We start from the raw sequence: 53116 nt of genomic DNA on the forward strand, positions 1-53116 counted from the left end.
AGCTGTCCTAAATCCATCCCAATAAAGAAATTTTAAGCGAGGGTGACAGAAAAGTCCCCTGCTTTTTCCCTTTCATATTCATTGATGTCATTGCCAGTCCAATACTAATCACAATCATTTTTTTTACATAGTTTTTAACAGTCCATGGTACCTCTCAACCTTCCCAGAAGCTTGCGTTTGATAAGGGATGTGCTACACCCACTCAACACCATGCCTCTTGGCCCAGAAGGTAAAAGGATTGTTTCAGAAATGACTCCCATTGTCAGACTCAATTCTCTCTGGTGTACCATGACGCCACAATACTTGTCTTTCCAGGCCCTAGACAGTGTTTCGGGCCGTGGTGTGGTTTACAGGGTACGTTTCCAGCCACCCAGTAGTTGCTTCTACCATGCTGAGTATGTACCGTTTGCCTTAGCGAGTTTTTGGGAGTGGTCCAATATAGTCAATCTGCAAGGCCTCACCATATTGAAACCCTAGCCATCTCCCCCTGTTCCAGGGAGATTTTACTTTCGTGGCTTTCTCGATTGCAGCACAGGTCTCACACTCATGGGTAACCTGTGTGATGGCCTCAATGGTCAAGTCCACCCCTCGATCACGAGCCCATCTGTAAGTGGCATCCCTCCCCAGATGTCCTAATGTTTCATGGGCCCATCGGGCTACAAACAGCTCACCCTCACGTTCCCAGTCCAGGTCCACCTGAGCCACTTTGATTTTCGAAGCTCGATCCACTTCTTCGTTGTTCTGATGTTCTTCAGTAGCGTGACTCTTGGGCACGTGGGCATCTGCATGACTGAATGACTAATGCCTGAAGATGCCCAGCTCCTTCCCAGTGCCCCCAGTAATGCCTGGAGACCCCTAATACCTTCCCAGTGCTCCCCAGTGCTGTCTTTAGCCCCCCCAGTTCTGTTCCAGTGCCACTCAGTAATGTCTGGAGATGCCTGGTTCCCTCCCAGTGCCCCCTAGTTCTGTCCTGAGTGCCCCCAGTTCTCTCCCAGTTCCCCCCAGTATTGCTCAGAGTCCCCAAGCACCCTCCCAGTGACCCCCAGTAATGCCTAGAGACCCCCCTGCTCCCTCCCAGTGTCCCCCAGTTCTGCCCAGAGGTCACCAGTACCCTCCCAGTAACCCCCAGTGCTGGCCCCCGTGCCCCAGTGTGCTCACAGTTCCTCCCAGTGCTCCCCAGAGTCCCCAGTGTACGCATCTAGTGCATCCCAGTACCCTCCCAGCATCCCCAAGTGATGCCCAGAGCATACCAATTCCTTCCCAGTGCCTCCCAGCACTGCCTGGAGACCACCCAGTACCCTCCCAGTGCTCCCCTGAGCCACCAGTACCCACCTAGAAGTAGCTAGAGCCCCCAGTACTCTCCCAGTGCCCCCCAGTACTGCACAGAGCCCCTCAATAACACCCCAGTGCCCCACATTGCTGTCTAGAGCCCCTCAGTGTTCTCCCAGTGCCCACCAGTAATGCCTACAGGAGGTCTCTGGGCATTACTGAAGGGCACTGGGAGAGTGCTGGGAAGCTCTGAGCGACACTGGGGGGCGCTGGAAGAGAGCTGAAGATCCGCAGGCATTACTGGGGGGGGGGCACTGGGAGGGTGCTGGTGGGCTCTAAGCAACACTGGGACGCATTGGGAGGGAACTGGGGACACTCAGGACAGCACTAGGGTCACTGGGAGGGAATTGGGGGGGTCTCCAGGCATTACTGGGGCACACTGGAACAGAATTGAGGGGGCTGAAGACAGCACTGGGGGGCACTGGGAGGGTGCTGGGGGGCTCTGAGCAATACTGGGGGGGCACAGGGAGAGTACTGAAGGTCCATAGGCATTACTCGGGGGCACTGGGAGGGTGCTGGGGCGCTCTGGGCAATACTGGGGGGGCACTGGGAGAGTGCTGAAGGTCCATAGGCATTACTGGGGGGCACTGGGAGGGTGCTGGGGAGCTCTGGGCAACACTGGGGGGCACTGGGAGGGTGCTGGGGCCTCTAAGCAATATTGGGAGGCACTGGGTGGGTTAACCACTTGCTAGACACCTCTAGATACAGGCACAGCCAGGGATTTGGAAGCTTTTAGAGGGTTCCAGGGATTCAGAAATTCTTTGAAGGTTCCAGGATGGGTCAGGAGAAAAGGGACCCATAACAGGAACTTGGAAGATTGGGTCTACTCCTGGAGAGCTGAACGTTAGGCTTGTTACAAATGAAGTCTCAACTCGATCTGAATTTAGTCATACTTATAAAATGGGTAATATTTAAAGATTTATAGTAATATTTACAAAAGGGTTTTGGGGACTGCTGCGGGGCTAACAGCAGCACAGCAGTCGAGATAGCAGTTCTGACATTCTGTAACGCCTTGACGTCAGGATCTTGGTGGTTTGAACTGTCGTGTAACGGACCGTGGGATTCGGGTCGTTACATAAAGGCTGGAGGGCTGCAAAAGAAAGAAGAGCAGAGATGAAAACCCACTCCTTGCAGAGATCCCCAGGCATCCCCTGCAGACCATGCCAGCCCCACTCGACTCTTCCCCAGGCCAGGAAGAGGCAGTTTCATCTCCCTCTTCGTCCAGGTTGCGTGCTCTACAACAGGCTCCCACCTTCTGTCAGCCTTACTGCCCTTTCCCCTGACTCTTCCTCAGGGACACTCAACCCTTTCAGCGGCACTGCCCAGCTCCAGGCTGGGAGGCCATTCCCTGACACCACGGGCTACCCAGTCTCCTCTCCCTCGTTCCTATGGCTGCATTGCTCCTCCGCCCTGAAGCATTTCCCTGGAGCAGGGCAAGGCACGGGGGCCTCTGCCGCTGTCCCCCCAGCCCTAGCACACCCCCCACTGCCCTCACTCACCGCTGAGGATTTCATCCAGCTTCTCCTCGCTCTGGTCCTTGCAGTAGCGTGCAGCAAGACCTAGACACAGAGAATCTTATCAGAGCCCCGCTCCCCAGCACGCTCCCAGCAGTGCAGCCCCTGGCCTGGCCAGCCAGGCTGTGCCCCCTCCTGCACCCTGGAGCAAGGGCCCAGTCGGGGGGCTCTGGGGGCAACAGGGCTGTGCCTGGGGCTGCCAAAGGCTGCCCCAAGAGGGACTCAGGGGCTGGGCTCACCAATGAATCTGACGGCCTCAAGTCGCAAGTTGGTCTGAGTGGCCTGCAGGTAGGGCTGGCTCTGCCGCAGGTATTCTTCTACTCTGCCTCTGTCCTGCTGCAGCTGGAGAGAGAGAGAACGCAGGGTCACGGGGCTTGCACACCCTCTCCAGGGTCTCCTCCAGCATCCTGGGGGCAGGGAGGGCAGAGGGGCCTGCAGAACAGCCCCCTGGGGCTCTGTGCTGGCAGGAAGGGAGCGAGGATGCGGCTGCAGGCAGCGGGCTCTGGCCGGGCACGTTTGCCCAGCTGGGGCAAACCAAGATGGGTCCTTACCAAGCACTCCCTGATGTTCCACGTCTGTTCTGTCTTGGCCAAGCGCTTGAGCTCTTTGCGTCGCAGAAACTTTGCAGCCACGGCGAGAGCTTCCCCAGAGGCCTGCGGAGCAGCAGAGGTTGGGAGGTAGCAGCACAGCCTTGGGAAGGAGACCCTCTGTCCCCTCCTCTTGGCAGGGCTGCGAGCCTTTCCCAGCGTGTTATGGGAGGCTGTGGTGGGGAGCAGCGTGCACTGGGTTCAGTGGCCAAGGCAAGGCCACGGGACAGCCACCATCGGAGGCAGCTCACGATGAGAGAGATCCCAGAGATCACAGCCAGACATCAGAGGCTGGACTCGATGATCTTGAGGTCTCTTCCAACCTAGAAATTCTGTGATCCCCCAGAGCAACCCTGTGGCATCAGCACACCCTTGCCCACCTAACTGCTCAGCTCTGAGATCTGTACCTTTGCTACGCTCTCACTCTGGTCTCTCATGTGAAAGTAGAGTGGGAGAAGGCTCCTGTGCACTGTCCTCTTAATTTCCTTCTTCCTTTGCCGCAGCACAGCCTTCACCACAGCTTGGAAGAGGCAGATGGAGTGCTCCCGCACCTGGCTGGACTCCTGGCAGGGAGGAGGACAGGAGGAATTTCAGCATCAGCTTGACTGATGTGAAGGGATCTCCAAGCACTGTGAGATGCTTCAGCTCTGGATCCTTCCCAAAGGAGCTGCTCAGGGGCAGCTGCAAGGCCTGGTGCCCGTGAAGGGCAACGCAATCGGTTGCCATCGCAGGCTGCCCGCCAGCCACCCACTTTCGCCACCAGCCGCACCAGCCATGCCCAAGTAGAGCTCCCCAGCGCCTGGGCTGACGAGGAGACTGGGAAGGCCCTGCCTGAGTGCTGCCCACAGGGCCGGGTTGAAGGGCAGCCCTCGTTACAGGGGGCCCAGCTGAGGGCTCGGGCTCCCGCAGCACACTTACGTGGTCAAAGAGTGGCAGGAGCTTCTCAGCCAGCTGCAGAGCCGGGCCACTGGCCTTCCACCTCTCCACATGAGCCATCACGTTTCTCAGCACAGGCAGGGCCTTCATCAGCATGTCTGTGTTGGTGTCCTGCAGAGCCTCCACAATGTCTGGCAGCAAGACCTGAATTTTCCTTGCCTGTAGGAAAGACACCATTTCCCTTCCGTGAGGCAGTGAGAGACCACCCTGGGCAAAGGGCTCTGGTTCCTGAGCACCAGCCTCCTGCCTTGCTTCCTGGCAGCGGGGAGGGACGGGAGGGCAGAAGAGCAAAGCCCCAGGCTGCCAACATGGCTTTGCATGACGATGGCCCGCTCACCTTCTCAGGGCTCTCTGACACGGTGCAGAGCCCTTTCAGAACCAAAAAGCGCATCTCTGGGCTTGGGTGCTTCAGGTAGCTCTGGAGGTGCACTGGGTTACCAAAGTCCTCCTCAGAAATGTGATTCTGGGCCAGCATCTGCAAGAAAGAGCAGTGAGAGCCTGGCAGGGCCCCCTGCAGCCTCTTCTTCTCCCACCTTTGGGCAGGGATGGGGCAGCGCCAGCTGGCACCAAAGAGGCACCAGGCGCGGGGAGCTACGGGGGCTTGCCGGCCCCAGGGACCATGTGTCCGTACGTCCTGCGGGAGCTGGCAGTTTGGGGGTAGACGGGCACAGGGCTGTGCCTGTGTGCCTGAAGGGGCACACGTAGCCCTGCTGGGAGCAAGGTTTCATCTGGGAACTCACAGCCAAGCGACAGATGCAGGTGTCTTCGGTGACTGCGGTGCACCAGTTGCACAGCGGCAAGTCTTCCATCATGATGTTTAAAACCTTCTCCAAGGTCTGCGGCATGGCCAGGATCACCTCCCACATGCCCAGGTCAGTGCTGCAAGCCCAGAATACTCTGTCAGTGAGGCTGCCTCAGCCGCAGGGCCACAAACTGGGCCAGCCCCAGAGGACCCAGGCTGTCCTGCAGCCCCTGTGACTTGGGGAGCACTGAGGGCCCAGCCTGGGCAGGCAGGAGGGGGCTGAGCTGGTGTTCCCTGGGGGCAGGGGGACTCTGGGCTGCCTTGGACAGCTGGGCTGCTGCAGCCCTGGCTGGCCCAGTAGTGCTGGAACACATTGGTGGGAAGGAGGGCTGTGCTCCTTGGGGATGTCCTGCCCTTTGCCATTGGTGTGGCAAGCAGAGAGTCTCCAGGTGCATCTCCCGACGCGGAACAAGCCCTCAAGGATATTAAGGCCAGGACCTGCCACGTGGCCGAGAGAACTGCAGCAGGTTCTTGACTTCACTCCTGGGCATCACGTTGGTCAGCTGGAGAAGCAGGGAGTCCAGGCACTGCCACGCCGATGCTGTGTGGATGCTGCCCAGGTTTTTCCTGATGCACTCCATGATCGTTGGCACCTTGGGGGACAAAGTGGGAATGGTGTTGCCAGCAGACCGCAGCCATTGCCACAGCTGCCACTCAAACTTTGGCCCCTTCCATTGCTCTCTGCTGGCTTCAGGTGGCTTCTGGAGCCCAAGAGACCCCGATGTGCGAGGGAGGCGGGGAGGGAGGCAGGGAAGGAGAGAGGAACAACGCCTGGAAGAGCTCAAGGGCAGGGCCATGGCCACAGGCCACTTACATCTGTCAGCCAGTAGCCAGCGTCCTCCAAGGCTGCGTCCAGCACGCTGAAGGCCCCCTGCTTGTCATGGATGCTGGAGTCTTGTAAAGCTTCAAGGGCTGTGAGGATGATGTCCAGCCTCTCAGCAGGGAAGAGATGTCCTCCAAACCCCTGTGGGAAGAAGGAGGAGGGAAGACATGCCTCACTGAGTGTCCCAAGGGTGCTGCTTAGCTGAGCAGCAAGGGCAGCTCTGGAGAGAGGGCCCTCGGGGAACAAGAGGAACCCTCTCACCAGGGCGAGTGAGGCCGTGCCAGCCCCACCGGTTCTGGACCCCTTTGCCTACACGAGATGCCTGCTGATGCTGCGGACAAGATCCCCAGCAAGGCCAGAGCTCATTACCTTGGCAATTTCACAGGGAGTTGATGTTATAGAAAATAGAAATGTTGTATCCTCCAAACTCTGGTGTCTCTTTGCATACTTTTCCATGTCCTCTCTCAATATGCATTCTAAACAGGGGGCAACACCAAAGAGTCAGTAGGGAAGAGCATCTTTGCCAACAAGCTTGCCAAATATTGAAAAGCACTTTCACTAGGAATGGTTGAGGAGGGAGGCTCAGACCCATGGCGAGGAGAGTGATGGGCAGGGATGTAAAGCACAAGGTGAGGAGTGCTGGGAGCAAGAGGGACCTCAGGGATGATGCAGAAGGAGGAGAAGCAATGGCGTTGGGTGCTGTGGGGGTAGCAGCGTGTCACAGACCCCCTTCTGCTCGGGGTCAGGACGTGCAGGAAGCCCCCTGACACCTGCCTTTAAGACGGCAGGGAGCAAACAGTCAGGGAGCATTCTGGAGGGCGTCACCATCCCTGGTGATGCACGGCTGGCTCTGCTGTTCACTCCTCAGGGAAGATGTGGTTTGGGAAGTGCTCATCGATTGATGGCTTAGACTGGGGGAGACCACAAAATAGTGTGGTAGGTGATCTGGGGAGGGTTGGGAAGGACAGCAGCAGAGAACTGCTCCTGGACATCAGGTGAGTGTCTAGCTTCTGCGGAAAACGATAGCCAGAATGCTGCGGGAAGCTGCTGTGAGGAGCAGAGGAGGTCAGGGAACCTGGCAGAATTCTGTGGGCAGCCTCCACCAAGCACAAAAACAATCCTTCACAATACTCGGGGAGAACAGGTAGACAAACCAGCAGATGTCTGTGTGCAGATGGACATTGCCCACCACACCTTCTTACCTCTTCCTTCTGTGACGACTGTGTACATGTGAAAAAGACTTTTCAAAGCTGCGTGTCCCATGGAATCATCGCCACTGCTGAAAAGCAAGAGGTGGCCCAGCAGCTTGCCCAGGATGGGGATGCACAGGTTGAAATCTTTGGGCTCATCTTCGCTATAGATTTCAAAGTTCTCTAAGATCTGTATGAAAAAGGGAGGAGAGACAAAGGGCTTAGTGGAGGCAGAGCCAGCCCCTGAGATAGCAGGGCCTGGGGAGGGAAGAGCAGGGGTGAAGGAGGGACAAAGACCCTCGATTCACAGTGCTGAGGCCCTCACGTACATCGAGGCTTGCCTCACAGGCACCCTTGCATGGCAGGATGCTCTGGGATGCAGGAAAGGGTGGAGGGTTCCTTGTGCCTTACCTTGGTCACCAAATACCAGCGGATGAAAGTAATCAGCCTCTCAATCCTCCTCACAGCTCTCTCGCGCACAGTTGAGTTTTTGGAGCCAGCAAAGTCCAGCATCACCTGCGAGGAGAGAAGTTGCTGGGTTGACAGTGGTCTGCAAATGTGACCTGAGAGGATTCTTTGGAAATTCTTTGCAAATGCCAAACCTTCAACATATTCTGCATCTCTGTGTTGAAACTGGTGATGGGACAGCTGAGTACGAAGCCCTCCAGCATGGTGTCCAAGGCATCCATAGTCTGCAGGGAGGACAGAAGAGCATCGAATTATTTCTGTGGCCCTCCTCACCCTCAGGAGCTGGCTCTGAGCCCCTCTGGAGTTCAGGGGTGGCTTTGGGGCTAAAAAGCCGCTGCGTGCAGACATCCTACAGCACGGGATCATGCCCGGGAAGGGGAAAGGGTGAGGCTGGGAAAGCAAATCTGGGCCCCGGCCCTGCACTGGTCTCTGGTTGTGTCAGCACGGGGAAGCAAGGCAGCAGCTCAGCAGGACTGGGGGTGCCGGTACCTCACCCAGCACATACCTTGGCGTAGAGCGCTCTTTCTGTCTCTGGCATGTCCGACTCCGGAGGCAGAAAGAAGACGCTCTTGCAGCACACGTTCAGGAGACTCTCCCTTTTGCCATGCAGTGCTGTTGGTACGGTGTTGCTGAAGGAGAGAGAGAGAGGAGCCTGTTGGATGCAGTGCCTCGAGGCTTATGAAGGAGGACACGGACCTCCCTTGGCCAGGCATCCCTGGGAGGGACGGGCAGCCTCCCTGCCAGCTTCAGGGCCACCAGGACATTGCCACCAGGGGCTGGGCACGCACCTGAGGAGGGCGACAGTCTCCATGGCGATCTGCCAGAATTCTGTGCGCAAGCTGTCCACGGGCTCCTTTTCCATCAGCGCCTGCAGAGCACAAGCAGGATGAGACCTTGGAGCCGCCGGCACCCAGCAGCAGCAGAGCCAGCGCTGCCCCAGCCCTCGCCTCCCAGGGGGCTGGTGCCGGGGGGCCTTGCCCCTTCCCCAACCCGCTGCACATCCTCTCACCATGATGTGCTCCACCAGCTTATGTTTGCTGCAGAAGCCATGCAAGTTCATCGGCACACCCTTCTCGGTGACACATCTGCACAGATCGCAGATTTCGATGAGGAAAACTATCTTCTGCTCCTCGTTGCCCTGGCAGCCACAAAGACACCAACAGAGCATTAGGGGGACACCCACGGCCATCAGGACCAAAGCCTTGAGGGGTCTGGGGCTGTGTGGGACCCCTGGAGGGCAGCTCCAGGAGCACTGCTGCGATGCAAGTAGCTGCCATTACCTTTTCTTTCCGTCTGACATATGCCCTGATAGATTGCACAGCCGAGTTTCTGCGCAGTTTCCATATATTACCTGGAAAGGACGAAAGCAAAGAGTGCTGCAGAGAGGGGCTGAATGCAGGGGTGAGGAGAGGAAGGGCCCCAGCCCCAGAAGGACGTGGGGAGGCCACGGGAATGCCCAGAGGCTGCAGCAGCTCCGCTGGGAAGAGAGGCTGAGGGAGCTGGGCTTGTGGAGCCTGGAGAAGGCTGCGGGGGGACCTCGCTGCAGCCTCCCCGTGCCCAAAGGGGCTTCCAGGAAAGCTGGAGGGGGATCTTCATCATGGACTGCAGTGACAGGACAAGGGGTGACAGCTTTAACCTCAAAGAGGGCAGGTTTCTTTTGGCCAGGCAGGGATTTCTCTCCTTCATGCCCAGGGCAGTGAGGCCTTGGCGCAGGCTGCGGTGCCCCCTCCCTGGCACTGCCCACGGCCAGGCTGGGTGGGCTTTGGGCAGCATGGGCTGGGGGGAAGCATTGTGATCGCCGAGGTCCCCCCCAGCCCAGAGCGTCCTGGGATTCTGTGGTGCTGCGGAGGAAGCTCAGTCCCGTCAGCCCAAGCGCCACTTTACCCAGGAAAGGAGTCCTGGAGTCAAGCTGCGGTCTCTGTGTCCCCAACCCTCCCCACCCCATCCCTAAGACTCACTGGAATCCAGCAGCTGCGACTTCTTCTTGCTATCCTGTGTCGAACCGCTGTCCTCAACCACTAAGCTGTCCTCTACCGGTCTCCTGTCCTGTGCCGGGCTGCTGCCCACTTCCTGAGAAATGGCCTCTGCCAGGCTGCTGTCCTCTACCGGCAAAATGGCCTTGACTGGGGTTTTGTCCTCTGCCAGCAAGCTGTCCTCTGCTGGCTGGTTGCTGCCCCTAGAAGACCAGGTCTCCTGCCAGGCCAGCCTGGGCTGCCTGGGGGGCATGCCTCCCTCCTCATCCCATTCAGAAGCAGCCTCTGAAGTGGGAGAGCTCGCAAGGTTAAAAGGGCGGCTCGTCTGGGTGGGTGGTTGCGGCATTGTGGGACTTGGACTGCGCTCAGGGTCTCCTTGAGGCTCCTGTGCTCCTTCCATATCCGTCGCTGCCGTGCACCGACACTGAGGGTCCGAGCCACGGCTGCGCTCTTATAAGGCGGAGCCCTGGCGTGTCACCAAGTGACGTCACAATGGGTGCCACTGTGGCACGTGCCTGGGCTGGGTGGGCACCCATTGTGACGTCACTTCGTGACACCCCAGGGCTCCACCTTATAAGAGCACAGCCATGGCTCGGACGCTCAGTGTTGGTGCACGGCAGTGACGGACAGGGCAGGAGCACAGGGCCTTCGAGGAGTCCCCGAGCATAGCCCACGTCCCACAATGCCGCAACCGCCCGCCCAGAGGAGCCGCTATTTTCTCTTTGAGAAGTCTTCCACTCCAGAGGATCCTTCTGAATGGGATGAGGAGGAAGGCATGCCCCCCAGGCAGCTGCTGGGGAGCGGGCCTCTGATAAGATTCTCTGTGTCTAGGTCTTGCTGCACGCTACTGCAAGGACCAGAGCGAGGAGAAGCTGGATGAAATCCTCAGCGGTGAGTGAGGGCAGTGGGGGGTGTGCTAGGGCTGGGGGGACAGCGGCAGAGGCCCCCGTGCCTTGCCCTGCTCCAGGGAAATGCTTCAGGGCGGAGGAGCAATGCAACCATAGGAACGAGGGAGAGGAGACGGGGTAGCCCGTGGTGTCAGGGAATGGCCTCCCAGCCTGGAGCTGGGCAGTGCCGCTGAAAGGGTTGAGTGTCCCTGAGGAAGAGTCAGGGGAAAGGGCAGTAAGGCTGACAGAAGGTGGGAGCCTGTTGTAGAGCACGCAACCTGGACGAAGAGGGAGATGAGACAGCCTACAAGCAGCTAGGAGCAGGGTCACGATTGCTAGCCCTTGCTCTCATGGGGAAGCACAATAGCGAGAGGAAAGAGTCCAGGAGATTCCTGGAGTGTGTGAATCCTCCCAAGGGATGGAGGCAGGTGGTGAGGGAACCAGCTTGTGAAGGTGCCCCACTTGACCTGTGGTGCGCAGGTGGGGAAGGACTGGGGGCTGCATTTGGGACATTGCTGAGCAGCAGCTTTCAACGGATTCCTTTGTCCCTCCTGCTCCTCCTGGCCTGGGGAAGAGTCGAGTGGGGCTGGCATGCTCTGCAGGGGATGCCTGGGGATCTCTGCAAGGAGTGGGTTTTCATCTCTGCTCTTCTTTCTTTTGCAGCCCTCCAGCCTTCAGAGAACGACCCGGAACCCATGGTCCGTTCCCTGGCAGTTCAAACCACCCTGATCCTGACTTCAAGGCATAACGCAATGTCAGGACGGAGATTTCCACTGCTGTGGTGCTGCTAGCCCCGCAGCAGTCCTCAAAAGAGCAATATATATTTTAATAGAACTAGGTTGTTGTCTCGTTATTCCAGCAGCTCCTTCAAAGTGACTCGGTGCCATGACGCTGAGCTAACTTGGAGGCCACCAAGGACGTCTTTTCCCTGGGCCCGGTGACTGCATGGTGCCTACTCAACCAGTGAAAGAGTCACAGAACCCTTGCGCTTGGAAAAGGGCCTTCAGCTCAAGTCCAAGCGTCAGCTAACACCACCAGGCCCACCACAAAACCACGGCCCTTAGCGCCAAGTCCACGCATTTCTTTAATAGCTCCAGGCCTGGGGACTCCACCAGTGCCCTGGGCAGCCGGTTCCACCCTTTCCATGAAGAAACTCTTCCTGACATCCCATCCTGTGAGTCCACCTGTGGTAGGTGCGCCCAGGTAGAAGAACTGCTCAGCCTCCTGGCAGAGCTTTGGGAGGAGGTGGGCAGGCTGAGGAGCACCAGGGAGTCGGAGAAGGTTGAACTGTACTCTGCCAGCCCTGGGACAGATGCGTCAGGCAGACACAGCAGAGGAAATGGAGGATCCCCTACCCTCTGGCCATCAGGCAGAAGGAGTGCATCTCAGTGACGAAGGGATGGAAGTTTAGATCTGCTCGGAGCAGCAGGCGAACCCTTCCTTGCCTACCTCACCTTCCTTTCAGGTGCCCTGAAACAACAGACTCTGGAACTAATGGACACACAAATGATGATGTGCATGAAGGTCCATCCAGGTTGGAGGGGTTTTCTAGGGCAAGTCAGCCTTCCCCAGTATCACGACCACCTCCATCAAGAAAAAGAGAAGGGTTACTGTCATAAGTGACTCCCTTCTGAGCAGAACAGAGGGCCGCATACGCCAACCTGACCCAACCCATGGAGAAGTCTGCTGCCTCCCAGGAGATCAGAGTAAAAGATGTTTCTAGAAAGCTCACTTTCCCTGTAAGGACCTCTGAGCATCATCCATTATTGTTCTGTCCCCGGGTTTTTCGGGGCCCGGTGGCAGTGCCGTCCCCTCTGTGTCCCCCTTGGCGCAAGTGACACCTCGGTGCTGGCCGGGCTGTGTGGCTGCCAGGTGGGAGTCACCTGGGGGGGGGGGAGGGGCTCGGGAGGGAGATTGGGTCGGGGCCAGGCTCCGAGGGGCGTGGGGGGGCCGAGGGGGTGGCGTCCGGGAGTGCTCTGAGGGGTCTGGGGGTGCTCACAGGGCTCCTGAGGGGCCGGGAGGGGGCGAGGGGGGGTCTGGGGGTGCTCAGGGGTCTCCTGAGGGGTGGGGGGGTAATGGGGGGAGCCCTGAGGCGGTCTCCGGGGGCTTGGACAGGGTCTGGGGGTGCTCGGAGGGATCTGGGGTCGCTCAGAGGGCTCCTGAGGAACAGGGGGGGTAACGGGGGGAGCCCTGAGGGGGGGCTGTGGGGGTTTAGGGGGCTCCTGAGGTGCTCAGAGGGCTCCAGGGGTGCTGGGAGGGGTCTGGAGATGCTCAGGGGTCTCCTGAGGGGCTGGCGGGTAACGGTGGGAGCCCTGAGGAGGGCTACGGGGGCGCTTAGGGGGCTCTGGGGATGCTCGGAGGGGTTTGGGGGTACTCAGAGGGCTTCAGGGGTGGTCAAAGGGCTCCCAAGGGATGTGGGGGTGCAGGGGAGAGCCCTAAGGAGGGCTCTGGGGGGGCTCAGAGGGGTCTGGGGGTGCTCAGGGACCCCGTGCTACAGACCCATATCTGGAGCAGTTCTGGAAGAGCTGCTGCCTGTGGGAAGTCCACGCCGGATCAGTTCAGCAAGGACTGCATCCCGTGGGTGGGACCCCACAGCACAGGGGACGAGAGTGACCAAGGAGTGGCAGAGAAGAAGCACTGTAGACTGACCATAACCCCCGTTCCCCTGTTCCCCTGCGCCGCTCGGCGGGAGGAGGTGGAAGAGGGTGGATAGGGGGGAAGGTGCTTTTGGTTTCTTTCCTTTGTTTCTCACTTCTCTATTATCCTATATATATATATATATAGATATATATATATATATGATAATAAATAGATAGCTACATATATAGAACAGAAATATGAAATAAAAGTACTTAAATATGTTTAAGAAAGATCAAATAAACAAATTTATTTAAAATATCTTAAAAGACCTATATATGAAATTTTATATACCTATATGAGATACTATTTACTAAGTTGTTTACAAATAACTGAACAGTGTGCAACAAAAGCCTCTGGAGAGTAAAAATTAAGTATGTTGAAGACTACTTGTCGGACCAGAAGGCTGAGATTTCTTTCTTAATTTCCTAGTAAGAAAAAAAAAGACAAAATAGCAGTCAGCACAAATGAAAGCTTAAGAACACTTTCTATTACTATAAAAATAAATAATTTGTAATACATGGTTAGTAATAGTTAGCAAACAGTGTGCTACCACCATCACAACGGCCTATTACCCCTTCTAGCTTCAGAGGCATCCTTATACATCCAAAATAGAGAGGAGGATATCAACTATATGGATCTCTCTCAGCAGTGGTTTCACAACAATTAGAAAGAAGAAACAGTTCCTGAGAAGCCACAACAAGCTCAAGTTAATTTCTGGACTTTGAATAATTACTCCTTAAGTTCTCTCTCTCTCCATACAGTAGAGCACGCTCCTGACTAACTTGTACAGTGCACTCTGAATAGGAGAGATTTGTTTGCCTATGCTAAAGGAAGAAATAGAAAACCAAGAAGGCTACTTAACTTTTAATACTTAAATTAAATGTTAAGTTACAAAAGTTCACAGGCCATGAGATTAGAAATAAACCCCTTCTCGAGCTAAAAGATCTCATTTTTTTTTTCAGGAGCGGCCTCCCTGAATCTAAATAATCCTCTCACAGGCAGAACAGAGTGTCCGTTCTAACTCTTTATCAGATGTGGAAAAAGAGATTGAGATGACCAGTGCCTAAAAAAAAGAGGCACTCTCTTTTTAAGGCAGACTGATCGGCACAACACATTTTATCTGTTCTCAAGCACAAGCAACTCTAAGATAAATGGGTTCAAGGATCTTCAATGTGAAGAGTGAATATCCAGCGTATACTGGGAACACCTGACTTGGACCATGGACGCCTCACGCAGATTTTGGAGGAGTTCGGACAACTCAGAAATCATCTTTTACAGGAAGAGACCAGAGAATTTGACTCAGTGTAGAACTGGCACAGGCAGAAATCTCCCCAATTACAGATGCTCAAGCGCATTAGTTAAAAAGAGATTAGAGTGTGACTAGAGAGAAGTCTCAAACTCTTGTTATATACTTAAATTTCTCTCCAGGGATGAACGACTGCTATCACCGTGTATGACTGGCTGTAGAGGGAGAGAGAGCGAGTGAAAGACTTAGAAAAGCACCTTCCCTTCGTAGTCCTCCCACTCCCAAAATGGTTCTTCAAGGAAAACTACTGACAGACTAAAGTTAACTGCTTTGAAAGGGCTGTGTGGGTGGACCCGTTGTCTTCAAGTTCAAGCTTTTTCCTGCAGAAACTGCCAACAATTATGCCAAATATAACAATGGTTTTGCAAGATGGATAAACGTCTTCCAGACTGAAAGGGAGAAGTCGTACTGTTGTTGTTGTCTGTGCACAGACACCTAAGCAGTAAAGAGCAATGCTAAACAACCACGATATCCCAGAACACACAAATACTGTGTAACAGTGACAGAAAGTGCTAGAATTCAAAACAAAAGTTACCTCCACCAAATCGGTTTTGTCGTAGTCTTCTCTATGGTTGTAAATACACTGATTAATGACGCCATATACTTTTTCCAGGTGATAAATGTCAAATCCCTTCGTTATCTCAGTGACAAAGCATAACAGTTTCTGAAGACAACAATGGAGCAAAACAACAACTTTAGAATAGTATAAGATCCTTTGAATACGCTCTATATGTTTTCAGAGGTTGAACAGTAACAATACAAGTGACAGCCTACTTTTTCTTACGCTATTAAATAAAATGTGACACTTCAGAGAACAGATTAAATATCCCATGAGATTTCAGCAGGGAAAATATGAGTTAATTTTTCATATTTCAGAGAAAGGAAAGGCTGAAATTTCGGACAATCTTTTACTACTAATCAATCACATCAATGGTTGCAATTGCAAGTCGACTGCTCCCAAAGCAGCAGGGAATGACACGATCCTCTTTGTAGGACAGCTGCTGCCACAGCGAAGCCACTGTTGCATTTCATTAGAGAAGCGTTGCAGCAGCGCGGGGCACTGTAAAAAGGCTGCAGATCTTGTAGATACAGCTGTGCCAGCTGGAAAAGGAAGCACCCTTAGGTGATTACCTTTACCCACGTGTGCCATGCCTACAACTCTGCTGGCAGAACAGGTTGCTCAAACGCCCAGAGCAAAGGTGGATTAGTTTGCTCAGTCCTACCTTTAAATTCAGGGGTGGGTAAATAGCAAAGTGACTGCTTGTAGCAATCACCTCTCTCTCACACAGTCATTTCTATTACCAAAGATGCAGAGATGATAATCTCTGGCACAGCAACAGTGACAAGCTAGTGGCAGCACCTTCTTCCACTGCCACAGCTGTCCATTACCTGTGTGAGCCTGCAAGCATGTAGCTTTAGGGAGCAGCCATACCAAATGGAAATACTACTGCCCCCTGGAAATAATGCTGCTTATCATCTTATCAGCAAACTCTGCCTCCCTCATGTATATATATATATACACACACACACAATATAAGAACTTCTAATACTGCACTTTCAAGGAATTTCAGAAAAGTAGTCACTTCTCCATGGCTAGCTAGTTTACGTCAACCTGCTAACTTCAGGTTTAAAATCATCACTGCAAGAAATAAAGATCCTTTTCAGGTTCTTAATACATCAAAGCATGAAAAAAAAATCCCCAAATAAAAGCCCTCAAACCCATCATTAAAATTACAAATCATTAAATGATATGCATAATAGTACTAGCAGGTTGTCAATGTGGTATTTTAAAATTCAGCAAGGCCTTTTATCTTAAAAATTAGGCAAAGAATCTATCTCCTAAACTACAGATGACCAGAAGCAAATGGTAGCCTACAGAAATCTACACGAAGTATGGAAACTAAACAGTCACAGTGCATTACAGGCTGAATTATTTCACTATCTATATGTCCTTCCAATTAATTGTTTTAATTGGCATTGGTTAACAATGGGCTTAATTTGCAATTTTACATGTCGCAGGAATATGTCCTATTTGAGCATCAAAAAAAAAGCTGAAATTAGACATACTTTGAGCTCATAGCGATCCACGATAACTATGTAGTCTGTCTCTGTAGGAACTTGTACAGGGTTCTCATCACTTATCTGTTGCTGGTCTTCTTCCCAAGAACGTTCAGGAGTCACTGCTTGAAATGCCCAGGAATCTGGAAGGACACAAATTTCTTCAGTCAGGTTTTCTGTTTATCTAGAATACAGTCTCAGTGAAGTATCCTGTACCTGCAAAACAGTCTCTCTCTACAAATACAGAGACAGAATTGTTATCGTCTGCACTGAGAAATACTTGGCTTCTCCCTTCTTTCCAGCTAAAGCCACTGCTCCATAAAAATTAGAAACTAAGACAAAAAAAAGCACACAAAAATACCCACAAACAAACAAAAAGCACTAACGAAAAGGTTAATAGTGGAAAAAAATAGTCATGTTGCCAATTCAGGTTAGGGAACACATCTTAGAATACAACATTAGGGCTTAAGTCTCCTATTCCACATGTTACTCTGGATCCACGCATCTTGAAGTGCTGCTTTTTCACCTAAGCTGCTCGTTATTGGAAAGCACCTCGTACAATAAAAGAGTGTCAGTGACTGCTGGCTTTCAGTTAGGTACCATTAGAAAAAAACAGACTTTAGAATCAAGAAACCAGCACCTACAGAAACATGTGGGCTTGGCTTGCACAATTAGAGGAGCAACATCATTACGGAATAAACTGTGTGATGATTTTTGAGAGCTGTAACAGAAAAAATAGAGTGAAATTGAAGGCTGAAGCTAATAAATAGTGCAATCCTCCTCAGCAAGAATAGGGTGCTAAAGGATCTGATGGACTTCTCCCTTACCATTTGAACTTGGATTTTCATTAGTTATAGTTCCCCATCTTGGTGTTGAATATCCACAAAGCTTAGCACTTTCCTTTTCAGTGTTAAGTTTAACTTGACATATGTCAGAAACATGTTTGTCCACAAACTCTTCTTCATCACTATCGTTTTGGTCATCTGTTGGTACTCTGTTCTCTTTATCGAATTGAGAACTCCTCTTTGCTGCAGCACGCGCACAGTTGTTCCTTCTGCGCTTTCTTTCTGACGCACCTACAAAGAGACAGCATAAAAAAAAAATAATCCAAAACATAACCAAAAGAATTCTTTCTTCAAAATCCATTATCTTCATCTTACTCAACTGACAAGGAAAACAAAGGAACTGAGCTACCACTGCCTATATCCCTACATATGCTGAGAAAAGAGTTGAAAGTTAATGGGGTCAGTTTGCTATTAAGATTAAAAACAAGCAAACAAACCACACACACAGCTACGGAATTTCATTCACTAAACAGTCACTTTCAGGATTTTAAATGCTGAGGATTCTTACTTTGGATGGGCAGTATTAATACAACGTGAGGTTATTTGATAAAGTCACTGTCTTACTACATGAACTAATACAGATGAACATCATAAAAGCCTCTGGAAATAAGCTCTCCTTCGAGTCTGGTATCAAGCTGAAGACTTCAAAAGCTGAATACCTGTTTGGAAGAGATTAATTAATGAGACAATTTTAAGGGAATATTCAAAGGAGAAAAAACGTGAAGACTTATACCTCGTACGCTTCCTGATTTGGTAAACCTTTTGTGAAAAAACAAACTTTGTGGTTTTGCCCAACATTCGTAGTATTCATATAGTATTGCAAAAGGATATGGGTGGAGTCCATGGCAAAATTCCCACTCTCACTAGTTAGACTTCCCTCCTTCAACTGGGAATCACAGTATGAGGTAGCTAAGATTTTAGCATTTGGGGAAGGGAGGGGTGGAGTGGGGGTAAAAATACCATTTTGCATAATTAAAAACTAGTTAAGTATTCAGAAACTGCCATCCACAACATTTTTTACCTCAAGAATTAGCAATTTAGGGGCGGCTAAATGTCAATTGGGCCATCAAAGTTGTTTTTGTTTGTTTGTTTGTTTTTTATATTGTAAACCAACTTTATTTGAACTTTAATTCATCACTATATTGAATGAATGTCCTCTGGATTTCTCTCTCACATTTTGAAGTAAATTTGAAAACAAAATACCTCTGGCATAAAGAGCCAGGCATCAGAGACACCTGTTGCGCCTCAAGAACAGAGAAGGTATGAATGACAAGAGCAGCTGAATAAAATGCAACTTACCATTAGAAATGGGTGTACTGGCATCTACAGGTGCCGCTGTCATCTCCTCATTTTCATTACTCTCTTCATCTGGTTTGTCGTCTTCAGTAGCAGGGTTCTGCTGTGGTGACTTGGAGTCGTCCCATGGAGCACACACTGGAGAGGTGCGACCTTGCAATAAAGAATAGATAACAAAGATCTTTGTCGTGCATTTTCAGTTACAAATGCAGAGACAAGTCTTAAAATCCTTAGCGTTAAAGCACGTACCTCTTTTCTCATGAGATTCTTTAATTTGTTCACAAAGTCGTCCAAACTCTGTATCTATTTCGTTCCTCACCATTGAATATGCAGTGTCTTGCAAAACATAGGCTCTGTGACGATCTGAAATTTTTACAGACTTTAACTGAATGTTGTCTACCAACCAATGAAACTGTTTTGATCACAGAAAAAAATTGCTTTCTTCATAGGTTGGTTCCGAAAGTTTATCTCAGTGAATATTTTCAGCATAACAACATAGAAGTTAATTAAAACAAAAGCACTAGTTCCTTGGGAACACTTATATCACAATTCCATACCCAAGTAGCAAAATGGTAAAATATTTACAATGTGGTAAGAGATGTTCTCTGTGGATGTCCAAAATCATCTAATCCATCTGAAGTCTACTGTCTGAACACAGCATTTATCCATCTATACGTTTGACCGATTTTTTAAACTAGGGCTAAAAAGCACATCCTCACCTGTAGATCTCTGATCCGGGTAGTACTCTAAGGCATTGTTACAGATTAGATCGATGTCCTTCAGATAGTCTCCTGCAGTGAGGTACTGGCGTGAGTCAATTTGAGTCAGAACTGTTGAAAGATCCATCGGCTCTTTAATCCTTGTGGCACAGTCAGGTACCTGCAGATCAAATACAAGCATTCAGAGGTTTTCTTAACCTTGCACACTGTCTACCAAATTATTCTGAAAACTTTAAATAAACGACTTCCTAAAAACTCTGAACATTTGCGATGCATCAGAAGATGCTGAAATTAACCAGTTTGCTTCTCAAAAATGGAAGGGCTCTTTCAACTGGCATTAGAGCTGCTAGGAGAGGACAACAAGAAGTAGGGCGGTCAGAAGCACGTGCATGGTAGAGAAGAAACACTGAGGGTGGGAGATTCATTTCACTTTGCTTCAGAAAATCACAACAGTGAAAGCTGAGTAAGCCATCCGACATTCTCTTTGTTGTCGACATTGAGGAAAAGGTGCATGAATTGCACCTGTGAAGTACCTATTGCAGGCATCTACTTTAGAATGAGATAACTGGGCCCAGAGGTGCTGAGTTCTTCCCTCAGACAGTAAGAGGAGCCTCATGACTAGTTCAGATGAGGACATACGTATCTGTCTAGATTTTTCACAGCTCAAGAACCTAGGAGAAAAGGGGAAGAAAAGCCAGTGGACGCCCACATGAAGAGGACTTTGCTGATCCGCAGGTATATTCAAGTTATATCTGCCTTTGAAACATACGCCCCTAGTTTAGGCTTATCTAATCAATTATGGAGAAAAAGGGATCTAAGCAGCCAATTGGAGGAAAAAGAAAACACACTGCACTTATGGTTGATTCCTATTGAGGAGTTCCAGATGAAACAGAGAACAGGATCTCAAAACTTACTTTTACAAACGGCTGCTCCTATTCCTGTTCCCACAGGTACTGACAGTCCAATAAAGGGCTTTAGACTTCATTAAAGTAGTCCTGTAAATACTGTTTGTAATTATAAGGAAAGATCTCTGTGCTTTTCAGTGCTGTGACATGCCTACATATCAAAGCCTTTTCACGAGCAAACTGTGTTGGCATTTGGACTGGCTTTTTAGAATGAAACCAGGGCTTTCAGCGAATAATCCAATAAGAGACATTTGAGAGTCAGCAGAAGTAAAAGCACTGCCTCTGCTTCTTGCAAAATCCTAATAGTGCAGCCCTAAAAACAAAGTTGAACCTTCCCCAAAACGCTGAGAAATACGAACACTGAGAAATTACAGACACACACAGATCAGCACTAGGTTACCTTCTGTGGGTCAACGGGCTTTGCAAATTCCCTGAAACGTCTGTCAGTGGCAAGTCTGTGAGTAACGTCCCTCAAGAAAATTCTAAGTTCACGCAAGGTATCCTCCTCTTTCTCCTCCAGCATCCCTACTTCTTCCTCTTGTGGCTTCTGAGGCTCAGCTGGTGGTGCTACAGGCAGGACTTCCAATGTCTGATCAACTTCAATTAATCAGGAAAAATTAGCCAATTTACAGTACTCAAATTGAAGCATATGACAAATTACTGACAGAAAATGACCACCAAAGCAAATCCCAAAGAGCTAGTAACTTCGATAGGAAAGTTTTAGATGTACTCCTTATATCCTCCTCACCTGTTTTCTTTACAGGAGGCTTAGCCACTTGATTTAGAATTAGGTCCTCAAAAAAAGCTGCTCTCTCTGCCCTTCCAGGCAACTCAATATTGCACGCTTCTCCAAATTCCTTATTAAATAATTTTTGGATCTAAAGCAGAAGGAGGAAAGACATTTCAGATTTAAGGCCACAAAAACTCATCTTCTATTCCAAAAAGACGAGTACCTTTTAAAATTAATAATAACCTGAAGAACACAAACTGAAAAAAGTTATCTTCCTGGCCTTAAAAGACTACATTTTCACAGGCTGGCACGGCAAATTCAAATATCACCTTTAAGAATCACCTATAGAATTAAAGCTCGCTGAAGGGATTGTACGCTACACTGATAAAGTAATGGCTTTCACCACATCCAACATCGCTTCCTTTGTATTTACTTGCCTTGCTTCATCCCTTAGTTAGAACCTTTATGGCTATAGAGGGAAGAGAAAGGCTTCAGCAGACAAGTGAGGGCTTTTTGCTGAGTTTTTATTTCTCTACCAAAAGGTGTCTGAAGTAGCTAGTACCTCTACGTCTTCTTCCATTTTCCATTTCTAGTATTAAAAGGTAGGTAAGGAATTTCACTACTTATTTTAGAAGGAATTTAGAACCTGTACAAAACCTCTGTGGGAACTCAAGCACTTTCAAAGCAGTTGATAATAAACACGTCTAGGTAAGACCCGTTCTCTTCCCCCAATAACTGAGACAAAATAATCAGAACGAGAACAGCGTGTTCCTGTTTTGGGCACCTTCCCTTAATGTAAACTCTCAGAAGTCAATGAAGTTCTGCATGTACTTTTACTACAGTTTATTTAGGAATACAACTAGAATTCCATTCCAAAGTTACTTGAGCAGAAATTGGAACTCAGCTTTCCAGCTTGGAAAGCTTTGGCCTATATGAAGAAACAAACTGATTTTTTTTTTTTAATCAAAGTGTTTCAATTCTCTACTAAATTGCATTATTAGCAGTTTACCCAACATAGCATGGAATGGCAGACTGTCAGAAGAAATCTCTTCAGTAAAGACATCCTCTTGTCATTTCAAGCACTGCATATTCTTGACTGAACCACTTTGTAGCCACCGGAATTATTGTATTAATTTATTATTTGCATGCGTGAGAAGGGGGTGAAAGTCACTTGCTTGACTCAGAAAAAACTTTAAGCAGATGCTTTCACAGTATTCTTTTTCTCTAAGCAAATTTTAAGTGATTTGTTAGGGTGCCTGAGTAATAACAGCAGGCATTTAACAGCACAGCATTTTGATGCTGAAAGCATTCATAAATTACAAGAAACTGAAGAAATAGTAAGAAAAGTATTGAAAAATACCTCTTCTGGGAGCTCTGAGTGACGTACATCAGACGTAGCAAGCAGCAAAACTGGCGAAAATGCTGGAATGTTACGTAGTAGAGTTAGAAAAGTAAGTTTCAAGGCAGGTCCAGCGTTGTCCCACCATAAATGGATATCTGGGACATAAATTATGCTCGGTGCTGTCTTCTGAGCATTTCGGATCAGCTAGTGAAAAGGAAAGCTTGGGTAAGAAAACTAAAACACGGAGAATAACCTGTTAATACATAGCTACATAGCCATCTGACTGCCCCATGAAAGGAAACTATGTGAACAGAGTGGCAAGCATCCTTTCACATAAGGAATTTCTCTGGGCACCCTTTCAGATTATCAGTATTCGGAGAACTCTAGTCAGAAGATGGGAAGGATATATTCAGGCAGTGGCTAGACACCGTAGCTATATGGCCACGGCCACAATCATCGCATAACAAAGAAAGGAAATGTCCCTCTTATGGGACACATCAGTATTCAGTAGTGTAACATGTCTGTCCTTACTTGTATAGCTCTCAAATGTTTCCACTAAAGGTAAAAATATTTTAAGGTAGTGATGCCAAACAATAAAATGGATTTCCTGCCTAAAAGTAAAAACACCAAATCTGTTCATTTTTTCTAGTTAAAACCACATCAGCATGTTAATGCTTTTATTGCACACACTGCAACAGCACAAGTTGTGTATGTCCGTGTGAAAACAAAATAAACAGAAGCCCCAAACCTTGGTTGCCTTACTAATATAATTTAAAAGAAGGCTACAAAAAGTAGCCGACATGCAGTCTGGTACAGAGCCATCTACTGGGAGCACACAGTCTTAGGAGGCAATGAGAACTACTTTCTGGATCCCAGGGAGATGAGCAACATTTCTTTCCACAAAGAGATGTTCATTAGCAACACCGCCCAGCTTCCTGAGCTGCTAGCAACATCCTCACTGTGAAATTGGGTATGGAAAATGTGGACATGTACAACATCCAGATTGTTTGCGGTGCTGTCTAAAAGAAAAGGGGATTTTCAGACAGAAGCAAACATCCCAGCACATTAAAACAAGGCCACCTCCATTACCAATGAATTTTGCTCACCTTACTTGCAACTCGATTGATCCTCTACGTACAGTCAGTGAATCCGATGAGAATAAAAAGAAAAAAGGTACCTGTCTGCAGATTTCTTCTGGCGGTGCAACGTTTGTAAGCAGAACAGAAAGGTCCAGGGTGTGAACGGGAAACTTCTCCAAAGCGTGCAACACCGCGGGTGCCACGTAAGAAACCTGGCCGTACCCTTCTTTTCCTACTATTAGCAGACGGGGCCAGCATGATGTTGGTTCGCAGAAAGCACTCCTAGAACAAGAGTTAAGAAAACAAGCTTATAAATGAGGTGCTGAATAGACACACAGATGTTCCAAATACTTTTCCTATAGATTTTCTTTTCCCTCCCCAAATAATCCAAATGGCACATTAAATACATGTTCAGTCATTCCAATTGTTTCATCTTCTTCCCTTGTGTTTCCTATTCTTTACTAAACCAAGACTGCAAATTAATATCCCTGCAATCTTGCTTTACTACTAGGAAATAAATTTGCAATGAGCATTTGTTTCCCCACTACAATCAGGCTGTATCTTTGCTGGCTTAAATCAAAGATGCTAGAGACTTAGCCTTGCTCTAGAGGACAGAAAATCTTCTGGACAACACAGCAATAGAAACTGACAAAAATAACTGATCCAGCTGCGACAACATGATCTAACTTAACAACCGTGGGCTTGCATGACTTCCATACTAAAATACCACAAGATTAACACAACTTGGTGGCTTAACAAATACAGACACCATTCAAATTTTTCTCAAGGTGTTTTAACAAGCCATTTCTCAGTGTTCTTTCTACTACAAAATTCACTACTGGTTTAACAATCCTGGAAAACAGAAGGGCAAAAGGTGGCAACACAAACCCATAAAGTTGGGGTACTTTTAGCTAAAAGGACAGACAGGACATGTATGTGGTCTTGAGTCTTTCAAAGAATGCCATGGATTAAGTCAACGTGTTCTGGTAGTCTACGGATCACTTTGGCTTAGGAAGAGAAGCCTGGGCTTTTCAATTGGGTCATTCAGAGCAACTTCATTACAACTTTAGTCCCTTCACCCTTTCTTCTTGTGAATACCAAGCACCCCTTCTACACACTAACTTGATGTTACCCCTTCGTCTACCACCCCTCACACTTTTAACAGCTGGAACTGTTTACAAAGGCTCATCAGACCTGAGAATTTAAACATAACAGGGATCTGTCTTTCTTTACCTGCTGAAACAGAGGAGTTTTTTCTCTGGTCCGTCAGTCATTCCATCTTTGAATTCATCTCCAGAAACCAAGGATGCATCGTCATCACTGTCGAACATATCATCTTGTAAAATAGGATTTAAATGGTCTGAAAGGCAAAAGAGGTTTGTTAACTTCCCTGAATAGCCGTTGTCTCTTTCTCTTACATTAATACAGCTTCTAAATCAGTGCCAAAACCCTTTCTTCATTTGAGAGCACACACTGAAAGCTATTTCCTAGAGTTCATCCCACCACAGATCTAAGGAGATGGCACAAGGCCCTACAAAGCTGTACCAAGTCCCACTGATGTGTACGTATAAGGTACGCTACTCTTGGTGATTTTTTTCTCCCCCTTAGAATAAAGGAGCTTACGAACAATCTTTAGCAGAATTATAAAGAAGTGGATGCTGTGGTTATACCTTGCTGTCGGTCCTCCTTTAGCACTAGCTGTGCATGCGGGAAGATCTTCTGCACAACTTGTAAAATATTCGCTACTGATCTTTTAAAAAGTGGCTTGAAAATGGGTGATAGTACTTGTCCGGGTGAAGCCTCGATCCTGTTTGATGCCGGAACAACCTTCTTCAGAGCCATGAAAAAGTCCTTTGCTTTTATTTTAATAGAATTAACGTCTAGTTGCAATTTCTCCCTACTTGCATAAATCTGAGGATAGCATCGGCGCAGAGAGCACAGAGCAGCTTCAGTACATAAGGATTTGATATCTGCACCACAGTATCCTTACAAACAAAAATCAAACGTTACATCAGTCAAGGCCCAGGTTTACAACATGCAACATTTAAAGAATTTGTAATGCCAAAACCAAACAGGTTAACAGGGAATTCAAAGTGCTACCGCTCTGCAGGGAAGTTTCATGTTGCTCACTGCCTGATATCCTGCGCTTATGCAGCTGAAGCAGACTCCTCATCAAAAACTATACTCTTGAGGAAGATGCCCCAGAACCATTTAACGTTCTCAGACAACAAGAGGAACGACAACAAAGAGTAAATAGATGAAAGCATCTAACTCTGATCGCTATGAAGGCGTGCCAGCTGCCTCGTTGACTAGTTGTGCAGCAAGGCACAAGAGCTTGGGTACTGCCTGGTACAAGCTAAGGTTCTTTACAACTTGCTCACAAGCAAGAATCCATTTTGGTTTCAGTCTTAACAAGGCATTTCTCAGCTAGTTCATCAAGCAACATGTCCGGTGGCTTAGGGGTCCAGTCACGAGTATGAATCTTGAAAATTTCTTTTCTAGCCTGGAAGTAAAATCATTGCATTTTAGCTTGTCTCAAGTTTTCCTTAAAAATACCAACAAGAAACAAACAAAAAAAAAAAAAAAAAAAAAAAACAGTCCTCCCTCAAAACCCCTCACCTATTAATACGCTTTTCTTACTTGCTCAACTTTCAAGTATTTTACAGTTATTTAATATACACTCTGCATTGTCAACCAGGAAATTGAATATTTCTTATTTGTTACACTGGACTTTTTTCTAGGAACCTACAGTGAAAGAAAAGGCATTTATAGCTTCAATAACAAGTTTCCAAACTATGAGACCTAAGGACCCAGAGGAAAATACTGCAATGAAAAATTTATCCAGAAACTTTTCTTTGTTGTCCAAAAAAACTTCTCTAAAATTTAACAAGCTTTCATTGTGACAGTCTCATTACTTCATCACATTTGCTTTTCAGGCAGTAGATTCACAGAAAGCACTGCTGGCACAATGTTTCAAATTGCTACAATTACTATAAAGAAGAAAATAATTATGACTCAAACTACTACCACTGATCCGGGGCACAATCAAATGCACACACGTCCCCTATTCATTCAGAAGTGAAGGATTGAGACCAAAAACACAACTTCATGATGAAAGCGCCCAAGTGGACTAAATAATTAAGCAAACAGGTGCAACTTTGGGAATGAAAGGTTTGATTATAGAACTAACTACTTGGTGGTATCATCTTGACCATATATATTCAGTACCAGATTTGCCCTCCATGGAACAACGCAGTGTCTCCACATATCACTCTCTTGTTCAAGTTGTCAATTTTTTTTTCCTATAAAGTTGGACTTTGCCATGGTAGCACTAATGTTGAATTTCAGTTCTCACCTCTTTATTTGGCAAGTTGAAGAGGAACTCTCTGTCAAAGCGTCCTGGTCTTCGTAAAGCAGGATCTATAGAATCCAGTCTGTTGGTAGCTCCAATTACCACGATCTCCCCTCTGTTAACTATGCCGTCCAGAAGCGTCAGAAGAGTTGAAACAATGGAACTAATAGAAAAATATAATTTTTACTTACTGGTTCAGTAAATTTTGTCACATTCCACATGACTTTCTTCCATGAGTAGTCAAAAAGGACAAGCTTTAAGGACAAGACTCATTTTAAGACATAAACAATAGGTAAGTTAACACAGACCACATGCTGATATCAGGCTTAGTAAATTGGTTTCAACTATCGTTTAGAAGCACCTGTTTTGGCATTGAGTTACAAGTTTTCAGGATAAATTAACGTGTTCACAGTAAATTAAACAGGTCATCATCCTTTTTTTTTTTTTCATTCCCCAGAGATCAAGCAGATTTTATGTAGGTGCAAAACTGTAATACCTATGAATGTGGTCTTGTTTACTGGAGCGCACAGGAGCGAGACCATCTATCTCGTCAAAGAAAATAATTGAAGGTCGCATCTGATAGGCCTAGCACAAAAACACAGAGTAAAACACCATTATTTAAAGGAAAAATGCACAGAAACATCATGGTTGGAATGTCATCTAAACTAGATTTTTCACTTCAGCCTCTGGGACATCTACCGATAGAGCTACTGGAGTATCTGGCATGTCTAACAGAAGACAGCAGTCTGTGTCAACCCACTGTATCCGGGTGACAGGAAGCAAATCGTTCCAGTAGTTCCTACAGCTGACATTCACAGCAGAAACACTGGCATTTCCATTTCAGTGGGAAAAAAAAATAACAAAATACAAAAAAAGCAAGTTCTACTTAAAAACGTTGACCACAGAAAATAATGGTTTCAACTCTGACAGAACACACTGTGCATTTCAACCTTACCTGTTCAAATAACACACGAAGTTGGCGTTCTGATTCCCCCACGTATTTTCTCATGCAGTCCGAAGCACCTCTCATAAAAAATGGTATTTTTCTGTCACTTCGGCTATATTCATTGGCAAGTGCACGAGCAACTAGTGTTTTCCCTGTTCCTGGGGGGCCATAAAATAGACAGCCTCTGCAATAAAAAAAGATCCAGATAGGAAAAAAAAACATCATGATGAGTACCTCCTACAACCATCATCTCTAGAACAAGCGTCTTTCCTAACCAAAACACATCACGTACAGGACAGCAGTAATAGCTGAAGTGTGGGTAGAGTCAGAACAGATAGAAGTTCTGCATTTTTACAACGTTTCACAAGAAAATTCATTTTTTTCACCCAAAGAAATGAATAAGGGGGTAACTCAAGTGTATAAAACCTTCAAAAGAGAGCATACTGTCCCAGAAGGACACTTCCAAAACTGCTGACAAACAGTTTGATTACAGCAAACCAGAGCCAAACAGGCAAACTTCAGCACAGAATCTGAGAATGGGCTGAATGGTGAATCACCACTTCATTCTTCAGTGATAAACTGCATATTCTTGCTTTCACAATATGCAGAATCTGATAGTAAAGCATTTAATGCTCCTCTCAAAAGCATTAAGTTACTGGGTTTGGTCTCTCAGACCATCTATTGCTGATGGCACGTGAGGAAGCCTAAAGCCGGAAGGAAAAGCGATGCCTTAGCACTCAGAGGGAAAAAAAAAAAGAAAACAAAAGTAGGCAGGAAAAACAATTGGGCTTCCAGGCAACATATTACAATTGACTTCCACTAGATAATCCCTTCTTGCTTACAAACTAATCAAGCTGACTTGTACATAAAACTGAGAACAAAACCACTCCAACCCAACTAACCCAACTTTTTAAAGACACCAGACGGTAAAACTTAAAATTTTAAGACGTTGCTTATATTTTTAACCTACAAATATTCTGGATTCTATCCATTTTTAAGAAACCACTTTTTGCTACTACTAAAACAAACGTTCACCGCTGCCAAAATGTTGAAGCATGGAAGCATATTGATACCTTAACTGAACTTTCTCCTGAAAACAGCTGACTTACGATTTATCACTTTAATGAGTTACCTTGGGGACTGAATATTGAACCGCTGAAAAACTTCTGGATACAGGAGGGGAAAAATCACCATCTCTTTCAAAGCTGCGATGTGTTCGGAAAGACCACCCACGTTCTCAAATCCAATCTAAAGAGAAATTCAACACAACAGAGTCTGTATGTTAAAGAAAGCAGCAACCTAGATCAAGGTTTCATCAGAAATTATCTCACCACAACGGAAACATTCTGGGCAATTTTTGAAGTTGCTTTAGAGAAAACCATCAACAAAGGTAGTTGTAGATGGCACACTGAGATCTTTCATAATCCCTGGAAACACTCGCTGACACGATGATTAGTTTAAGACTTACCGCACTATCTATTTGCATTGCATCTCCCTGACTTCCTCCAACTTTCTTTTGATCCCTCTGAACTCTCTTTAGGTCCTGTTTCTGAAGTTTCACTCGAAAAGTCCTGATTTGAATTAAGGAGAAGTTATAGGGCTTCTTTTTCTTTAAGATGCAACTCGAAGATTTTTGTTTTTCATAAGAATGCCAAGCAAATGTAGAAAACATTAATTAATATATAGAAGACCTAATTAATTGACATAAACTCACACAGTTAAATTTAGATAAACTTAAACATGGCTAAATATCCATTTGAAGGAGATTCATCCCTCCCCTGTTCTCTAATGACAGCAACCTTCTTGGAGATGTGCTCTCGCTGTCCTCACTGCTCTCACCACTCTCCTCCGTATCACATGTGCTAAGCAAGGGAGATGAGCAAGAGGGTGTAGAATCACTGATGTCATCTGCATGTCTCCGTCTGCAAGCCAGCATATAAACCAGAAAGTTAAAAAGAAAATAGAGCAGATACTAAGTAACACCAAAAGTTAAGGGAATTCTATCTCAAAATTTACTCTGAGATCTATTTTCCAGTCCATTGTACTCCTTAGCAATCTGATTTCAAAGGCCATGACATGATTTTCCTCGTGACAACTGTCTGCTTTCAAGAATGCTCAACAAAATATCTGGCAATCAACAGCATTCTCTACGCACTAACTGCTTACAGAATCCAAAAAGCCTTTATCATTACTAAGGCAATTTATGACTTCATTTAGATCTTTTATTGTTTAAGGTTAACTTCATACAGAAACATTAGTTGATTCCAAACAGAAACTAGAGTCAGTATTTGAGTGATAACTTTTTTTTTTTTTTTAATCCAACAAAACTTCCATAAAGCCTCTCCCTCTAAATCGAATAAAATTATTTTTGGTTTTAAGAAAATAATTTGTATCCTTCAAGATTAAATAGTCTGACTAAGATTTTTAAGGGGGGATTCTGGCTTCAGTTCCAGAACCAAAGAATTTCAGTTACAGAAACTCAGACACTACCTCCATAATCATCTTATCAGCGACCCACAAATATTGGATTTAAAAAAGAAACCAACTTAAAAGTACCCACCTCCTCCCCTCCAAATGTTTTTCCTCTCTATCCTCAGACTACCAAAGTACCGATCATAAACTTACTCTGTAATTACCACTAAACTGAAAACCCTTTGAAGCATTATGCAGTAAGGAGACTGACAGCTCTACGGATAAGTTAGAGCTATCACTAGCCATACACCAACCTGGCACGTCTTCTATATTTTTGTGACCCAGCATTTTCAAGTGACTCTTTCTGTCTGACAGAACAGGGCTGGCCCGAGTTAGTCCTCTCTCGATCTCTTTGTCTTACTGAAAGGAAAGAATTTAGAATAATGATACAGATACATTTAAGAGAGGAGGATATCAAAAGATAAAGAAAATGCCACGTGTTTCACTCATCCCTAATTCCAGAAGAATTTTTAACTGTTTTTGCTTTTCATCAGTGCATGGTACAAGCGGAAAACTACGCCCTTTTTAAAGGTGAACTGAAAATCACAAGAGCAAGACTATTAAGTGTGATTAATTACTGTTATATCAAGGATGCATAGCACTAAGTACGCCAAACAGCAAAGAAATACAACGGGCACAGGACACACGTGTCTGATAAAAACAGCGAAGTTCATGTGCAGAATGAAGGTACAGAACTGAAACAGAACTGTGTGCGCAAACACATGTATTTGCATTCAAAAATTTTATCTCACTTATGTGCAAGAAATAAGGTTTTAAGAGAAACTGTGCGTTCAACCTACTTTCCATAGGAGCTTGGTAGCGGTCAACAGGTTTCCTCCATCGAAGGTTGTAACGCCTTGGAACATCTTCACCGTCATTTTCTTTGTTCTCACTTCCTCTTGATGTTTGTACTGTACCACAAAATGACACCGAATCGTTAAGTACTTTTGCAAATTATATGAAATCCAAAATGCATTACACAGATGCCTGTAAGTTTTATTATTATCATTATTTTAATGACACAGTGGATCCTGCAAAACCTTAAGATGAATTTATGCAAGTCACGTTTCAGAAATCACAAATCCTAGCAGATGAGCATGCATCTAGACGTTGTTCTGTCCTCTCTGAAACTGCTGATGGACTTGTCGTCAGCCTCAGTGTTTAACAACAGGCAAAATTCTGTCATATTGCTTAGCTAAGATGCAGATCTTCTGAAAACAGCTATTTCAGAAAGTCACTTCTTAGTTTGAGAAAGTGTTTAATGGAAAGGGTTTTAATAATCTGTAGTGCTAAGACTAAGCATAGTAATCTAAGTCCAAGTCTAGCTCTGCCACAAATTCTGTGAGCAATAATGGGCCAGACACAGGCTTGAAGCTCACCAATGAGAAAACAATGCCAAATGCACATAAGCTTAGGCCCTTAGCTTCTGTCAAGTAACCTGAAGTTGTTTCATGAAAGATGGTAAAAAACACAAAAAACAGAGTGCAATTATCTACTGGGTTCTGGTGAATATCCTCTCACGTTAACAGCAGGACACCGAGGAAGGAACGTACATACTCCGTTCACCTACCTGTTTGCCAAAAGGACTTATCTTTTTTTCTTGGAAAGCACCGCCCTCTTTGGTTTTTATTTTTTAACCCCAAAGGTTGCATTGCTTTCTGAATGCAAGGTAGGTGCCATGGGGTATACAGACAGCACACGGAAAACTGAGCGATCAGTAAATGAGTTTGCGATCACTACCATCTCCAGTCCTTGGTGTTCCAACACTTCTATCACAAAAGCATGAATTTCTCTGCTTTATTGCTCCACTAATCCTTTCCTTTGTTCCAATAACTTCCTTTGTAACAACACTGACACTTTCCTCACTCTTCTCTGGCGTATTTTTCATTATAAAAGTATATTCTAGCTCTTTCCTGATTTAAAATTGTAGTTTGCATTTTGATCATCAATTAATTGCTCCGGGCTCATTTCCCATTCAACGTGCTATTTAAAATTCCTCTCTACAAGTCTCTACTGCACAGCTCCCTGAAACCCACACACTTTAACCAAGCTTCTCCCTCTAGACTGGCCCCCGCCTTGTATTCAAGCTACTCTTATTCAGACTTTGAGCTAATGTTTTCCTAACTAAACCTCCAAAGGAGTCAACTCTGCTTCTCCCTTACTAGTCCATGGCCCAGCCATTCTTCCTCCGAAGAACTTCCCTCGGGTTCCCACCTGCCACTGTGCATCTCTCTGCTCCTCTGGGCCTCTGAAGGGAGGAGCAAAGTATTTTCTGGGGCTCAGCCTCCTGTCACTGTCTCTCTGAGCTCCTTTGCAGGTGTGCAGGTGAGCTCTATCACATAATCTAACTTGTCAGCTCATCTACTGCAACACCCTTTTTGGTCCTTAAGTACAGTCTTGCCCTGTTCTGATCTGTTTAGAAAGCTCCTACGAGGATGATCTAATTTACTGCCTTAATCACAACTAACGTTCTTCTTAAAAACTGTAAGTTTTCCCATCACTTCCAAGTTAATACGGCCTTTCGTGGCTTAACCTCATTCCACAAGTCACTGAGTACCCAGATGACAGCTCCTAATTACAGGCCCTGACAGCAGCTTACGGTGACTGCCTCCTAAACACAGAAATGCACAACGCTATCCTCCCTCCTGCTGAGCTTCACGCTTGGGAGGAGCTTTTCATAAACATCTGGCAGCCTATCTACCTTGCTTCCTGAAAATTCTTGCTGTGCTGCTCAAAACCATGAAAACTGTCACGCTCCTGCTGTAGCGGTATCACCGTTTCGCATGCTGAGTAATAGTAATGCTGTCCATTTCTTTCCATTCCCACCTGTCTACAACCATCTGTTGCCTTTTATCTGGTAAGCAGTTTGGAAAAGCGCTGTTGTTTTTGGTGGTTTTTTTTCACCTGTTCTGAGCTCACTACAGTACAGCCCTAGAGCTCATACTAAGGCTTGTGAAGTCAATAGCAACACAGAATTTTTACAGAAGACAAACACCCAGTAGATTAGCTTCTTTCAATTGTTTAAGGCTTTTGGTTAGAACAGAGTAAAGAAAACTTAAAACCAGAACTCACCAACCTCATCTGGACTGCCAGGTCCAGTTCTTTCAAAGTCTGACTTCACACAGGTGAAGATATCAAGGTTCTCCTAATTCCAAGCAGCAAGAAAGATCGGTCACAAACGTGCAGAAAAACAGACGTGCATACACGTACATCCACTGACAGACACGTCTGTCTGTTGATGCTTACACAGTAACATTATCGAGGCACCCCGTATACACACAAAAAATAAATTATTGCACAAGAGGAGAGAATGGGAATATGATTGCGTGCACCCACAATCAGTAACAAGAATTTCTGCTCTAAACCAGGGCTCAGTACATGCAGTGGTTAAATACTTGCCCAGATACACAACTGAGTGCATTAGTTAATCAGAGGTTAATAACCTACAGCGTGACAGAACCAGGGAAAAAGAACTACCTTTCTAGCAGACATACCAAAAGAAATCATACAGGCGTGTGAGAGATGCTAATAAAAAGTACTGTGGACAATTCTGGATTCATTTCACAGCCCTGGGCAACCAGCTCTAGGTGTCCCTGCTTGAGCAGGGGAGGGTTGGACCAAGTGACCTCCAGAGGCCCCTTCTAACCTCAACCATTCTGTGATTTGAGAGAAAAAAAAGGGAATTCAGAGCTAAACTAAAAGCTGTGAAAGTAGGTTATCGGGAAGTTTTAAAATGATGTGCCTATCATTCAAAAGAACAGTAATTTAATAAAATAGTTGAATTTAATAGAGCAAAACCAAGACAGAGGAAGTATGATTGCTGCATACAACTTTAACAGGGGTTCCTCTAGAGACAGGGGTTTATTTAAGCTCTCAGGGAAGGCCAGCACACAAACAAATATACATAAAGTAGCCATCAGTTCATTCAGCTGGAAATTTGAAAGGCTTCAAGTTCCTGAAAACTCTGGGAGCAGTTTGCAGCCAAGGAAGAATTCTAAAATGCAAGTTAGGTCAATTAAAGAAAACAGCTCCATTTGCCTGTAACAGATGACTAAAGCTACATGATACTGGAGATTCTTTGTGAGCTCTCAGGAAAAAAAAATGTTAACAGGAATCAAAATTCGAGTGAGTGACCAACACAGGAAGCTATGCACTGCCTTTTGTTAAGCTTTCCAAGTAAGTGCGTTCCTGAGCATGACGAGAGATATGATTTAGGAGTTAAGGATAAAAAGCTGAACAGCTTAAACTGCCAAGCTGATGGAAAGCACCAGTCTTTTTGCATATTCAGTCCCCCAGGCAGAGCTTTTAGTAACATTTGGAGTAAAAACCCAAGTCCGAAACAGCTGTTTGTAAACAGCGTCCATTCAAAAAGCAGAAGGCAATTCAGAAACTGGAGTGGAAGACATGCATTTCAGCATCTCCCCGTTATCCCACATCTTCTGCAGAAGATGCTTCCTCCACTCTTAAAAGACATCTGGAGCACAACCGTATCAGTAAGACATGAAGATATAACCAGAGAGCAAGACCAAATGGTAGTTTAGACCACACTATTCTTTGGAAGGAAGTTATTTCAGTTCAATTAAAATTACAACTAAGTTACTTCCCTACGTGAAATACTCTACAAAAATGGCAAACTGACGGAGTATTTGCTCTGTCATTTGTACCTCAACATCTTCCCAACATCTTTGGCATCTACGCATCTGCTCCATTTCATCCATTTTTTGTAGCACAACTTCCGCAGTACTAAGATACAAAGTTGACATGTAAGAGCAAAGTTAGGCATGTATGAAAAAATAAAACAGCACACACAATCAATAAGAGATTTTAATGTAGTACGCACAAAGCAAAAGTCATTGACACTTAGCCAAGATTTTAGACATTACCAAAACATTAGGTCAAATCTTTAGTTTTGATAGAGATTTAAGAACAAGCTTTTGAGGATTTGCAAACATACGCTGTTTTCAGGTTTATTCTCCTCTCTTACTGAGCACATTTAAAATATATATATATTTAAATGCAGGAGGAAAATAAGAATTCTGACATCCTAGTAAGATGTTATAAAAAAATTATGTCAACTTTTAATCCTACTTAAGTTGCTCTGCACAGTAGCATTAAGCCATTTTTTGTTAACCAAGGAAAGGCTGTTTGTTCTTCTCTACATGGGAATCTAAGTTTTGTGTTGTAGAAAATGATGAAATGAAAGGAAAGCAAATTCTGAAGCAGAAAACAATTTTGGCTTCAGAAACAGAAATCAACCATGGACAGAAATGCAGAATCGCTAGGACTACTTTGCTTTGACTGTATCAAACCGTCCTCAGTTTCTTAACCAAGCATTACATTCACTTTTGTGAGTATGGAACAAAAAGTTCATTAAAAATGACGGCACTTCTGATGCTAAGAAAACTGCCAAATGGGGAAAACTCAACGAATTGAACTCTCAATGCCAGGAGCAGCCATACCTCTTTGCTGTCAAAAAAAAGAGCAAGTCAAGGCCAACATCATGCCATAGTGCAAAGGCTTGCTAAGAAAGATCATTTTAAGAGGTCTGCAAGAAAAGATGACTTACTTTGTTATAAGTTTGTCAAATAGAACGGACGAGTTAGTAGTAGAGTACCGACTGCGTCGGACTCTACAGCTGCGGCGCAGCTCCAAGTCCCTGTTTTCTCCATGGACTCGTCTCACAGTTTTTGCACCAGCTCTACTCCTCAATGTTCTGGTGACTGAAACGCAGAAAAAGTATTTTGAAACAGTCAAGATGGGATTCTCCTTATTTCACCGTTGCTCTTGTAAAATGTAAACAGACAAACAAAAAAGGCACCCTGAAGTGGATTGATTTTTCTTTAAATTTCAGATCAGAAGTTGTTGACACAACCACTGCATTCCACTTATTTATCGCTCTGCACGTTTAAACTGTCTACTTAAAACTGTGACCTGTAGAGAAATTTTTAAAGAGACTGAAAGCTAGCCAGACAAAAACAAACGTGCAACTTTTGTTCCATGCAGGAGGGAAATTTACTCCAGTTATTTCTGTCTTGGAAAAGTGAGAACAATCTACACCTTTCTCTAAGGTGTTTTCACTCCATTCATGTCAAACTGTATCTAACAGTGCTCAAAAAAAAACACTATTACATTGCAAGCCTCTTCCTAAGAGGTGTATGTTTTATTACTCCGTTTATGCATGCAGCACTTTCATTTCCTGCATTATGGACAGCTCAAGGAGGTAAGAATCGTTTCAAGAGAAACACCCAAACACCAGATAACTCAAACTCGTGCTTTTTAGAAAAAAGCCTGCCCATTGTTTACCGTACAGCACCCTTTGGCACAGGTTTGTTGCTTGCACTGTCATTAAAAGAGCCAAGAGGACAAGGGGAAGGGAAGAGCTACACCACTGTGGTGGTAGGATCACAGCTAAGGTTTAGTTTTGTGGTTGCCAACTATAAAACTAAGTTTAAACTTACCAAGTATCAATTTACTTTGCACAATTAGAACAGTTTGCTTTGTGCCTACGAAGCTGCAATTCACACTGCTCCCTCCCCAAGGAATTCATAAAATCTCCTATTTGCACCTACCTCTCTTCACAGAAAAGTCACTGATGAGTGAATTCAGCTGACTACAGAAGGCTTTGGGGCCAAATGAAAGCGATGGAGTGACCAAGTGCCATCCTCTTCAGTAACCAGCATAAATCGGTATCCCGGGGAGTTACAGCCACTTACCTGTGTTGTATTCTTTTTTTTGTTCCAATTTCGGCTTTCTCGACTGCCTACATTAAGAAAGAGGACAGGGGAGAGAAGGGAGAAGAGACTTTTTGTATTAGACCCATCAAGGATGGGAAATTTCACCACGTTTACAAGCCAGTGCTCCATGGTATACAAAGAGAAGCCTGTAGGCCTCACGGAGGATCCAGATCCCAAGTCTGTTGTGTACCAGATACATGCGGTTCTGTATGTACCCACATTTCCTAGCTTGCTCATGTTGAATTCTCAAAATTATGAGCAATAGCACCCAAGTGGAAAAGATACATGTCCTGGTTTCAGTTAGGACAGTTAGTTCTCCTAGTAGCGGGTAGGTTGCTATGTTTTGGCTTAGGATGTGTGAAAGGATGTTTAGAAGAGTGCTGATACCACCCCAATGTTTCAATTGCTGCAGAGCAGTACTTACAACAAGCCAAGGACCTTTTGGTGTCTCACTGTCCTACTAGCAATCAGAATTGGCACACAGCAACAGCTGCGAGGGGACAGATTCAGGATGGCCGACCCCAACTGGCCAAAGAATTCTATGCACACAGAAATCACACACACAATTTCTAGGTTGGAAGAGACCTCAAGATCATCGAGTCCAACCTCTGACCTAACGCTAACAGTCCCCACTAAACCATATCCCTCAGCTCTACATCTAAACGTCTTTTAAAGACTTCCAGGGATGGTGACTCCACCACTTCCCTGGGCAGCCTGTTCCAGTGTCTAACAACCCTTTCGGTAAAGAAGTTCTTCCTAAGATCCAACCTCAAACTCCCCTGTCGCAACTTAAGCCCATTCCTCCTCATCCTGTCACCCGGCACGTGGGAGAACAGGCCAACCCCCACCTCGCTACAGCCTCCTTTAAGGTGTCCGTAAAGAGCAATAAGGTCGCCCCTGAGCCTCCTCTTCTCCAGGCTGAACAAGCCCAGCTCCTTCAGCCGCTCCTCATAGGACTTGTTCTCCAGGCCCCTCACCAGCTTCGTCGCCCTTCTCTGGACCTGCTCAAGCACCTCGATGTCCTTCTTGGAGCGAGGGGCCCAAAACTGAACACAGTACTCGAGGTGCGGCCTCACCAGAGCCGAGTACAGGGGGACGATCACCTCCCTAGCCCTGCTGGCCACACTGTTTCTGATACAAGCCAGGATGCCGTTGGCCTTCTTGGCCACCTGAGCACACTGCTGCCTCATATTCAGCCGACTGTCCACCATCACTCCCAGGTCCTTCTCTGCCTGGCAGCTCTCCAACCACTCATCTCCCAGCCTGTAGCTCTGCCTTATGGCAACATGCTGCACCATGGATAGGGCGGGGCAGCCGGGCTGCTAGGGGTTACGCTGGGCACTGGTCAGCGGGTAGCGAGCAACCGCATTGTACATCACTTGTTTTGTACATATTACTATTAGCAGTACTATTATCATCATCATTATCATTATTATTTTCCTGTCTTAATAAACTGTCTTTATCTCAACTCGCAGGCTTCACTTTCCCGTTTCTCTCCCCCATCCCAGAGAGGGAGGTGAGAGGGTTGGAGAAGGGCTGTGTGGTGTTTAGCTGCCGGCCGCGTTAAACCACAACACCACCTCAAAGGGGTTGGGGAAAAAAACATATGTTTTTGTAGAAAAGACTTTCACTGAGAAGAGGGATTCTAGCTTTAAGGTGCTGGTACACCATCAGCATGCTCATAGGCCTTTGCTGATTTTAGCCGGAGGTTTATCAGGCCACAACTCACTGCACATGCTTTCTCTCTTGCTTTTCAATCTACAAATCGAACAGAGATTGAACATATAGAAATACAGTACCTTGAAAAGCGTCTTCTGTTGACAGTTCCCCTCAGTATCGCCATACTTTCTTCAAAGCTGGAGACCGAACACCGCAGCATGCTTTTTCTCATTGATCTTAAGCGGTGTCCGTTGAAACATTCACTACTGGTAGAAGAATAATCCTAGGGAAAGAAGGAAATAAGAATATATTTATGTGAACCACGTAGATTCAGATAAAGAAATTCTTCCTCACGCAAGTTTAATTAACCCTCCTGACTTGGTAGTGGGGCAACTAATGGCAGGCAGACACTGAAACGCTGCTGTGCGTTGCTGTGCTGTGAAAAACCTGGAGAGAAAAAAAAAAAAAAAAAGCTTTCAAAACTAAAGCTTCCCTCTCCCCACCATTTTCTTGTGGATAACTTAAGCTTAATATCCTTGGCAAAAAGATATTGCAGCAAAACCTTTCACATAAACTTAGTGTTTCGTGAAAAACAACAACAAAAAACTTTAAATTCAATTGGAATTTTTTTCAATAAATTCAATTGGAATTTAAATTCAAAACTTTAAATTCAATTGAATTTAAATTAAAAAAAATAAACTAATTAAATTAAAAAAAATTAAATTCAATTGACTGTTCAGAGGAACAGTCAAGCTTGACATTATACATCCTAGAATTAAAATCTAGTTCGAGTTTTTCTCCCATCTCCAGACCTTGCTAAAGATGCTTATTAGGAGCTCTGTCAAAAAAAAGTGTAAGGCTTGTTATATCAAAGCTTTGAACCCTTCTTACTGCCCTTGACCTTCTTCACATTGCTGCTCCTACAAGGGTGAGTACTATCATTTTTAGTACGGGAGGGAAGCTGTGATATCCTTGAGTGGGGGGTCGTTCTGTTTACAAAATGAAGTTCCAGCAAGAGTACATCAAATGAAATTTCACTCGAAAGTCAGAAAATAGACAAGATTCTTCTGCTTCCTGGCACTAACTTTACTAAGAGCTTAGCTAGCGTTTGCTCAAGGTAACAGCAAAGGCATGAAGAAGTTAGAGGAGGGCACTGGTAAGGGCACGTGGGAGAATGCTTTTCTTCCTCCTGTTCTCCGTGCTGAGAGAAAGGGGCCTCACGAGATGCTTGCCCTAGCACAAGTTTGAATCCAGGCATCTGAAACAACTCTTGAAGACGTTTTTTATTCCCCAGACCCAGCAGAGATGAAACAAGACCTAAAGCTTGATGAGACCAGCCTGGTCTGCCACAGTGATGTTTAATGTTTTTCCTCCGGGAGGCTTAAGAAAGGAAAGAGTGGAATAACTCAGGAGACCTCTGTACACATAGTTATGCATTTATTTGATGACTTCTCTGCAACAAGCACAGTGCCGTGTACTCGTGTTATTCTTTATCAGCTCTTCTTTTATCTTCACCTTGTCTCAAACAAGGGCACAGCCGGGAACAATGGACCAGGAACCCTGACCATCCTCTGGCTCCTACAAAAGCATCCCAAGTCAGTGAGACAGCAGACACTGAGAAGCACTACGTTACCTGCAGCAGGCTGCCAGCAGGGCAGAACTGGCTCGTATCAGTCATACAAGGCTGAAAAAACGCACTCAAGAAGTGAAATTCAGCAGAAGCAAGTGGCTAAACCAGAGCAAGGAAACTGCAGGAAGGAATTTTGTAGTAGTTTGAAAGTTATTTTCCTCCTACTATGGGAAGTGATCAACAATTGCTTCTAAGAAGTTAGCTGTTGGGTGTCTCTAAGGAAGCAAGCAGATGCTCCAGTGCCAGCCAAACAGATAAGTGTGTTTAGGCTAGGAGCTCTGGCGTCAAGTCCCTACGCAGATGACTCAGGAAGGCTCAGCAGAGAAAAGGGCCACTTCCCACTTTCCCCAAACAAAAAGGGAACTCTGGAGCACACGGGTGTCAAGTACAGGTCACAACAAAACGACCTTGTTCGGCCTGAGGAATCACAGCGGGGTTGTAAAGCTGCAGACAAACAGCCTCCAGAGGGACAGCCGCCGCTTACGGTCTGCCACAGGACTCCTTGGGACTGGAAACTTGGGAGAAGACGAAGCCATCAGACTCCGGTTTACCTGAGACTTTCTGCTGCATGCTCCTTAATCTAGATGGATGAAATACGCCGAATAACTGAAGGTAAATGGCTTGCTGGTATCGGGAAAACTGCAAAAGCTGCTATTGCCGAGTCTTTGCGCACCAGAAAGTCAGGAAAGAGACATTAGGATGTGAACAAGCAGCTAGGAGCAGGATCGCCATCTCTGTCATCTAGGGCACTTCTACATGTCTCTGCTATATGAGTGCTCCAGCAAAGGCTGGCGGTCCTACAAACGAAACAGGAGTGACTCTGTGCCTCGAAGCATGGGAAAGTTCTGCAAAGAGGTGAAAAAACACAAAGAAAGAAACCAAACCAAACACACCTTACAACCTGTTTCATGAGAAGGATTCTGCTTTCGCTTCAGTGAAAACTTTACATTTAACTTCCTCATTCCTGCTCCCACAAGGAAAGCGGGCCAGCTGTTTGCCCTGCCTGACTTTGCACAGCCTTCCCTCACGTGCCACGGGCAGCTCAAGTCCTTGCAGGCTTTGACAACCGCTTCTCATGCACACTGCAACGGCAAAGTGGAGATACTGAAGCAGCCTCCAGCGCCTGCTTGCAAAGAGACGACACCCCAAGGGCTGCTTCCTGCTTAGTTCAGTAGACTTGAAATGAGAAGGGGGAAGAGAAAGAGCAAAACAAAACCCCAGCCTGAACCCAAACAGCTGAGAACGCTGAGCTCGGCGGCACGGAGAGCTGAAAGCATCGCTCGGAGGCGGGGCTCGCCCTGAGAGCTGGGAGGTGCTTTGAGGTGGTTCTGCTCTGCCTTTGGGAAGAGCAGAGCTTGAGCTCTAGCTAGCTGTGTGTACAGCAGCCAATTCCTTCAGGTGATGCTGAGCGGGGATGGGAGCAGCAAGACGGAGCTGGAAATGGTGTGGATGAAATACCAGACACACGAATCGTCCCTAAGAGCAAATTCGGGCTTTCCCTAACACCATCAACCCCTTAAGGGAAGTCGTAACCACATTACACCCCCTAACTAACGGTTTTTTTACTTCAGCACTAATTAACTCTGATTTTTAGCCTTGCTCTCCGAGCCCCCTCAGCACCCCCCGCGTGCACCTGCCCGCGGGGCCGCCTGAGGGGGTGGGGGGCTGGTGAACGAACCCCCCCCCAAAGCTCCCCGCCCGGGCTCGCTCGGAGGGAACCCCGCGGGAACTCACGGCCGGGGCTGCTCTCTGCCTGCTCGTCCTCCTGCCGCCGGGCTGCAGCGAGAGGAACTCGGAGCTCGAGTCCATGGCAGCCAGGGACCGCCGGCGGCTGCCGGCGCTGCGCCTCAGCACCACCATGGCGGCGCCGCAGGGACTCCCGGAGGCGCGGCGCCCACTGAGGCGGCCCCGCGGCCCGCTGCGGATCCCTCCGCCTCACACGGAGCCCTCTATCCCCCTCCTCCCCCCTTTCTTCCCTCCTCGGCGCGGCTCCCTCTTCCGGCCCTCACTGAGGGCCGGCCCTCGCCCGCTCTTTTAAATTTTTTTTTTTTTTTTTGGAAGTATTTTTTAAATCTTTGCCGGCGGAGGGTTACAGGCGGCAGGCGCAGCACCGTTTGAGCCTTTTGGCGGGCGGGAAGCGGCGCGTGCCGCCCCCTCAGGCGGGCGCCGCCTCCTCACGGGCTCCGCGCCCGCCCTCAGGCGGCTCCCTCAGGAGCCCGGCCCCGTTCCCCAGCACGGGAAGTCTGCCCCCGGAGCATGGCGGAGCTGGATGAGGACCGGTACCGGCCGGCGGTGCCTCCCCGAGCCGCCTGCGCCTACACCGGCTGCTACTGGTAAGGGAGGCGCCTGAAAATGGCGGCCGGCGCCTGACTGGAGGCTGGCGGCACGCTGAGGGGGGGAGTTGAAAACGGAGCTAAAAACCCCGCAGGGAAACCTTCCCGGCCCGGTTTGGGTTGCTGGAAGTGAAGGTGAAAAGGGGATTGAAAAGAAAACGGTGCCGTCGACGGTTGTGTTTTGCAGTGAGGAAAACGTGTGGAAGCTGTGCGACTACATCAGGAGTCGGGGGGAGCGCCCTGTGGAGGAGTTCTACGCGGTTTTCATCTCCAACGAGAGGAGGATGGTGAGTGGGTGAGTTGTGCGCTCCGTGGGGGTGGTAAACCACAGGCGGGGGGAGGTGGGAGGCGCTTTAACTACCCCAGGCCTTTTAAGTACAGCCTGCGGTAGGTGAGTCTTGGCCCCAGGCCCCCCTGCAGCAGCTGAGAGGCACGCAGGCAGCAGCACCTGGGAGCATGAAGAATTTCATTTGTTTCTGGCCTCCAGACCCCACGCAGTATTTGCTCAAGACATCAAGGCAACACCAGAACCTGAGAAACAGTAAAAGGAAACAGCTCGACCTGCTGCACCAGAAGAGAGCCCTGCTCTCTCCTCTGGAAGCCCCAAGGATAAGGATACCCTCAGGGGAACAAAAGGTTCATGGCATTCTTTCCAAGCTTAAAAGAAGTTGCCCTAAAACAACAGATGAATCTTAATTAAAGGTTAAAGGTTGGGCTAGATGATCTTAAAGGTCTCTTCCAACCTGAATGTTTCTATGAATGTCCTTACCTGACACGCTTGGATTGTGGGAAGAAGGAATCACGGTGCCCCTAAGGGCTGTGGGATGATTTTTCCCTGTCATCCATCAAGTTAGGGGGAATATTACATTATATGGTCCAGAATAGCGTCCAGTTTAATGTTTCTGAAAGATAAAAACTGGAGCAAGCTTTCTGACAGCAGCACTGACACAAGCTGATGAAATGCAGAGTTTAGCAAAGAACTTACCCAAGCCGAAACTAATCTCTGTAAGTCAGGAGTGGTTTATGCCAAATTGCTTAACTTTCAGGTCCCGCTCTGGAAACAGAAGTCAGGGCATGGAGATGAGCCTGTTGTCTGGGTAAGGCCCTCTGTTCTTTCTTTGTCAGTATTTAAGTGCGTGCCTCTGCAGCTGAGGTCTGCAGGATCAGATGTGGGTAGTGTTAGATACCTCTGCTGGAATGAATTTAGGTTTATGTCCCCCCTGAGCATCAGGAAGCACTCTGTATGTGCCAGAGGTCCCTTCCGACCTCAGCCGTCCTGTAGTTCTGTATTAGTATTTATTATTCTTCTACAGCAGCCTAAATGCAACCCTTTTATTGTTCACAGGGAAATAGCAGTGAGATGGCCCATAAAACCACCAGGTGACAAAGCTTAGTTAGCATCGGTAAGAGTGCACAACAGTTCTGTGAAAATTACTGTCTGGTTTTGTTGGGGCCCGCCAGCTTTGTAGGATGTTAAATAGATGTCTTGTAACAAGCTGACGGGTGAAAATATCCATATAGGTCTGACATGGGATGGAAAAACGTGAGCAATACATGTCTTCAGGTGCCAGCTTGTATGTAAGCTCTTCCAGAGTTTTTGGCGTGTCGTTTAATGTAATGTAGTTCAGTAGTTGCCACTACAGAATTCCTTTTAAAGATGTGTAGTTATGGTTATACTGTATGGGAGGGAAAAAATCAATTTTGCGTGGCAATTTGTTTCAGAAATTCTGTTTTTTAAAAAAAAAAATCTGTGAATTTCTGAAATTCTGTCCTTACAGAATCATTTTCTGGAAAATTATCAGTGTGTTTATATTGTACAAAAGGCTTGGCTTAAAAAGAGGTCCAAGTGTTATCGGGATGATCTGAGAAGGAATAGGAGTTAACAACAAGTATCTTCAATTTACTTTTTGGAAAACTGCAATGAATGTAAGTAACTAACACTGAAAATAGTAACTGGAGTTTCTCCAGCCCCCTGCCATACCCGTGTTTCCTACATGTTAAGGAATCAAAGATGTGGTATGAGGACTAGCGTACTCTTCAGGTTAGCTGCCCAGGCTGATATCAAAGAAGGCTACAAGTAACGGGGAGAATAGCAAGGCTTACCAAAAGGCACGAGGGCTGAGGCAGGCATTAGGAAACCTCTCTCCTGGTGCTGGAACATCACAGGCGTGATACCCGAGCATCAGAAAGCAGTCTCTAAAGAAGAGAAGCTGTAGCCTCAGCTTCCAGGAGGCTTTTTTTCTACTCCCTGTGCCGGTTTCTGGTTAACAACTGTTTAACTCCTGACAATTACCGTTCTTCCCAGGACTACCACGTTATCCTACTTCATGTTTCCAGTGGGGAGCAGAACTTCATTTATGATCTTGACACAGTGCTGCCATTCCCCTGTCCTTTTGACGTGTACAGCACGGAGGCCTTCAGGCTGGATGACAGCCTTCATCCTGAATTTCACAGGTGAGGACAAAAAAAAAAAGATGAAGAGCATGAATTTTATTTCATGAAGTCCAAGTTGAAGTTGTCTCTGTGGATATATACTGATAGAAGTCTTCTGTTATACTCCAAGAAACTCAATGCACTGCATTATTTTTCTAAAGCTCTTTAATTGCTGTTGTTTAATCATCAAAAGCCCTTCCTTGCTGATGTTTATTCTTAACAGCCCAGCAGCTTAGCCCAGTGTTTCTGAGTGGAGTATTTAACTAAGCTAAGGCTCCCTGGGAGGAAGAAAGGGCTCTTCTCCAGAGTGGCTAATGCAGCGTTATGTACATATATCTCTTGATACAATTGTGCATTGTTGTTTAGGAAAATCCGGATGATACGAGCAGATCTGTACCTGGAGACGTTTGCTTCGGACAGATCTCACATGAAAGATGCAGATGGGAAATGGCAGAAACCTCCTCCCTCGTACCCCTGCATTGAAACAGCAGGTGAGCTGGCAGGACTCCTTTTTCCTTTTAACAGAGTTGAATGATTCAGTCAGAGGTGGGTGCAATAAAAAAATGTGCTTTTGGACATGTGCTTTGGAAGCGTATCCAGCCAGCACAGTGTATGGGGACAAAATGGGGCTCTGCAGTGCTTGCCTTTTCCGAACATGTAAAGTGTAGCGTGCTTCCTGGCAGCTGCCACTGCTGTTATCAAACACGAACTGCTGGTCTTCAGAAACTGAGCAGAGAGTAAGAGGTATGAAATGTTGCAGTGGGGAGTTGAAACAGAGGCCAAGCAACCTGCCTAGGGTTGGAAAGGGAATTTTTAACACGGTGATTACCCCACTTTTTTTTATCACACGGCATTTCAGCTTACTCGAACCACGTGTTTGCCAAGCTGGCTAATGTTTGCCATGTGCTTATTCTCTCCTTTTCTTCCCAGATGGAGAGAAGTGTGGTGAAGTTTTGTTTTGGTGGAGTTTGTTGATGCTGTGCACGTTTGGTTTTGCTGCTTTTTTAATAATACAATGCTACCATATATTTCTGTTAGAGAAGGTGGGGTCAAAGGAACATGTCTTGTGTCTAGAGCCGAGTTTATTGTGGTTTTAAGCTACAGGCAAGTTAATTCACAGTTTTTGTGTTGCTTTCTAAGAAAGTTTGGCGTTTCACTTGGGTATAAATGAGTTACGAGTGGGGGCGGGAGCACAGGTACAGCCTTGTGAAGCATTTTTAGAAATTCCAGGCTATGAAACACCTGTCTCAGCCAGCCTCCAGGTCATCCTTGGGATGTTGGTAGGTAGCTAAAGATGCAGAGACTTTGATTGCTGCCGTACTTCATTCCTTAGCCTGTACCTTGCCAGGCTGGGAGGAGCATCCCCAGGTCATCCAGTCCAGACCCTGCTCAAAGCCGGTGCAATTAGACTGAGGGGCTTTAAGACTCTGTCTGGTCTAGCCTGGAACAACTCCAGGGACGGCCATTGCACCACCTCTCTGGGCACAGTGTTCCAATATTTGATCCCAGGCATGAATTCAATACAATTCCAGTATGCAACCAGAGTTTCCTGTGTTCCCACTCGAGTGCTTTGCTTCTTGTCCTGTTGCCAGCCACCTGGAAGGCTCTGAGTGCACCTGTGGTGATGTGCTCTTGTCTGGGCAGTCACCTGGGTGTTGCAGGGGACAGTGACTGCTTACCCTGCGCCCACCCAAGGTGGAGGATCGCTGGCTGGGTAGCTCTGGGATTGGGGTCAGAACAGGAGGAGACTCTGTCAGGTCTAGGACATCTCGTTCACACTGCCTTTTGCTCAGTGCAAGTTTCTCAGGCTTTGGTTTTGTTTTTCCTTTCCTCACCTGAGGCACCTCGTAATGGTGTGTGCTTCAATGTATGCACAGTCTTATCAGGCATAAAGCACCTGATTTCAAACTTGATAGGAAGCCAGGTGGCTGACCTTTGGTTAGTGTAAAACAGCCTGGGACATTGATGTTCATCCACGCCAAATGCCTTTATGGATAATTGCTTCCTCCCCACTTAGAGTACTCTCTTTTCCATGCTAATTTGTGTTTGTGGAAGATTAAATTGCTCGCTGCTGGTGTTAGAGGTGACTGTAATTTAACAGGTGGCGGAATTGATCACGTATATGGCTTTAGTGCCAATTTATTTGTGAGATCAGAGCATTACATTACTCCTTGAGGTTATATTGCTGTCATTTAGAGAAGCCAGAGTCATAAGCTCTTGAGAAGATGACTACAAAAGCTTATCAGTTACAAGGACTCATATTACATCTATTTGGTCTGTCTTTGATGCTAAACAAATGCTTGAAGACTGAAAAAAATAGCATAAATACATATTTTTTTTAATGTATATGAGCATTGTACTGTTAAAAAGAAATGAGCTTGTGAACTTAGGGTATTTAAAGAAAATCAGCGCTCTGGTGCTGCTGCGTCTTAAAGGATGTTAGTTACACTCAACACACCCTGCTTCTCTTATCCAGTGGGGTTTTAAAGCTTTTAGTAAACTTAAAAAGATGGGAGGTTTTGTTCTTGATACTGAAATATTGCCTCTTCAGGGCAGAGCAGCTGCTGAGCCCAAATAGAGCACTTTGGGCAAGGAAATTCTGTAGCATTTAAGTCAAATGTAGGCCAAATAGGGTAATGTAAATACCCACTGTGGTGCTGGGACAAGGCACTGGGACCAGTGATGCCTTTTTATGAAGTTTACCAGGAAGTGTTAAAGGACTGTGAAATTCCTGTTGGAATTCAACCAATAAACTATCAGGAACCAGTGAAGCATTTTTTTTTCCTAATACTAACTCAAAAGGAATAATTCTTGTGTTGGAATAAGTCTTGTGTTGGCAGTGCTCTGGCCTCTGTTCCTCTGCTGCGGGTGCTCATCCTGCTTTTTTAAATAAAACTAAACAAGATCTGTTTTGAGGTGTGGATTCACCATTCTGGAGCTGGCTAGCCCAGCCTGGGGTTTTCTTTGAAGTCTTCCTCCTACAAATGAATGAGGTTTGATTCTGCATGGTTTAAGTCCCGATGAGATCAGCCCTCCTTGCTGCAAGCCTGTGTAAAATCCAGCTTGCACCCTGCAGTTACTCAGGTCTTACTGCTTCGATACAACTGGTAGCACCAGCTCCTAACGCTGAAAAGCCTCGCTTTGATTTTCAGTTCTCCCCAGGTGTTTGGCAGCACACAGGCAGAATGGATGTGTAAAGGCTTTTTGTTCTTTTTATTACTACTGAAATCCCTAGAAGCCATGAATTCTGGGGGTTTATTTCTGAAGAATGCAGATAGGGCAGCTGAGGAACTGTGTGGGTGCCGTGTGTGATGTGTTTCTGTAAAGGGGCAGCTGCTAGACAGGGCAGGCAGGTGGCTGCAGTTCCCTTCTGTACCTTCTCCACAAGGTAATGGCAGGATCCTAGCGGAAGGAAAGAAGGACTGATACAGATCTAAGCAGCTCATGCGTGCTATAACCTGATTCCCATTTGAAAATAAAACTGTTGTGAGAAACACCTCAAATAATTTTCTTCAGACAGGATCTTCTGTGAAGTTATTTTATTTGCGAGTGCAATGGCATGCGGCCTGTCAATCAGGAGCGCATTTCAGTAAACAAACCATAACCTTTTATTCCCTATTACCCGATGCCTGATCACCTCCCCTGTTTCCTCACTGAATCCTCTCTGGATTTATTCTTCATTCCCCCTCAGCCACTAGATGCCCTAAATATTTGGCTTCTCTTTTTCTATGAATTTTAATTTATTTTCCAATCCTTTCAAGCCCTGTTTTCCCAGAAATTCAAATAGCTTGTTAGTGCCTTCCTTCACAGCTGCTTTCTCCTGTCCTAACAATAACAGATCATCCACATATTGTTACAGCAACACCCTCTTTGGAGGTTGGAATTACTCCAAAAACTCCTGTTGGCAGATGCCACAGGTATCGTGGCTGTTAGGCTGTGCACTATCAGATGGCGTTTTTGTTTTGTCCCTGCTCAGGGCAAAAGTGTCAGACTTGATCAAAAAAGAAATGAAAACGTGCACGGATCTCGGAATGCACCAGGTGGGTCTCACGGACTGTAAACAAAGTGAGTTTGGGCAAAGAGGAAGCCTTAGCTCTGTGCGTGCCCAAATGCAGACTAGTGTAACACCTACAGCATCAGAGGAGGACTGTGAGCGTGTTGTAAATCTTAAAAATAAACAGGAGATTTTTCATTATTATTTTTTGCCACTTTTTATCTGCTTCAGAAAAAGGCTTTTGTGGTGGTCTGTTTTTGCGGAGCTGTTGGCTAAAGCTGTAAGGTCTCACATAAGTGCACAGCCTTTAGATGTGACACGTGAATAACAAGGATGACAAAGGGGGACTTCTGTCTCCTGAACCAAAGGAGATGGGAGAGCACTACAGGCAGTTACATGGCTCTCATACTGCTTTAGTGCCACCTACTGACTGGTCTTTAGACCATCTGCTCTTCGCGGGACGGTGAAGCTTGTTTCTTCTTCTTGCTTGCCTGTTACAACAGGTTTTGCTCTCATTAAACTCCTGATGCACTGTGTTATGCCCTGCCACCACCCTCCTGACTGTCAGAGACTGTTTCCCTTCCTACAGACAGTGTGACAGCAGCTCCCAAGTTGCTAACAGCAGCTGCTTTGGTTGTGACTCTGCTGGAACAATCCCCCTTGGGCTTCTTCACCATTCGCAGAACATTTTAATTAAATTATTCTTCTGCTATGCTCAGTGCACATAAAGCAGGGACTTGTTTATCTTTCAGATCTTAAACTACACGAGTAATCACATTAATTGTAAAATAAAAGCATCTGAGAGGAAAAGACAAGCTGGGGACTGGAAAACAAGCTTACCAGGCTACCTGCATGCTGGAACTGTTATCCTCTGCTGGTTGTTCTGGAGTTCCAACAGAAAATTGCTGGGCTTGTGCTATTTTAAATCCCCACGTAGTCGAGTAGAAAGTGGCCTTGTGCTGGCACTTGTGGCAGCAGTGGGACTGTGGTTGAGAGAGTTTTTGATGTTCAGTACCCAAAGGGGCTGACAAGGAAAAGGTCAAGTTAGGGGCCAGACCTTGCAGGTGCTGAGAGCTGGGGCTCAGAAAATCCCAAAGCTGTGCTGCGGTGTAGATATGGTGCAAACAAGAGGGCTGCAGGGGCTGCGTGTTGGCTGGGACTGCTGGGTATGGGATTCCCAAACGTTGTCTTCCCTTCCTCGCTTACACTATCTGTAATGGTGAGCCTAATTACACAGGCTTTTTGCAGCTGGAACAAATTCCATTTCTATGGAATTTGGTTCTGGTGGCTCTGTATGGTCTGCAGAGCTGTTGGACTGCTGCTCAGCAAGCGTGCTGTGAGCTGCTCTGAGTTATACTTTCAAACGGTTTTTCTTGGGATTTTCATGGTAGCTGTATGTGCTACAGAAGCTGAATCGGGAACTCTGACATTTCACTTCTCTGCTCTTGTTTTAGATTCCAAGATGAACTTGGATGATTTCATCAGTATGAATCCCAAAGTGGGCTGGGGCTCAGTGCTGCCCTTATCGGACTTTGTGCGCCAGTTTGGCAGACAGACTCATCTCAGCTGCTCCGTGAAAGCACAGTGAAGTAAAGAAGCTCTTTCTGCTGCAGGTTGCAGGTGGTTTGATTTGTTTTGCTGCTCTTACATTGTATTTATGAATGGTTTACATTTCTTTATATGGAATAAGCGTTTGGGCAAATACAGTACCCAGGGTACACTGAACTGAATAAAGTCTTTTATTTTTATTACAAAAGAGTCAACTTCTTTTTTTTTAATAAATCAGATCAGAGGTTGACATCCCACCATAAACGTGTTGCTCTGTTGTAAACAGAGGCCACCCTTGCAGCTCCCCCCACTACCAAAACCTCGCCACATAAACCCAGCACCTGGGTGTCACTCAGCAGAGCCATTGAGCTGTAGAACATCAGGTTGTCATCCCTCCAGACATGAGTTTGCTCCTTGATTAAACTACTGAGCTACCATCCTGAGCTGGTTCCTGGTGGCTGAAATCCATGGCACGCTCCCTTTAGTGAGACTCAGATAAGAGAATTTGCCACGTTTGGTCTAATTTCAGGATCAAGGCTGTTAAGGAGAACAGAGACAACCATTATTCAGAATGTAGAAGTTAAAAATCAGCATGAAGAAACGTTCCTTTTTCTCTTTACTCACTCTTTAGCTTGTCCTTTCCCACAGAGAAGTCCTGACTTTCTGTAGTCCATTCCTATTACAGTATTTATGTGCTGAGAGTCCCCGTGCGGTGGCTTTTTGGACTCGGTCACCCCTGAATTAGGCATTGAACAAACAGAAAAAAGTTCCTCACAGTCCCACTCTCTCCTGGCTTCTCTGTGCTGGTGGTCACTGGAAATTCTCCAGTAACCCAACACTACAACGTTTGCTACTGAAAATGTTAGGGCAAGGCCCTGACAGCCTGACATCCACGCTGGGGTCACCCTGTCCCACGGGTCGGTCCTCTCACTTCCACCAAACTATGGATGCAGTGAGCTGGGATGGGACAGAAGACCCATGTCTGTCCTGCCTCTTTCTCCTCTGCTGCTTCCTTTTTGTTAAGAATATCATTTATTCAATTCAACCTCTTTTACGTGCCTGTTTGGGACCTTAGGGGAAAAAAAAAAGCTCTATTTTTCTGACACACATTTTCTCGGTTGGTGCATTTCTGCAGGCCCGTCTCGTGGAAATAAAATTTTTCAGTTGGCCAGCAGAGAGAGCAGTCAGCACGCAGCAAGCGTGCGGCCAGCTCCCTGCTGGCACGGTGTGCCAGGAGCTGTTACAGCTCAAAACAAATCATCCCACAGCGGCGCAGAGGTGATCTGTGTCTCACAGGGTTGGGGCACCGGGTTTCGTGTTGCCCTTGTCAGCCTGAGCCCCTGAGGGCATCGAGGAGCGTGCCAAGGCCTTCAAACCAAGCCTTTGGATCGAACCAGCGTTTGTAATTCCTACTGAAATGGGTGCGTGGCACTTGAGGATGTCAAACTAATCGATATATGGGTTTTGGGGGCTAAATTTAGGCACCCGGGAGGCTGCAATCCGATCTGCACCATTAAGTAGAGCAGCTGGGAGGCACCGGGCTGCACTCGTATGAATCAGATTCCAGGATCAGAGCCCGGGTCGGAACATTTTGGCCTGTGGGGCCCTTCCCTGCTCGCCCGCTCGGCGTCATCCAGCCAGGACCTCATGCGTGCTGTGAAACCATCTGCTGTGAAAACGGTCAGCTCTAGGGTCTGCTTTTCCCTTGTTAGGATGAATTGGGCCGAATTTCCCCGTTTTACGGTGCCGTGAGGTTGTTTTCTCCTTTTCCCCTTGCCTTTCCAGCAAACGCGGGTGGTGGGTTGAAGGACACTGCAAGGAGCAGGCAGGAGGTGTGAAAACCCCGCCGGGTCATTGCCGTAGCCCCCAGCAGCTGAGCACCTGCCTCCACCTTTTGTGGGGTTGCCCTCTTAGGGCACTTAGGATTCGCAGGCTCGGGGAATCTCAACGTGAAACCCATCTCCACGTCCGCCTGCGGTAATTTCCTGCTCAGAAATTGGAGGGAGCAAGCGCCGGTGATTTTCTTCTCCCTCCTGGCTTCCCCCGTGCTGGCCCAGCCGAGGTCAAGGTGAATGAGGCATACCCGGGGAGTGTCCGGAGGCATCCGCGCAGCTTTGCTCAGCAGCTGCCTGCGCCCTTGCCCCTGGAGCTCGGCGAAGATCTGAGCGAAGCTTTTTTGTCATCATGGTGTCAGCAGAGGAGCACTTGCTGGAAGGGCAGCCTCTCAAAGCACAGCTGCAGCAGCGGTTCTGGAAAATCTCCCCGGTTTGACCTAAGATAAACAAATATGGCAGCTGAAGCATCCTCAATGTTTCCTTATTCTTACAGTAGGAAATACCTTGGATGCTGAGGGCGGCTAAAACAAATCTTGCCTACTTATCTAAGGCCTCTGGCAAGTCCCTGAGTTTCTGGGGGAGCTAAGCCGCTTCCCATGCGGGAGGCACACAGAGCTCGGGTTCGTGCCGCCGAAAATCAGCACACAAAGGACCTGAGCTGTGGACCGGTGCTCGCCAGGCCCGAGGGAGGTGGCATTGCTGGGTGTGATGAGCAGGGTGTTTCCAGCAGGCCAGATTCCTGACATTACAT

General features: G+C 46.7%; 4 protein-coding genes across 8 annotated transcripts; 1 reads left to right on the plus strand and 3 right to left on the minus strand.

Annotated features, from left to right (window-relative positions):
* Window positions 1-2207: 2207 nt before the first annotated feature.
* LOC140000329 (maestro heat-like repeat-containing protein family member 7) lies at window positions 2208-10057 on the minus strand. The gene is made up of 19 exons (XM_072030167.1): window positions 9608-10057; window positions 8930-9000; window positions 8659-8787; window positions 8438-8517; window positions 8155-8278; window positions 7784-7873; window positions 7593-7697; window positions 7194-7371; window positions 6361-6467; window positions 5983-6132; window positions 5607-5761; window positions 5107-5245; window positions 4704-4841; window positions 4349-4525; window positions 3838-3993; window positions 3395-3496; window positions 3083-3185; window positions 2829-2888; window positions 2208-2419 (listed from the first exon to the last, which is right to left on the minus strand). Exons 1-19 carry the CDS (start codon window positions 10020-10022, stop codon window positions 2292-2294), a joined length of 2607 nt encoding a protein of 868 aa, XP_071886268.1. The 5' UTR covers window positions 10023-10057; the 3' UTR covers window positions 2208-2291.
* Window positions 10058-13361: 3304 nt separating this feature from the next.
* On the minus strand, window positions 13362-25271 carry LOC140000383 (ATPase family AAA domain-containing protein 2-like). 2 transcript variants are annotated; one of them, XM_072030227.1, is made up of 13 exons: window positions 25100-25271; window positions 24663-24789; window positions 23528-23711; window positions 22369-22554; window positions 21027-21156; window positions 20679-20875; window positions 19374-19533; window positions 18904-19017; window positions 18658-18807; window positions 17341-17589; window positions 16523-16656; window positions 14991-15119; window positions 13362-13574 (listed from the first exon to the last, which is right to left on the minus strand). In XM_072030227.1, the coding sequence occupies exons 1-13, from the start codon at window positions 25269-25271 to the stop codon at window positions 13533-13535; spliced, it is 1974 nt and encodes a 657-aa protein (XP_071886328.1). In that variant the 3' UTR covers window positions 13362-13532. The 2 variants fall into 2 exon arrangements, with proteins under 2 accessions (XP_071886328.1, XP_071886327.1); XM_072030226.1 differs by having other exon boundaries at window positions 13362-15119.
* A 524-nt stretch (window positions 25272-25795) lies between these two features.
* LOC140000384 (ATPase family AAA domain-containing protein 2-like) lies at window positions 25796-42198 on the minus strand. The gene is made up of 15 exons (XM_072030228.1): window positions 41957-42198; window positions 38733-38875; window positions 36913-36959; window positions 35766-35919; window positions 34864-34942; window positions 33272-33344; window positions 31000-31110; window positions 30454-30559; window positions 29527-29649; window positions 29196-29298; window positions 28860-28975; window positions 27737-27911; window positions 27278-27366; window positions 26785-26944; window positions 25796-25932 (listed from the first exon to the last, which is right to left on the minus strand). Exons 1-15 carry the CDS (start codon window positions 42080-42082, stop codon window positions 25807-25809), a joined length of 1731 nt encoding a protein of 576 aa, XP_071886329.1. The 5' UTR covers window positions 42083-42198; the 3' UTR covers window positions 25796-25806.
* A 135-nt stretch (window positions 42199-42333) lies between these two features.
* On the plus strand, window positions 42334-52859 carry LOC140000385 (protein N-terminal glutamine amidohydrolase-like). Of its 4 annotated transcripts, none has more exons than XM_072030231.1 (6): window positions 42334-42555; window positions 42743-42842; window positions 43602-43652; window positions 44861-45009; window positions 45355-45479; window positions 52316-52859. In XM_072030231.1, exons 1-6 carry the CDS (start codon window positions 42479-42481, stop codon window positions 52366-52368), a joined length of 555 nt encoding a protein of 184 aa, XP_071886332.1. In that variant the 5' UTR covers window positions 42334-42478; the 3' UTR covers window positions 52369-52859. The 4 variants fall into 4 exon arrangements, with proteins under 4 accessions (XP_071886332.1, XP_071886330.1, XP_071886333.1 ...); XM_072030229.1 differs by lacking the exon at window positions 52316-52859 and adding an exon at window positions 50437-50738; XM_072030232.1 differs by lacking the exon at window positions 52316-52859 and adding an exon at window positions 48965-50430.
* Window positions 52860-53116: the final 257 nt, after the last annotated feature.

This window comes from Anas platyrhynchos, chromosome 33 (genome assembly GCF_047663525.1).
Source record: "Anas platyrhynchos isolate ZD024472 breed Pekin duck chromosome 33, IASCAAS_PekinDuck_T2T, whole genome shotgun sequence".
In the NCBI taxonomy this organism is placed as follows: Eukaryota; Metazoa; Chordata; class Aves; order Anseriformes; family Anatidae; genus Anas; species Anas platyrhynchos.

Coding starts and splice junctions, on each gene's coding strand:
- LOC140000383 (XM_072030226.1), bottom strand. CDS start 25,271: ATGGCTCTGAAGAAGGTTGTTCCGGCATCAAACAGGATCGAGGCTTCA. Junction 22,555..23,527: donor CAGAAGAAATCTGCAGACAG/GTACCTTTTTTC, acceptor CCTTTTCACTAG/CTGATCCGAAATGCTCAGAA. Junction 19,534..20,678: donor AGCCCGTTGACCCACAGAAG/GTAACCTAGTGC, acceptor TTTGATCTGCAG/GTACCTGACTGTGCCACAAG.
- LOC140000329 (XM_072030167.1), bottom strand. CDS start 10,022: ATGGAAGGAGCACAGGAGCCTCAAGGAGACCCTGAGCGCAGTCCAAGT. Junction 3,497..3,837: donor AGAGTGAGAGCGTAGCAAAG/GTACAGATCTCA, acceptor GCTGCTCCGCAG/GCCTCTGGGGAAGCTCTCGC. Junction 2,420..2,828: donor GCTGGATGAAATCCTCAGCG/GTGAGTGAGGGC, acceptor TTTCTTTTGCAG/CCCTCCAGCCTTTATGTAAC.
- LOC140000384 (XM_072030228.1), bottom strand. CDS start 42,082: ATGGTGGTGCTGAGGCGCAGCGCCGGCAGCCGCCGGCGGTCCCTGGCT. Junction 36,960..38,732: donor AACAGAAGACGCTTTTCAAG/GTACTGTATTTC, acceptor TTCTTAATGTAG/GCAGTCGAGAAAGCCGAAAT. Junction 26,945..27,277: donor AAACAAGACCACATTCATAG/GTATTACAGTTT, acceptor TTTTTCTATTAG/TTCCATTGTTTCAACTCTTC.
- LOC140000385 (XM_072030229.1), top strand. CDS start 42,479: ATGGCGGAGCTGGATGAGGACCGGTACCGGCCGGCGGTGCCTCCCCGA. Junction 42,843..43,601: donor TCTCCAACGAGAGGAGGATG/GTGAGTGGGTGA, acceptor CTTAACTTTCAG/GTCCCGCTCTGGAAACAGAA. Junction 43,653..44,860: donor GAGATGAGCCTGTTGTCTGG/GTAAGGCCCTCT, acceptor CGTTCTTCCCAG/GACTACCACGTTATCCTACT.